General features: G+C 35.8%; 1 protein-coding gene and 2 pseudogenes across 1 annotated transcript; 2 read left to right on the top strand and 1 right to left on the bottom strand.

The window, feature by feature from the left end:
- The first annotated feature begins 35697 nt into the window (after positions 1–35697).
- LOC143540460 (GDSL esterase/lipase CPRD49-like) lies at positions 35698–37489 on the top strand. The gene is made up of 4 exons (XM_077033513.1): positions 35698–35834; positions 36877–36953; positions 37037–37174; positions 37353–37489. Exons 1-4 carry the CDS (start codon positions 35808–35810, stop codon positions 37462–37464), a joined length of 354 nt encoding a protein of 117 aa, XP_076889628.1. The 5' UTR covers positions 35698–35807; the 3' UTR covers positions 37465–37489.
- Positions 37490–37737: 248 nt separating this feature from the next.
- Positions 37738–38844, top strand: LOC143540472 (protein root UVB sensitive 5-like; annotated as a pseudogene).
- Positions 38845–69341: 30497 nt separating this feature from the next.
- The window catches only part of LOC143540471 (pentatricopeptide repeat-containing protein At3g57430, chloroplastic pseudogene), a 3173-nt pseudogene continuing 425 nt past the window's right edge, over positions 69342–72089 (bottom strand).

The following is a 72089-nucleotide window of genomic DNA, read 5'->3' as shown; positions in this document are numbered from 1 at the left end:
TTTCCCACGCCCGTAAGGGATCACCACTTCAGCAGCTTGATGATCAAATTTCCACCCATGGAACGTTTCAAGTAGATTTTCTTGAAAAGCTTCACCATGATAGACAATGTGACCTTCAGATCGCATTTTATATTTTCAGACAGTGACAGGTTTCCCGGTTGTCTCGTCTATCATTTTTGGGTGAGAGAACTTTTTACCTTTGTTGACTTTGTGATCGGCAAATCCCACCTTGGCAATTTTCTTCAAATGTGAGCTGTACCAGTGAGAAAAACTAGATAAATCAGCATCATCATTTATTTATCGGCAGAAAAAGTTCATGTCCAATTGAGATAGAGAACACAGCTCGTGGAGTCCCATTATCTCTTCTGATTGCCCACTTGGCATTGCGTTTGCCCCATTTGCAAAAACTAATCAGACTATCATCATGTTATGGATCAACTCTATCTCGAAGACTCCAACAATCATGAATAACAATAAGTTTTTTTTGTTGCGTTGGAGGTGCGGGGGGCGGCTTCTTCAGTTCTTGAAACCTCAGCCTCAGAGACAGCCTGAGTAACAACAGCCATAGGAGCAGCAGTAGATACAGCTTCACCTATAACAACAGAAGAGATAAGTGTCAGATACTCAATGTCTTCAAGGTTATTAAACTCTTCACGGATCCTAGCTTCCTTTTCATGATTTTCTTTGAACCGTTTTTCATTTTCAGGATCAGCAAAAGGCATTTCCATGTTCTTAGTGGTCGAATCACCACCAATATGACCACCACCCGTATTCCCATCATCATCATCATCATCATCGCCACTTGAACCATCATCAGACTCATCACTATCAGACTCGTCTTCCTCTTCTTCCTCAACCTCCGGCTGTGCAGCAGTACCAGATTTACCTGCACAAGCATCATCACCAGATGAACTATCCCAACCCCCAAATAAATAACTTAGACAACTTCTTTAATTCCTTCATGTCATCGTCACCAATATCGATCAAACCACAAGAAGCCTTATATTTTCGTCAAATTCTTGGTTGATTTTATGCTGCTTGGCAATTTCAGCTTGAAAGGGGTGTTTGGGTGAGAGTTTATTGCTTATTTGCTTATTGAAAAGAAAAAGCCACTTTTGAAAAGCTCCAATTGAAGCTTTTGAAGGAACTTTGCCAAACACCTTTTGCTTTTCAACAAGCTAAGAAGCAAATAAGCAAGTTTTAGAAGCTCACCCAAACACCCCTGAAGACTTTCATTGACCTTCTTTTGTTCTTCATTTGAAGATGCCTGCTGATCAATGGATGACTGCATGGGATTAATCAGAGACTGTAGTCTTTCAATTTCAGTACCATGTTCTCCTTGTCTTCTCTGAAGATCAGCCTTTGACTAATTATGGGATTAATCAGAGACTGTAGTCTTTCAATTTCAGCTGGTTAACGAGCTGCCATATGTTCTTGCAGGAATTCAACTCTGGTTTCAAGTTGACTAATTGTCAACCTTTCTCTGACTTTCCTATCCCTCAAATGTGGCTTTTCTTGCTTTCTCAAATTTGACCATCTTCATGTCGTGATATAATCGTTTGGAATCTGATTTTTCAAGAGCTACCAGTCTCATCAATATTTGATCTATGATAATCAGGGATCTCACAGATCCCCGATTTACCACCAAAACTGGGTCTAGGGGATGGGAACACTGTTGGGTTTCTATGGAAATTTTAAACTTAGTTAACCATTTAACTAGTCATTAATTAAGGCGGAAGCGTGATAATCACAAACTTAAACATATGTATCCATATATATATATATATATATATATATTACAAGTTTATATGATATGTTAATCTATGAATAACCCTTTATTCTTGTTTCAAGATTACCATTAATCTTAAGATTAGAAACCCGAGACAAAAGATCAAATAATACGGGAAAAAACTAAACTATCAAAGATTGTAAAACTTACATTCTTAAACCTTTAAGAGATGTAGTTGATGGTTGAAGAAGATGATGATGTTGATGCTAGACTTTCAAAGGGAAGATCCTCAAACGGAAGATACCCCGAGCCTCCAACACACACCGAGCTATGTTAGGAAACTTGAACACGAGAAACCGAGACCCGAACCTCTTCTTTCTTGACTTGGCCGAACCAAAAACAACAAGAGAGAAAGAGAGTGGTATATGTTACTTGAAAGTATATGCATATCTTTTTAATGAGATCATATCTCAAACAAGTCCATGGTTAGGTTTTTAGTTAAGTAAAGCACACTCAACCTCCATCCATTCTTTACCAACTTTGACCAAAACTTTTGGGGTGTGGGGCCCACCCAAAACCGGCCCCAAATAAAATTATTTTTTTTTATTTATTTTATACTTTATAAAATATATAAACACCCCATCTTTTATAAACCATTTTACAAAAGAACATATAGTTAAATAATCATTCCAATAATAATTATTTGAATAAATAAATTAACCAATTAATTTATTTAACACTTTCAAGTAAGTATTCAGAAACCCGATTTTCTGAATGTGTCGTGTTCTGTATTTGTCTTATAGATCTTATCTTAACAAATACATAATTGGTGTGTGTCTAACTCGTTATTGGGTATGACCCGACTTGGATCAAACACGGCTAGCCACATTAACCTAATTATGTGTCTCGGGCATACGGTATTCCAACAATCTCCCACTTGCACGAGACTCATAGGAAGTTAATGCTAATGGTGAATAGCGCCTAACAACAGGTCACCACCCCTAGTGTGTTTGACTAACTGCCATTCAATAACATCATCCCCTTCAAGTCCATACTTGATATGATATAGGTAAGTCTTATCATTACATCCCTTTATTACTAGATGTCCTGTCAAATCGAAGAGACACAGAGTGATCATTCTCTCAATGATTTAACTTAACAGGCCTTAGACATCTAAACTCTCAACACATAAGAGGAACAAATCCCATCTTGACTGCATACATCCTCGTTGACATCTCATATGATATCTGAGCTCTTTCTTACACGTCATCGTGTTACCGAAATAACAAAGAAGAGAGTCAAGTTATCAGACTTGATGAAAAACCAGATCCGATATGCATCTCAGGTCAAAGGACATAATGATACTCGCCTTTACTCAAGGATTACTTATGATCAGTTGCACTAACTCCATGCAGTGATCCTTGAGAGCGGATCATGTCCAATATTTGTATCCCACAAATATCTATGAACCTTGGTGGCAAACCTATGCCCTATATTCATCACATGAATATCAACCAATCCGGGTTCATAATAGTCTTACCTTCATACTTGTTCCCACAAGTATGATCGACTACGGACGTTTAGAACAACATAAGTCATTCATGGATTAAACATGCAAATATAGAACATAACTCATTGAATAATTAAAACATAATTAATTTTCATGAGATACCCATTACATTCGTTCTTATACAAACACTAAATACAGATTAAATCCACTCACTAGAATACCGAAGTCCTAATGCACAAACATGACCCTCATGCTTTGGCCTATCGAGGAGCTTCGTGAGTGGGTCCGCAATATTTTGATCGGTATGAACTTTATGAATACATATCTTTCCTTTTTCAACTTCATCCCTTATGTAGTTGAATCTGCGCTCAATGTGCCTCGTTTTCTGATGAGCACGAGGCTCCTTGATCTGTGCAATAGCACCCTCATTGTCACAGAATATCTCTAGGGGCTCCTGAATGGTAGAGATAATCCCTAGATCCATGATGAACTTTTTCATCCATGCAGCCTCTTGGGCTGCCATTGAAGCGGCGATGTACTCAGATTCTGTAGTGGATAACGCGACAACATCCTGCTTCGAACTCTTCCAAGAGACAGCGCCTCCATTCAAAATGAAGACATATCCCGACTGTGACCGAGAATCACCTCGGTCAGTTTGGAAACTCGCATCCACGTAACCCTTTACGACGAGTTCCTCCTCACCAGACCCATATATTAAAAACATATCCTTAGTCCTTCTAAGGTATTTTAATATATTCTTGACAGCCATCCAATGACTGTCACCTGGGTTGTGCTGGTATCTACTCGTTATGCTTAAAGCATACGATACGTCCGGTCTGGTGCACATCATTGCATACATAATAGATCCTATTGCCGAAGCATAAGGAACATGCTTCATCCTATCCTGCTCTTCCTTAGAGCTAGGACTTTGGGATGAGCTTAACACGGTTCCTCTAGGAATAGGTACCAAACCTTTCTTAGAGTTTTCCATCCTGAACCTTTTCAGGATTTTATCAATGTACGCACTTTGATTGAGTCCGATCAATTTCCTTTGTCTATCCCTATAGACCTTTATTCCCAAGATATATGTCGCTTCTCCAAGATCCTTAATTGATAAACGACTACTTAACCACGCTTTAACGCTCTCCATACTTGGTATATCATTTCCAAATAAAAGTATATCATCGACATACAAAATAAGGAACATGATTATACTCCCACTAGCCCATTTATACACACACGCCTCATCACCGTTTTGGACAAAACCAAACGCTTTGATTTCTTCATTAAAACGATGATTCCACATCCGTGATGCTTGTTTCAACCCGTAGATTGATTTCCTTAACTTACATACTTTATCAGGATTAGATGGATCGACAAAACCTTCAGGTTGAACCATATGGACATCTTCCTCAAGATATCCATTAAGAAAAGCGGTCTTGACATCCATTTGCCATATCTCATAATCAAAATGAGCTGCAATGGCAAATAATATCCTGATCGACTTAAGCATCGCGACCGGCGAGAAGGTTTCATCATAATCAATCCCTTGAGTTTGCGTGAAACCTTTTGCTACAAGTCGTGCTTTGTAAGTATCTAAATTTCCATGCATATCGGTCTTCTTCTTGAATGTGACAATCGTCAATTTCAGGTTAACTCCGTTAACTCAACTCCGTCAATTCAAACTTTAAGATCGTTGAATCTATAACGTACACTTCATTACATTTAAACTAGGGTTTAAATGACGCGTAACACTTACTACATGTGTAGTCTTTCGGGATTTGCACCGAAACGCAAACGAGTTGACGCAAACGATTGATAAATAAACGATAAACGTAAAAACAATAATTATGTGATTATTATGTGTTAGGATTATGTGCTATGTGATAAAACTATGGTCATGTTAACTTATTGGGCAAGTATGATGGAATGTTCTAGAAAAACAACACTTGGAAAGAAGAGGGACTAGAGTGTAACTTGTATTATTATAAATACATCACTAATAAACAAACCCTAACTTATTATTAACCTACAACCCTAAATCGGCTCTCTCTCCCTCTCTTGATCCACGGCTGCCGTCCACCTTCATCACACACACACACATCAATCAAGAGATTAATCCAAGAACTAGGTGCTAGGAAGGTATACTTGATCATCTCTTACCTCCTTGTTGTGTAATTTTGATGTTTAATGGGTTGTATGTAAACCCTAACTCAGCCGATTATATGTATGTATGTGATCAATATGATAGTTGTTAGTTGGATAATAGATTGATAACTAGATTGATGTTGTTGCATGATTGATTGTTGTTCTTGATTTGAATTAAAACACAAACCCTAATCTTGTATGTATGGTGTGATTTATATGCATGGATAGTAGTTATGGTGTCTAGAGGGTTATATGGATGCATGATAGTTCATAGATTGTTATGATGTTGAGTTTTGATGTGAACAGATTCTGGACAGAATATATATACGATGTTTAACTGACTGTAACGAAGTGTAAACGTGAAAATTGATTGAGATTGTGAGTACTGCAGTAAACTAGGTTGAGTCTAGTTTCTATAAAGTATAAATTCGTAATTTTTGGATAAGTGGAAGTATACTTTTATGATTTTACAAAAACGTGATGCAAAGCTGAGCTGTTAGACCTGCTGTTAGGTTATATTGTAAATTCTATATCTCATGAACTACGAGGCCAATTGGGTTGGTTCCACTTCTGGAAGTTGACTCACTGAGTTAGGAACCAAACTCAAGTGGTCTTGCATTTATTGGATTTTTCGTTTACCGGGAATTGCAAATAACATTCTGTTGTGCATGAATCTGACTGATATGAGTTTACTGTAGTGTTTTGATCATTATGAGAAATCTATATGGAATAAAAATAATATAAAATATGTTCTGGAAACCTAAGACATGTATGTTTCAGTGGTGATTTTTGGTGAATTAATTGAGATGATATGATCGGTGAAATAGTACAATCTTTCAAGTAGAAATTCTGTCACAATGAAACTAGCTGCTGAGTTGTATAGGAATGCATGAAATATGATAGTTTTTATATAATTGTGGTATTTTGACCAAAATACCCTTGCGGGGAATAATTGCTAGTTGATTGCCATGAATTGACCAAATTGCCCTTATGGGGAATAATAGTTAGTTAGTCTTTGTTTGTTGACCAAAATGCCCTTACGGGAATAATTGCTTGTAAGTATGTTATTAATACATGACACGAAAGTAATTGCTCACTCGTGTATCGTATCACAATTGTACTTGTTTAAATCACACACGGTTCACAAACGAAACACGAAACATGATACGTGCATAGGTATTATGTGCCGAGTCTAGAGACTCGTTAAACGTTCCGATACTTAGAAAATCTCTTTGTTATTTTAGAACGCTAGAGAGTTTTCTACGACGCGCATCACTCGGTGATCTAATTTGGAATATTCTTCGCAAACAGTGAGTTCACTTACCCCGCTCTTTGAACTGTTTTCAAACGTTTTTCACTTGGGGGAGATAACATACTCCGATAAACGCATTTTTGAGATAAACACATATTTAAGATTTTGTTATAAATTATATATATCACTTGTAGAGGCTAAGCGGCACGTAACCCTTGAAGTCCCACGCATCGAACCGGTTAATATTTGGAATAGCGAGTCACTGTTGAGTAGTACTACTGGGTTTGACAAACCCCACCCGACGCTAAGCTCAACTGGAGGTTGAGTGGGTGTAATTTTTGGCTAACACTTACCATGGTCTGGGTTGACCTGGTGACGGGCACTTGATAAACAGTCAGCTTCGGTCTCGAACCACTTAGTAATACTTGTTGTATAGATTAGCTACCTATCGATATATAATTTGACATAACATTATCTGGTAACACTTAAACGCTGTAACGTGGTTACACACTTAAACGCTGTAACGTGGTTACACACTTAAACGCTGTAACGTGATTACACACTTAAACGCCGTAACGTGGTTACGCAAAACTTTTAAACGCCGTAACGTGGTTACGCAAAACACTTAACGAAAACGCTGAACTCAAACGCTAAACGATTTGTCTTATATAACTTGTGAACTCACCAACCTCGTGTTGACCCCTTTTAGTATGTTATTCTCAGGTAGCCGAGGCGGGCGCGCGGTTTAGGAGCATGCATTAATTGTTAAACATCTTACTCTGCAAACTTAATTTTAACATTTACATTTGGTTTTAAGTCGTCCTGCGTGACGCAACTTTTGAATTAAGGTTTTACGCTTCCGCACTTATTTTTCATTTAAACGTTTTCTTTGGTTTGGTTATAACTAATGATTCCGATCCTGCCAGTTCACACCCTCTGACGGTAAAACTCCGTTAGTGGATTTTGAGGGTGTGACATTGAAGACCCACTTACATCCAACCATTTTGGAGTTAAGTGGACGATCAACCAATTCCCAAACTTGGTTATCGTGCATGGATTGCATCTCGGCGCTCATGGCTTCAAGCCACTTGTCACAATCAGGTTGTGACATAGCATCTTTGCAGGAGATCGGTTCATCCGAATCGACCAAGTAGCAATCATCCACAAGAAATCCATATTTCTTGGGAGGTCGACTAATCCTATTAGATCTGCGAGCAACGTGTGTATGATCAACCATTTGATCACCTTCAACATCCTCGTGTTGAAAGCTAGTATCGACCAACTGTGTATCATCCAGTGATTCTTGAACCTCTTCAAGTTCCACTCTCTTTTCACTAGGTCCTTCCATAAGGAACCTAGTTTCTAAGAAGTATCCTTTGCGTGAAATAAACACTTTTTGTTCACTAGGATCATAGAATATATATCCTATATCATCCTTTGGGTATCCTATGAAGATACACCTGATGGATCGAGTCTCAAGCTTATTTGGGGTGTCACGTTTAACATAAACTATGCATCCCCATACCCTTAAATATGAAAAGGATGGAACCTTTCCATGCCACACTTCATAGGGTATTCGATCCACCTTTTTGGTCGGGGCCATATTCAAAATACGAGCCGCTGTAAGTAGCGCATATCCCCAAAATGATGGCGGTAGTGAGCTTCGTGCCATCATTGATCAAACCATGTCCAACAGTGTTCTATTCCTCCTCTCGGATACTCCGTTATGTTCAGGAGTTCCAGGAGGAGTGAGCTGTGAAATAATTCCACAATCTCTAAGATGACTTTGAAAAGCATCACTTAGGTATTCGCCTCCTCTATCGGAGCGGAGTACCTTGATTGTTCGGTCGAGCTGATTTTGTACTTCATTTTGAAATTCCTTGAACATTTCAAAGGCTTCATGTTTGTGTTTCATTAGATACACATACCCATATCGACTAAAATCGTCGGTAAAGGTAATGAAGTACCTTTCACTATTCCTACTAGTGGGCTTGAGAGGTCCGCATACATCCGTATGTATGATACCTAACAAGTCCTTAGCCCTTTCATTTGTACCTTTAAAAGGTTCTTTGGTCATCTTGCCTTGAATACAAGATTCACACTCATCAAACGAACCTAACTCATTTGTTTTCAAAAGACCATTCTTTTGGAGAGTATTTACACGATTCTTGTTTATGTGTCCAAGACGACAATGCCAAATGTAGGAATCACTCAAATCCTTTTTGAGTCTTTTAGTGGAAGTTTGATATAATGAGCTATTTGAGGTATTGTCATGAACCAATTCATAAATACCGTTGTTTGGTACAGCTTTAAAATAAAAGATACCATTAGATGATACATGCATTTCTGATTTTACAAATTTAAAGTCAAAGTTACATTGTCTAAGAAGGTGCACAGAAATAATGTTCCTAGTCAAACTAGGAGCATACAAAACATTTCTCAAAACAACTTCCAAACCACTTGGAAGCGATAAAGTGAAGTCTCCTCTAGCGACCACGTGCACCCTTGCACCGTTGCCCATGAAAAGACTCACTTCGCCCTTCTTTAAGTCTTCATTCCTTTTGAACCCCTGCAACCAATTGCAAATATGAGTTCCACATCCGGTATCCAATACCCATGTGTTAGAAGAAATAAGATTTAGCTCAATATTAATCATAAAGACATTACCCGAGGCATGCCCCGCATTCCTTTTGTCTCTTAGCTCTTTTAGGTAGACCGGGCAATTGCGTTTCCAATGTCCGGTCTCCCCACAACCAAAACAAGGATCATCCTTATGACCCCTCGGTTCCACAACCTTTTGTTTCTTTGCCATAACCGGTGATTTGCCCTTACCCTTAAGATGCACAGGAGGACCCTTTCTTTTTGCTACCTTAGCCTTAGGATTGGGTTGAGATCGATTCTTGGATCTACCTTCATTGATCGCAAACACGGGTAAAACCCTTTTACCCATGCTCGCCTCGGCTGTTTTAAGCATTGAGTGAAGTTCTCCAATGTTTTTGTCCCACCCGTTCATGTTATAATTTAACACGAAAGTGTCGAACCTTTTCGACAGAGAGTTAAGGATCAAATCCGTTGCTAACTCTTTTGAGATGGGACAGTTGAGCTTGGCGAGGCGATCAATGTAACTTTTCATCTTAAGTACATAAGTTGAAACTGGTTGATTATCATCCATTCTACATGCATGCAAGGCTCGAACCGTTTCGAACCTTTCAACTCTTGATTGCTTAAGGAACATTTCCTTAAGTTGAGTAATCATGTCGTACGCATTATGGTTTTCGAAATCCTTTTGGATTTCGGGAACCATAGTCGCCAACATGAGGCATGACACTTGAATGGAATCTTCCGTGTGTTGGACCCAATTCATATATTCGACCTCACTTCCCTCTTCCGGTTCATTGGGGATAGGTGTTTCCAAAACATGATATAATTTTTCTTGTTTTAGAACAATCCTTAAATTTCGGAACCAATCCGAAAAGTTATTGTGGTTAAGACGGTCTTTAGCGAGAATAGATCGGAGAGATACATTTTGGACGTTAGGGATTATGTTGTCGTCGACGTGTGCGGCCATCTGCAGAATTTTAATTAAGTTCATTTTAGTGTTTTACCTTTTTTAATTATTAATACCCTTTTATATATACCAAATATAATTAATAACTAAAATCTAGAATCCAACGATAAACCCGACTCCGGTTAGGTGACCTTTTTCCCATTGTCGGTTTATCAAGGTAGTTATTCATAACAATTGCAAACCCTTTTGCAACTTCTAGAGTTTATGGGACCGGTTCGAAATCATATTTCGTGTCGGCATGTTTATCCCATCAACACCTATTAGACCCCATGCTTGGGTGACCCTCTTCACATGGTTCTAATTTAAGTCGTCCTACTTGTATCAACTTGTAATATTAACATACAAACGGTTAGGTGACCTTTTTCCCATTTATATGCCAATATTACCTCAACATATTAATTTACTCTACGTGGTTAGGTGACCTTTTTCCCACTAAGAGCTTACTAATATGTTAAGCGTTATACAAAAGGATGGTGTTTAACTTGTTATCCTTAATTTTAAAAGGGATTTTTAGTTTTAATAATTCTAGTTGTAAAACTTTAAATCATGTTCTAACATGCATTTAGTAACATGATATTTTGAAACCATTTTCAAAATTCTAATTTATAATAAAACCATTTTATTATGGGCGTGAGACGGCTAGTTAATAAATCCATTTTATTAAACTACGTGTCACGTAATTACCGATAATTATTAGAACCCGTTTTATGCTTTGTTAATTAATTCTATGTGACGAAGTTGATATCCTAATATCTAACAACCACATAATCAAACAATCAATTAACAAGCATACACAATTATACTAGACACGAGCCACTAAGTTAGACCACACTTGTTAGCCGAAACAAGTGTGTGTCTTAGGTCCGATCCTAAGGGACACATGACACATGGATGTTGTAGCTCCCACTCGATCCCGCATCCAAATGCTTCGAGCATCTTCTTCAACCCCGTTGTGATCCATTGGGCTTGAACTTGGGCCTTAGCTTCCATAAGCTTCCATTTGGGCTCAATAGGTGGGCTTAGGTTCTTTTGGGCTTGAATCCCCTTAATGGGTTTGTGAGACCCATTATCACCATACCCGGCCCAATAAGGCCCAAACTTCCAATTTTGCAATCTTCTTTAAATTTACAAAACAAATGTCCTAATACATTTTTTTTTCTATAAAATAAAGATATTACAAATAATCTATTTATTACATACCCATATGAATAAATAATTACAAAATTGCCCCTAATTAATTATTACAAACCGAAACTTTGAATAATTAATAACAATCACAACAAACATCCATTTGGTCTACGGCTCGGTCTAGTTTTAACAAACATAACCCGTTATGTCTTAGGAACCCGTTCCAAAACCCCTTGACCTTATCGGGCCTAGCCCAACCCATTTGGGCTTGACCCAATAACTTGATTATGGGCTTCGGCCCACATGTCCAAAACACATGGGCTTCGGCCCAATGAAAGGTCTTATGGGCTTCGGCCCATTCATCCAAAATGGGCTTCGGCCCATTTCACTCGGTTTTATTTTTTTAATTTTTTTTTTTTTTGAACAAAGCCAAAAAATATAACTAGATTAAATACAAAAAAAAATTATGCATGTTAATTTTTTTGTATAAAATCTTTCAAGGGGAAAATATAAAACCGAAAACCCGAAGCTTAGTTTCCCGTATCCCGGCTCTTGATGCCATTGTTGGGTTTCTATGGAAATTTTAAACTTAGTTAACCATTTAACTAGTAATTAATTAAGGCGGAAGCGTGATAATCACAAACTTAAACATATGTATCCATATATATATATATATATATATATATATATATATATATATATATATATATATTACAAGTTTATATGATATGTTAATCTATGAATAACCCTTTATTCTTGTTTCAAGATTACCATTAATCTTAAGATTAGAAACCCGAGACAAAAGATCAAATAATACGGGAAAAAACTAAACTATCAAAGATTGTAAAACTTACATTCTTAAACCTTTAAGAGATGTAGTTGATGGTTGAAGAAGATGATGATGTTGATGCTAGACTTTCAAAGGGAAGATCCTCAAACGGAAGATACCCCGAGCCTCCAACACACACCGAGCTATGTTAGGAAACTTGAACACGAGAAACCGAGACCCGAACCTCTTCTTTCTTGACTTGGCCGAACCAAAAACAACAAGAGAGAAAGAGAGTGGTATATGTTACTTGAAAGTATATGCATATCTTTTTAATGAGATCATATCTCAAACAAGTCCATGGTTAGGTTTTTAGTTAAGTAAAGCACACTCAACCTCCATCCATTCTTTACCAACTTTGACCAAAACTTTTGGGGTGTGGGGCCCACCCAAAACCGGCCCCAAATAAAATTATTATTTTTTTTTTATTTTATTTATTTTATACTTTATAAAATATATAAACACCCCATCTTTTATAAACCATTTTACAAAAGAACATATAGTTAAATAATCATTCCAATAATAATTATTTGAATAAATAAATTAACCAATTAATTTATTTAACACTTTCAAGTAAGTATTCAGAAACCCGATTTTCTGAATGTGTCGTGTTCTGTATTTGTCTTATAGATCTTATCTTAACAAATACATAATTGGTGTGTGTCTAACTCGTTATTGGGTATGACCCGACTTGGATCAAACACGGCTAGCCACATTAACCTAATTATGTGTCTCGGGCATACGGTATTCCAACAAACACTACACTAGAGGTGATGGTAATGGTTTATGGAGCTACTGAGGTTGAGGTTGGTTTAGATGTGGTAACTATTGGTGAGGTGAAGGTTAGAATTGGTTCTGTTGGTAGGATGGTTTGGAGGCTGGACAGTGATTATAATAAGTTGAATGAAGTTTGGAATTTGACGTTTAATGGGACGGTTTGTGATGTTGAACATTGCAGCTGCTCTAACATTATATGCTTTAATAAAAGAAGTCTCAAGATAGCTTGATGAACTTTGGAAGCCGGATTAAAAGTAGGGCAGTGATTTTATTTATATATAAAGGATAAGATGAAAGTCACAAATACATAACACTACTAGAAAATATACCTTTAATGCGCGTCATTAAAGGGGGTAGATGACACGCAGAAGCGTGTCAAGGAAGGCTATGTCATAAAAGAAATATAACACGAATTTGTGTATCGTCTATTTATGACACACGTTCTTGACATGCATTTTTGACACATGTTTTTGACACACATTGGATGTCATAGTTTTAAGGTATTTTAATTTTATTTTGTAATATTCACATTAAATGACAATTAACGTCTCATAATAAAAAAAATAAAATACATATATAGCAATACAATCCATTTCATACAACATTTCATAGAATACTAATTACAAACATTTCAAAATTAGCATTTCACTAATGTCGAAACAAAATTACACCGGAAAATAAAGTTTGCCGCTAAAGGCAACCGTTCTTTACGAACTCCATCAATATCAACATCCGTGTATTCATCTTTCTTTCCCTCAACCTGAAAATTTTATTTGGATAAATGAAAGCGATTATACAAGACATTTCGGGCCACCATAAATAGTTTATGCCTTCCCTAAGAAAATGAATTTTACCCGTTAAGTGCTTCGAGAAACCGCAGAATATTAATACTATTGAGGAACTGAAGAAAAAGAGTTCAGGTTATGATTATCTGTACTGGGTCAAATGTGTCAAACGGGTCAAAGTGTTCCAGTAGTTACTCCTCTGTATGATTGAACCACATCGGCTTCAGGAACCAGACTATATCCACGGACTTCCTATTATTTAACATAACAATTTTAATTTAGTCTACAAATTTGTCAAGAACAAAGTGTTAGCCCAAAATATGTACCCAACTGAAGTAACGACTGTAATGCATCAACAATAATTCCTTTACTATACCACAAATTCCATAGTAATATAGTACATTCGATACAACCTGAAAACAAGAATCGAGTAAGTTTGAAGATTTATCATAAATGAAAGTATGAAACGGTATTGAGAGAAAAAAAACTAACCTTATTACACAACCATTCTGACCAAGGTGTTTTGCAAAGTGGAGAAACAAGTATGAGACCAATTACACATTGTCTATGTTTGATTTGTTTGCCAAAAAGATATCGTGATTGTAAAATACAATATGAATGATGTAATGTGATGTACATAGTAAGCAGCTTACATCAAATAAGGTAAGGACAAAAGCTCCACCTTTTACACCTAGTCTGATATGTCAAACTACTCCTAAACTAAAAAGAAAATAAAATTTATAAAAATAAAAGGAAAATGAAAGAGTACCTCAAAAAGTCGAGAACATTAGCAACATTGTTAGCTAATTCATCAGTAGATAATGCCATATAATCACTTGACATTGGAGCAGCTTCACACTGCAAGCCAAAATAATTGAAGTGTGTGTGGGAGTCAATGAACATGTCATCAAAGTTATCTTCTTATTATATAAACAAGACTGTTTTTAGGCTCGAGCTCGTTTAAAATCGGCTCGCTTCTAGATTTTAGCGAGCCGATCTCGAGTAGCTCATGAGTCATGAGAGAAGCAACATTCAGTGAAAAAATTTTCAATGGAACCCGAAATTTCTTCATTATGATCATTTCTATCACTATAACAACACCACAAATTTCAGATGCCATTGAGATATGGCATAACTTGAACTGATATTACATGTTATTAATAACCTGAATTGATCCATTTATAAGTAAATGGGCCAAAAGTGCTACATTTAATATTGATTTTTGGACTGGATTAATGATTTACAGAAAAAAAAAATAACTCCAATATCAGGTTTGAATATATATTGTTCTAAATAAGTTGGAAATGAAATGAAGGCATGTAATATACATACTTTCATAATTTGAAGCAATGCGGGTATGCCTGGCAGCACGAATTTTTGCAATCACAACAAGCTTCTTCAATCCAGAAAGCATAGAGGTTGCTTTATCTAGCTGAATAAAGCATCAACAGTTTGTAAGATTTTATCAAGTGATATATAAAAGTCTACAGCTGTTCACGAGTTGAGCCTGAGTCGAGCCAAGGTGGTTTCGAGCCCTAGCTCGACATTAAATGAGGCAACTCAGCTAGACTTGAGCTCGATTTTAAAGTTAAACGAGCCTAAGATCAAGCCAACGAGCCGATCCATGGTCGATTTTGGCTCAGTTACAAAAATGAGCCAACTTAGCTCAGGTTGTTTCAAATAAAGTTTTTTTAGCTAGTTTTATTCGAGCTTTTATCGAGCGAGCCACAAGCCCGAGCTTTTTGAACAAATAAAACACCAATTACAAGCCATCAAAATTGATTTTGTGACTACATTTGGCACTCAAATAAAAATAATATAATGGACTTTGTGACTACAATTGACGCTCAAATAATTAAAAAAAAAAAACAAACAAACAAACAAACGGAGTGCATACTTCGCACATGAATACTAGCCATTCTAATTTCCACATTTGATAAATTACAAGTTATAAAATGAGGCATTTATATGAATCTAATAAGTGCATATTTGCAGTCTTTTATAATAAGGATAAAATAATTGATGACGAAACCTACACTAAAAAGCTTCCATGTGCAACACATAATTAAGCTGACTGTCACATAGCGAACATATCTATAGTTGTAGTTTTATCTACTTCTATGATTTTTGAATGAATATTATATCCTAAGCATTCAATGTGTTCATTCCTTGAAATTTCAATTCACCTCAACTGTGCAATCTAATTTTTAACAAAAAAAAAACACTCAGTCATTGCATATAGATCAATCAAATACAGAACAACAATAGATTTAAATAATACACCGATTAAACAAGGTCATGAAGAATAAAAATGCAGTAATTCCTAACTTCAAGCTTCAACCAACAAAACTAACATCTAGAATTCAAAAATCAGCATAAAAATCGTTGAAATATATAATCACATTGTTACCGTTCTACACACAATATACACCTAGGGTTTCCAATTTCACTCCATACGGCTTATTCAAACACAATACTCCAAATTTTCGCAACAATTTACAACATATATTGAAATATAAACTCACATGATTGCAATAAACACAAAATTATACCTGCGTGTGGTTCGAATTCGTAATCAAGCAAAAAAACTAGGTCTCTGTTTGTGAAGAAATCGCCGTAACGGCTCTGCATGAAGGAATCGCTGTATGTTTGTGAAGAAATCGGCTATGCGTAAGGTCGAATCAAAAGAGGAAATTGGTTCTGCATGAAGGAATCTGCTCTGTGTTTTTGAAGAAATCGTAACCCTAGCTTTGAGGGAATTGGGGTTTATTTCTTATCTTATGGTCAGGGCGCGTGCGAGATTTAGAATTAAAAAGTGACAATCCAGTGATGACACGCAAAATTAAGCGTCATTGTTTCTTAGAAATTTTATAAAACATGACAGTTTTTTTATGACATAGAAGTTTTACATGTCAAGAAATCAGGGTGTGTCATAATTAGCGTGTCAATAAAAGTATATTTTGTAAGAGATAACATACATAACCTCATATTATTATTATTATCCTTCTTCTTATAGTTATTATTAGAAACTACCCTCCCACGCATGCATCACAAAGATCGACTAGAGATGTGACTCCCTCATACTTCAGAAGGTGCATTCCGGGACGTCTAAGTAGCATTGATTGGGCAGATCCAGGACAATCCACTTCACCGGCTCAGACTGCTGCATCACTCTCTTAGCTATCTCTCTAAAGGCCTTGCACTCACACCCTTTCTTCATGCATTGGAGCTCGTCACAGCATTGTTGAAGTTCTGGTGATGGTTCTTGATATGGGTTTCTCTTCATAGGTGTTCCCTGGTACTGGATTTGTTGTGAGACGTACCTGTTGAAATTATCGTAGTTAGCAAACTGAATACACACACACACACACACATATATATATTATATGATCCATCATCATGCATGTGAGAGCTTTTATATGATTTATTGCAAAATTATTAACATCTTATAAGAAAGGGAAAGCATAAGTTTTTTTTTCTTATGCATTACTGAATTATTGCTCACGCAGCTCATCATAAGTTGAAAAGAATATTTTATTTAACAAACATTAGGTAGAATTTCTTTTACTCTTCGGTAAGCCATTAGGCTTATCGACACCAATACCCGTGTTCGAGCTTTGAGAGACGCTTCAAAGTTTCGAAGCCAGGGCATCCCTTAAAAAAACTGATCACCAAACCGCCTAGGGAATTTCATATATGTCCAAAATTGGCAATTTCTCTCTCTAATTTGGGAAACATGTAACTTTACAAGCTTAGTTATTATACAATGATCTTCAATTATTATTTGAGGACGTATGTAGTTTTGTAATTCAGAATTAATTAAAAGAATTCTGTGATATAGCACGTGTATATGGAGGTTGTATAAAATTGCCTGAATGAAAAAAAGCGCATGCATGTATGTGACTATCTGAGCATTTGATTATGAATCTCCAACAGTACTTATATAGTATGTATGTATGTATGTATATATACCTTTGGCATTTGTTTACTGGCCTTGGATATCAGTTTCACTGCATTGCGGTTGGGAGCCGCCAAAGGAAGGTCTTGGTTTGGGAAAGAAAGGGATTTCCAATGGGAGATCGATCGGGTTGCTGATATTGCATTGTGTTGGAAGGATGCATAGGTTAGGAAGGGCCTGAGCCTTCTGCTTCAACTGTTGTGCTTGCTGAGAACCGAGGAAGGGTATAAAACTATGCCACTCTTGTTGCTGCTGCCGGGCTTCTTGGAACACCTGCTTCACTGCCGCACATTGGCATGAGTCGTCGATGTTTCGGAGTACTTGGCAGCATTGATTGATGGATGGCTGCTGGAACCCCTTCATAGGGAAGTATCCTTGGAATGGAAGACGGCCCTGCTGGAGGAACGTGCGGCACGGGCTAAGATTTTGTCCCTGTAACTGTCGGCTACACTGCCTTTGCCCTCCGAATGGGAAATCAAACTCGTCGTTGATGGTGGTGGTGACGATGGTTGCATGGGCGGTAACCAGGGCTGCGAAGGCGAGTGCGAGAACTATTAGTTTCGCCATTGTTGGTTTTGTTGTGTGAATTGAGGTGTGGTGGTGGTGGGTATATATAGTTGATTTAGGGTTTGCATGGGTGGAGAGGTGTATTTAATCGGTGGCGCAATATGCTTATTGTGGAGCGTTTAATCCGAACACGTACGAGTTTTTACATGAAAAATGTAGCAACTGGAATAATGGTTTGGAGTATGTGTGGGGAGTCAATGGTCTTGATGGTGTTTTATTCATGAAAAGTGAAGCAAGTGGAAGTGTGTTTTGGAGTATGTATGTGGTGTCAATGGTCTTGATGGGAATACATGATGAAATGACACCACGTGGACTTGAACCCGGTATGATATAATAAATAGCCAAGTAGCAAGTGTTTTAAAAAGGAAAATAAAAAATGAATGAGCATAGGATTCTGAAAAGTTATAGTACTTAAGCTGTCATATGATAACAAGTTCATCTTAAAATGATAACACATTACCAAATCGTTTTACAAATTTGGATGATGACAAGTTATAATCATGATCGATATAATAATTTGTTATGAATAAGTTGTTTAGTGTTAATTATTTCTTATTATTTTATGATGTAATAATGTGTCATTGGGTTGTTTCAAATTACACACAAAGTCATATTATATCATAACAAGTTAACTAGTTGTTAATGATCTATATGCATTGATAAGTCATTAAGCCCGCTAATTCACAAAGTTATTGAGTTGTAAAGGGCTTGTCATGTGTTAATGTTATTTTGATATGCATATATAACTAGCTTATGCCCCGCGCATTACGTGAAAGTTTTTGAAGACATGTATTTGACATCAAAAGTGTAAATACACTCATCAAAGCTTTGATTACCTGAGTATCAGATTTTATATGATAAGTAGTATTTGACCCCCGCGTTGCGAGGGACTGGGCAGTCTATTCAAGTGTCATTTTAGATTGTTTAACACCCACTGATTATGTTGGGTTTGTGTCTAGAAATTCAGACCACGTAAAAAAAACCATATTGACTTAAAACAAATCTCAAAAGGTTGTAATCACAATAGGCATAAAACATAAAAGATATGAAACTTAATAATGTAGTTGACTATTAGTTCATACAAACATACTTTGAAATTATGTCCAACTAAAATAAACTTGATATATAAGTATTATTTATTGATGCAAGAGTGCCACAAAACAATAAATACTAAAAACATCCAGGTTTGCAAAATTCTTCTCGTTAGCACAAAATTCATGTTTTATTCCACAACTAGCTGAGAAGTCAGCTAAATACTTTTTTTCATATGCACCTCAAATGAAATTTTTGGGTGAACCTTAAAGAGTTTCAGCAATCATGATGTTTCATATACAGCAAAGTTTTAGGAATGAAACGGCGCTGATGGATCAAATGATGAATAGTAAGGTGGTGGGTCAAATGATGGATAGTAAGATCTCTCATAAGTTGTGAATTGTAGACACTAAAATCGTTACCAACACTACCGTTATATTTTAAAAGTGCTTATTACCTTCTCAACCAATCCACAAAGCCTAAATTTAACCATTCCGCAAAATAAACTCGAATTAAGCACAAATGAACACAAAATATTTAATCACACACCCTACCGGCATTAACGAAATAGTTAAATATTAAATGGGATGTAAACCATTTAAATGAACATATAAGGGCACAAATAAGCACATATAGGGTCTTAAGCATTCTACTAGGCAATTTCTAATGTCCTATCTTATGGCTTTCGACTATGATACCAATCTGTCATACCCCAACCTACGACGGAAATACCGGGACGCGAACTGTTGGTTCACAGCTCACAAGACACTTTCATACAAAATTTATATGTCAATATCCAATTTAGTCATTTAATTGCAACCAAATACACAAGTCTCAATCAATTAAAAATATAACCAAAATCAAATAATATAATAAAATATCAACTTGTTTTTTTATTTATAACCAAAAGTCTTTTCTAAATGATCTTCAATCTTCACTTCAAACCAAAGAATAACTTGCAACTTTGAGATAATAAACTAGAATTAAAAGCAAGAACATAGCCGCTGGAATCAGATCAAACGGATGTGTAAAACTCAAGATATGAGGTTTTTAATATTTAAGCGAGCTGGTACTGTTCAGAATCTGATCTTTAAGTCAAGTTCTAACCAGTAGAGTCATAATTTCAAAACAAACATAAAAGTCTTATGGCCCGAAAACTATTTTTTACCAGAAGAGAGAGAAATTAAATAGTCAAATATTTTGACTATTATGCTCTAAAACGGCCCAGGATCAAATTAACCACTGAAACTCCCTCAATCACAGAAATTGATTGAGGGTATTTGTTAAGTTAATAAAAACATAAGACAACTTACCCAAACAATGATTATAACTAGGAGATAATCGAGATCAAAGGACCTTGAAGCTTGAAAGTCAAACCGAAGAACAAAGATTACAGAAGAAGAACACCAATGGAATACTATATGCAAGAAATTGAGATGGAGGCTGATGTTTGCAGATTATTTTAGGGTTTAGGAATGAGTATTGATTAAGTATAATACACAAAAATTGTTTATTTGGTAATAGTTCGTTTAAGGAAACCGAATAGTCAATTAATGACAAAATCGGGAATAATAACCTAGGGATTTTGACTTTAACAACAAGAAAACGAGTTTGGACCTGTTTTTAGTCGAAAATAAGAAAGATTTGGCAAAATTAGTCCCTATACTTCCATAAACGCAATTTTTAGCCCTTTTAAGCAAGTTTTAAAGGTTGTTTGATATGTTAATATAAAATGAACTTACCACCAATGATTACTAACTAAATGTGTGTTTTAGTGATAACAAAAAATCCAAATAAAATCCCGAATTAGGTTAAACATAAACGAATGTAAATACGAAAATCTGAGATGTTACAACCAACACATTCAAAGTATCCTTATTGAAAGGTGCAACCCCTGAAGAGCATAAAACTTTAACCGCGGCAGTGAAATGCATGCCCGCAACTTTCCGCAAACATTTTTTAACATTGGCGCACAACCCGAAGTTGTTAGAGTCGGGGACAAACGCATCACCACCTAGGGAAACCCCTAAGGGTTGGCCAAAAAAACGATAAAATAAGCTCAATGAAACCGTCACTGTCACCCCAATCTGCTAGCAACCGTTGAGTATTATGGCATTGCAGAGACTTCCTATTACCAGACCTGTGTTCCTGACGATTAGAAGGTCAGAAAACTCATATGTGCAACGTGGTAACAACAAAAGTTTAACCCATGCCTGAACAAACTCTGGCATAGCCGCCACCTTACCTAGAGCAACCACTAAGGCATGGGAAAAAGCCATACAACTATGAATGATGCTTTTAACAGCCGTGATAAGAAGAAAGATGGTACGGACAAGGAGAGCTACATCAAGCACCACCCTTCCCACCGAAACAACTTCACTCCCAAAAGATGTGGCTTAACAATCCTCACTTATACCATAGCCCTTATGGTATGTATATATCATAGATTAGGTCCATAGGCATTAGATTTTGCTTATTGTATCCAATAAGTTTGGTATAGGATAACAAAAAAGTTGTCCACGGCGTATGATGTTTACTTTTAACTATTCTCATGCGCCAAGCACATGAGGGAAATTTCGTAACCCCATGTGCATTCTTTCAAACCTACTTCATTCCAGATTTATACGTCGATGTTTATGCAACAACTAATACAGGCAAAGCTTATTGGACCCAATGAGTAACATTTAATATCTATGGACCCAATCCATGTTATATACATACCACATGAACTTTATTGTAGTTTTTGACTTTTTTTTTTCTTATCAACAATAAGCAAAGACAATTTATCTTATTTCCTGAGGGTCAACAATATAATTATAACAAACTTTTTTACTGCAGTTTTTGGCATGCATTAATTCTTTCTTTCTAAAGTGCTGTTTTAGATGTATTATTTGTTTGTGTTCATAATATAAAAGTTGATATATTATTATAAATTTTAATAATCACGCAACCTATAACAAAAATTATATTGCAACGTTCATTCATACGACCTGTGATAAAAAAATGGGATATTGGATTTTAATAATCCAAACTTTGTATCATCGGCCAGCGCTAAACCAAACTTTAAAATGTACTACAACAATACCAAGTTTTTACCTATCGGCCGCCAACGAGCTTTTTACTAACGGGGTTAGATTCTGTTAGTTTTTTATGACGTGAGTGATGACGTGTATGATGATGTGGCAAAAATAGTGACGTCGACTGCTTATGTAATAAAAAAAATATTTTTAACTTAAAATTAAAATTTTCTTACCAAAATAAACGAACCAAACCATTTTTTAAAACAAAAATAAACAAACCGAACTACTTTTTTAACCAAAATAAACGAACCGAACCACTTTTTAAACAAAAATAAACGAACCGAACTATTTTTTTAACAAAAATAAATGAACCAAACTATATTTTTTTTAACAGAAATCAATGAACTGAATTACTTTTCTAATAAAAGTATACACAGGTCGAGAGAGTTCCGGTCAGAATGCATTACTGGTCGGAAGTGGTTCATGTAAGAACGGTGGTGGTGGTTCGGTTGGTTTAATGCTGTTAAAAAAAGTTGTTTGATTCGTATATTTTTGTTAAAAAAAACGATTCGTCTCGTTGATATTTGTAGCATCCCGAAACTTTCGGGTCAATTTTGTCAAGTTATAAAAGATCAAGTACTGAAAATTAAAAAAAATCTAACATTTCAAGTCATCGCGCTACATGATGGACATTAAACCAGCCCATCGAGATACGTGATGGAAGTCTTACAAAATCCCAGATTGGGCGGTGTCGCGCTACGCGACGATCATATCCATCAAGTCATCGTAATACGCAGTGACTAGGTTAAGCAACTGGGACACGTAACGTACCACGTGGCACAACGTAACAGGCCATGATTCGTTTATTGTTGTTAAAAAAATGATTCGGTCCGCTTATTTTTGTTAAAAAAAAGTTGTTCGGTTCTTTTATTTTTCTTAGAAAAGTAAAACGGTGGTGGTGGTTCGGTTGGTTTAATGCTGTTAAAAAAAGTTGTTCGATTCGTATATTTTTGTTAAAAAAAACGATTCGTCTCATTGATATTTGTAGCATTCCGAAACTTTCGGGTTAATTTTGTCAAGTTATAAAAGATCAAGTACTGAAAATAAAAAAAATCTAACATTTCAGGTCATCGCGCTACATGATGGACATTAAACCAGCCCATCGAGATACGCGATGGAGATCTTACAAAATCTCAGATTGGGCGGTGTCACGCTACGCGATGACCATATCCATCAAGTCATCGAAATATGCAGTAACTAGGTTAAGCAACTGGGACACGTAACGTACCACGTGGCACAACGTAGCAGGCCATGATTCGTTTATTGTTGTTAAAAAAATGATTCGGTCCGCTTATTTTTGTTAAACAAAAGTGGTTCGGTTCTTTTATTTTTCTTAGAAAAGTAGTTCGGTTCGTTTATTTTTGTTAAAAAAAAGTGGTTTGGTTCGTTTATTTTGGTTAGAAAAGTAGTTCGGTTCATTTATTTTTATGTAAAAAAATGGTTCGGTTCGTTTATTTTGGTTAGCAAAGTCTAATTTTAATTTAAAAATAATTTTTTACCATAGAAACAGTTCGCGTCACTATTTTTGCTACATCAGCATACACGTCATCATCCACGTCATTAAAAACTAACGGGGTCTAACCTTGTTAGTGAAAGCTCGTTGACGACCAATACGTCGAAACTTGCGACTATTGTGGTACATTCTTTATTTTTGACTTAGCGTTGACCTATGGGATAAAGTTTGAATTATTAAAATTCAATATCACTAAAATAATCATAAATTCCTATTATAATAATCACACAAGACATTCAAATAATCACACTTGTTTATGGAAAATGTTAAAATACAAATAGAGACAAAAATGAAAAGTTTGAGAATTGATTGTGGTCTAAAAGAAGCTTTTAAAAAAATCAAGAAAACAAATATCATAACTCAATAAATAAATATGTAAAAACGAAAAAAAAAGTAAAAAAAAAAACTAAAATGTTTGCCATGTCTTTCTCTTTCAAAAAAAAAGGAGGACAAAAAGGACACAATGTCGAGAAAAAAGACACAATGACGTAAATAAACAAAAAATACAATGATAAATAAAAAAAGATGTGGTATATATAACACAATGCTGATCAAAATATAACACAATGTTGAGTAATATAACACAATATCTAACAAAAAGACACAATGTTATGGAAAAACATATAATCAATGGCGAAAATAAATAAAAAGACACAATGATATATTTTCCTTAACATTGCATCTTTTCTTTTTTTTTTTTAGAACGTCGAAGACCGCGGGGGGGGGGGGGGGGGGGCATTTTTGTTTTTTTTTACCTCTTTCATTTTATTTTATTTTTTTTGAGTTATGATTTTTGTATTAATTTTTTATTATTTTTTACGTTATTATTATTATTGCCAAAAATCTTTTTCATTATTCATTTTTTATCCCTTTATAGAATAACTTGCCCAAATGTTAATTTGATTAAGTTATAAAATGTTTGTAAGACTAAACTAATAACACATATCATCACATATGTTATCCCTGATCGCATCGTATAGCAAATTATGTATGTCGTTTTATTTGATGTTGACGTGTTGAACATAAAAAATGCAAAATGTAACATAAATATACTTAATAGTGATCTAACTAATATATTAAAGCAAAACCATTTTGTCCACATGTCACTTTTCTAGGCTATCCACCTAAACTTTCACATAATACAATTTTTATATATATAATTGTCACATCAATCACTAATTAATTTAAATCAAAAATCAATTCTAAATCCATAACTTCTAAACGAATACACCCACCCGTTTTTTTAACCCGATTATGATCCATTTAATTCAGTAACCCATTCATTAGATTTGTTAAAATCAATTCTAAATCCTAATATCTGAATATCTAAATTATTCATCGTTATATCGGATGTCTCCTTTAATCATTATGTTCAGGTATCACAAGCATCCTCCCTTCAATCATTATGTTTAGGTATCCCAAACATCCTCTGATGAAGAAGCTTCGTACGTTCCCACAGCCGACTGTAACCCTAAAGGATTGGTTTGTATTATGTGTTAAGAAATCGAACGACAATAATCAATTGATTCACATATCCACGCGTTTCGTATTCATAAAATTTGTAATCCAACTTCCAATTCTCCCTATTTTAATGTTATTAGTCTATTAGTCTATTAATTTAGTTTTTTTATTTGATTAAACCATATCTGGAGAGACATGTTAAATGATGAACGATAAAGGATTGATTTGTTTAAGATTTGAGAAATCGATCTTCAATAATCAATTGATTGACGGAGGCTTTTCAACGCGTTCCGTCTTCTTCATCAACTCTGTAACCCATGTTTCAATTTTTCGATTTCTTAATTTTATTAGTCTATTAATTGAGGTTTTCTTAATAAACATAATCTTGATTCATAAAACGCAATATGCATCATTTTGTTATGAAATTTTTAAATTTTCAAACATATGTTTTGACTATAATTAAACAGCATTTGGAATTGGCTATAATTAGTTTGACTATAATTTTTTAAGGTTTTTTAAAGTTTGAAATCTTTTAGTTTGACTATAATTACAGTACTTTAGGAATTCCCGATAATTATGTCGTATGTTTAATATATTTGGACTATATTTGGCAGTGCCAAAATCAAGAGTCGGTTTATTATGTAAAACATCTATTCCATTTCTCATACCATTAATTTGATTGATTCTTCTAATTAATATCAAATTAAAACTGTTTCTAAACTTAAGAGTTTTCACAAAAATAAACGTTTGCGGGTTTACTATATAACATACATTCCAAGATGTATTTTCTACATTCTATCCACCTTTTGCCTTTGAAACTTCTATCAACAATCAATGTAACTTCTTCATCTGGTATTTATAAATTTCACATTCAAATGTTGTTATAAATCTGATGGTTGTTATTATTTTATTATTTACCGCTTTCAATGGAGGTTCAGAGTTTTACAATGTTTAATGAAATTAATGCTTTTAAAACCTCTCCACCCGGTAACGAAATAGTGATTTAAGATTCTAACTATTGTGCATAGATGATTAATTTCCAAGGTGATTCTATAATACTGTTCTACATCATTGATGGTTTTTTTAATTATGATGTTTCATCCAACTTAATTTAAATTGTAATTACTGATGGAACTTGCACTTCTTGTAATGCAGACTCCTTCAGCTACATATAATGAAGTTTTATTATAATATTCATCTTGATGGAAATGGATCTCTATTGAGTGCATTGGTAACTATTAAATTTTCTCTTAGAATCAAAATGATTTATATATGCTTAGTTTTTTATAAATTATTTAGGGTTCTTCGTTAGATCTAATTGTTGTTATATTTTATTTAATTGGTGTATTTTGAATGTTAGAAGAGGTAGTTTGCATCCCCTAAAGTTGCTTTTACCATATGAAAGCATTTGAATAATTAAATAAATATTTACAAATCTACCCCTATACCAGCTATCACAAAGATAATGTGTTAAATTTCAATATATTTTAACTTAAACCTTAATAATTTTTATACCATCTTTATTTGAACTTGTAATATATTTTATTTCACATGTCGGTAACTAACATGCCTCTGTGTAAATACTAAATTGTCATAATATTTATACCACTAGCTTTTTAACAAATTGTGGACATATATTTATACAACTGATCATTGGAAGGAAAAAACTCACCTAGACATTTTATAAAAAGGTGATGGGCAGTTCCTTTTGCCGAATCGACAAATGCATCTTTATTTCTTTTTTAAGTGTTTCAAAAAGTAGTTTACATTTGAGTTTATATAGTCAACTTTGTTAGTTACAGACTTATCATTATTGGTAAATGGCAAGAGGTCTAGGTTAACAATGTTACACTTGATTAAGAGTCTCATGTTTGTGTTAGTTAAAAGATAATAATATTTAACCGCCTTATTATTTTTGTGTTAGTTAAGTTTTTTAAATGACTGGATTACTTACGTTTCATAGCATTACAATTCATATAGCTTGAAAAGACTTGAATAATATCATTTATACCAATTGAAACAATTATTATCACAAATTTAATCTTTTAGGGTGGAAGAAGCCAAGAGACCTCTAAGACCATCAAGCCTTGAGGATTTGCTTGATTTAAGTTCAAGACTATTTCTTTTTTTCACGTATGGGAGACATGACTATTTCTTCACGTATGTGCTTATGTTTATCCTGTTTATCCAGTATATATATCATTAGAAATTGTAAATTTGTATGGATGAAAGAACAGAATATTAAATCTGTTTCTAGGTTAGCAAGATCATGAGTTGTATGATGAGATTGGGTTCTTGCCTAATGATTTTCAAGAGCTTGTACATTATTTGTCATACATGTAACTTTGTATCATCAAAATTTTATAAGATTTATATTAATATTAAATTTAGGAATTAATGTATTTTGTTTCGTCCAATTTTAATGTCCTTTACTTACTTTTTAATTATTACAAGTACTAGAGAAGTATAAATAATACTATGCATTTTTTGCTACCATTTCTCTTTGTATTAGAATCATACTTCACCTCTTTGTGGTTTTTTTGCTACCATTTCTCTTTAATGAGCTGTGATCCCACCAAAGAATTGTAGGTTTTAATAGTTTCTAAAATTTGTCATTGGAATTTGTTGTAGGTTCTTATGAAGTTTTTCATCATTGACATTATTAATCTTCCAAATATATTAAGGAGGATATTTTGCCTATGAATTTCATAAAGTTTTCAACTGTCACAATGTTTAATCATAACAAACTTTCATTTCACATGTTTTACTAATTGAACTTAACCCACAATTAAATCTTTTCAAACTTATTTCATTTTCCCTTTTATATGATGATCAGTATTGTAGCAATTTTTTTCTCATGTCGTTAATTCTGCATTTCAATGGTTTATATATGTATAAAATTTCTCAGTCATAACCATTTGTACATGTCTTTTCTAAACCTTGTGTTTCTGCATAAAACAAGGTAAATAATTATTTTTTATAATGAAGTTCTAGATTTATACTTTACTTTTGTGTTTCCTTCTGAAATTGATGTTTGTGGAGTTATATAATTTCCATTTGAAACATGTATATTTCCTGCATCTTTCAAACATATGTATTTAAAGATAACACAAGTAAATTATCCTCTTTTTATTATTAATAATAAATATGACATATTTTTTTTCACCTGTATGTAACACGGATCACTATCCTAGTTTATACTCCTTAATAAACTAGAATAAAAATAAATCAATACCTTAGGTCATGTACAATGGTTAATGCCACATAAAAGACATTTACTGTCACATCATAATCACTCATTTTGACTAAAAAAACATGTGATGCCGTAATGGTTAATGCCTTTCAATTAGGGATGTACACAAAACTGGAAAAAACTGAAATAACCCAAGTGAATTAGAAACCGACGTTTCGTCTTTGAATTTTAGATTAAACTAAAATATCGGTTTTGGTTCGGGTTTGTGTGTTTGTGAAAAACCGAACGAAACCAAAGAACCAATTTATTGAATTACTTTTCCGTTAAATTGTTTATGTTTTATAAACTTGGTTATTTGTTTTTATGATTTGTCAACTTGGATGAGATTAAACTATATTAAATATAATTATATTTTATAAGCTCTAAATATTCTATGTGAAAATATACAATATATTCTATTAATTATTATTTAAAAAAAACGTATTAGGTTCAGTTTCAAAATGTTCGGTCAAATTTCTTTGGCCCGAAAATTACTAGCCCGATTAGTAATACCGAAAAAAACGAGTTGAATCCAAGACCAAAAATGAACGATTTTGAAAAAAAAACAAAACTTTGGTTTCCGTTTCAGTTTTTGCTAAAAACTGCACCATATACACCCCAATTTTCAATAATTACCATTTAAGCTTTATTGTGGAAACGTTCATGCCCATAATAATACGAAAGGAGATTTATAATATAACAAACTAGTTCTTCTGCCCGGCGCGTTGCGCCAGGGCAGCTGACAAAACTCTAATATTGAAACTCGAGCGTCGGTAAAACCCGAGTGTTCCGATGATGAGTCGACAATAATTCGGTTAGTATCAGTTATGTTCTTAGGGTATAGACATCGTTGGTAAAGTTTGAGCGTTAAAGCCAAAAAATTAATCTGTCAATTTAACTTATAAAAATATTAGCATATAAAAAAACAAAATATTTAAAACGATGTTTATTAGGTTGGCAAACCCGGGAGGTGGAAAATACAAGCGTTGTCAGTCTCGGTCATTGTGGCAGTAATTCGACACGATTTCAGTCGGTTTTGATTACGCTCGTTATGGTACTAGAGCTAAAAAATGAAAAAAATTATATATAAATATGAAGGTGAACTGATGGTCAAAGGGCGTCGGACGGTAAACCTACGTGTTGGTAAAACCCGAGCGTTGTCAGTCACAGGCGTTGAAGAGGCGATTCTACTCGAATTTGGTCGGTTTCCGCTAGCTTCGTTGTGGTACCGGAATTAAAACAAAAAAAAATTGAATTTTAGTCGGTTTCCCTTACGTTCGCTATGATAACTAAACTAAATAAAACAAAATAAAAATTACGAACTAATACGGTGCCGCCAAGTGGCCCAATAGGGCACTTGCGGCACTAAAGTTCTATTTTATATATAACTAGATTTTATCCCCCCGTATTACGGGTTGTTTTACATTATTTATTTTTAATATTTATATATGTATATTTGGATTTTAGTTTTATTTATTGTAAGAAAGTTAATAATTAATATAACTGATGTTTGATGATGAAAATGTTTCACAAATAAATGATATGTTATAATCTGGTTTAAAAGCTATGTGGGTTTAGTGATACCCATTACCCGTTTATTTTATTTATTATAAAATTGTTTCTTAATTATAAATAATATCTTTTTTTAAAATAAAATAGGATATTAATTTTTAGCATATCCCTATTTTTTAGGATTTTCATATCAACTATTTGATAAGATTAATTTTTAATATAATGAGATGTTATAACCTGTTTAAGAGTTATCTAGGTTTGGTGAGACCTTTACTCGTGAATTCGAGTCAAAATGCTTGAGAAGCCTTCATTTATAAATAATGCAATATTATGGTTCGTTTTTTAATATTTAGCTTTTGGATTTTAATTTTCTTTATTGTAAGAAAGTTAATAATATACTTAGGGTTTGATAATGAAAGGGTTTAATAAATAAATGATATATTATAAACCGTTTAAAAGTTATCTGGATTGGTGACCCATGACCCGCTTATGTTTTTTACTATAAAATTGTTTATTAATTAAAAATAGATATTAAACTTTAGTATATCCCTATTTTATAGGATTTTCATATCAAATAGTTGGTAAGAATAATTTTTAATTTAATAAGATGCTATAACCCGTTTAAAAACTATCTAGTTTTGGTAAACCTATACCCATGAATTTGGGTTAAATCAATGAGAGGCCGCCATTTAAAAATCAAGCCATCTAGTGGCTCCATAAAAGGGGGGAGCGACTACATCACAATACGTAGGATTTTAGGGGTTTCGTTTATATATATTATGGATTGTAATAGTAATATATAGTAATAGTAATTCGGGAGACTGTGTGCTTCATCTGTTGTGCATTGTGTTCTATATGCTGTACATCTTTTTTCATCCTTTTGCTTTGCCATCTGTTCATATGTGATGATACGGTCTTTATAAAACCATCTGTTCATTTCAAACACATATTTATTTTTTCAACTCATTCATAATCACAGGCACCATACTCTTTACAAAACTAATATACAAGATATTGCATTCCCAACATATTCCCACATACATCTAGAAAGAGAGTCTGACCGACATGGTGACGACAATGACGTTTGGAGATGGCTTTACTGAATCGATAGTGATGACGTTGATGCCGGTGGTTGCGGTGGAACAGCACGTATGACCGGTAAAAAAAGGATATCCGACTTAGATCGGTAAAAAAAAGGATATGCAAATACTTCAAAAATTAGTTCTATATAAATAGTTTTTATAATTAGTTCTTTTAGTGCCATCTAATTACTTCAAAAATTATCATTCATCCTACTTTTAATTTAATTTTGTTGTTATTCTGAATAAATGTAATTCGATAGTTACGGTGGGTAGGCTAGAGATAAAAGAACCGCAAGCCCGAGGACCAACTCAACACCTAAATAGGCTAATTAGTTGATCGAATGGTTTCGCGTCCGAGTACCAACACAACATAGGCTAATTAGTTGTTCGAATGGTTTAACCCACCGCTAAGCTCTTCAATTTGACAGCAGTGATAACTTGATTTACTATAATCTTTATTAAGTTACTTTTGTTCAATGAGGAGCTCACTTTGGATAACATCAGTAGGTTGGTTACCAATATTTGCAAATCCTTCATTTGATGCATTATTGTGTTATATCTAATGTGAGCTATGTTAGACTGTTTGCTTCGGTAAGTGGACGATATTTTTATGTTTACCACTTTTACATATGCAACTATGTTGTGTTGGTTTATTTAGATGTTTGTTTATCGTTTAACAGTCAAAGCCCAAGGCGGAAAGATTGAGTATTGGTACAGTCGCTTTGTTGATTGCGCCCACATCAAGTATATTACATGAGAGGGTTATACTATTATGTTTAATCGGCTGGATCCACTTCGATATTGGTGCAATGATGCATAGCTAAGCGTTGAGGGAAATGATGGTCGAGTCTTCAATTGTGAAACAAGCAATATATTCATATCTGTTTTTCACCCTAATTTTTATGACTTATGACTTTTAAATGCTGAAAGTCAAATTTGATGAGTAGAAAAATATTGTGTTGATTGTTTTGGTGCTGCAATTTATTTGCAGCTACAACGACTCAATGAGTTACCATTTCTATTTCTGAGCTTTCTAAAACTTTCTTGATGTTGATGTGATGATGCGTAGCTGAATATTGAGGGCTAGGACGTTCGCCTCGCCTGACCCTTTTGTTGTGAAAGTTGCAACTGATTTGCATCCTAATTTGATAACTTTTGACTTCTAAAATGGTTGAAAGTCCATAAAATATTGATATGTTCATTGTTTTGGCGTGGCAGCTTATTTGCAACTACGATGAGCTAGGAATTTCCAGCCTTCTAAAACTTTTTTTGTTTGTGACTGATTTTGTGGTATTGCTTGGACGCCTTCGGTTGCGGTTTTATACTCCCCCCCCTTGCAACGCGGAGGGTCACAATACTAGTTGTATTTTAAATAACTAATTTTCAACAACCTTTCATATTTTTTTTGCTTGCTTGTAGAAATATAAGATTGATATAAAAATCATTTCTTTATATGAAACTGTAAAGCATAAATAAACAAGTTAATTAAATTTGACTACCCAACTATCCAACTCAGTTGAAGACGTTTGTTTGCGACCTGTGAATAAATAATGGGATTTTGGATTTTAATAATCTACACTTTGTGTCATCGGCCGGCGTTAAAATAAACTTTAAAAATGTACTACAGCAATCCTAAGTTTCGACCTATTGGCAGACAACGAGCTTTTTACAAACGGGGTTAGATTCCGTTAGCTTTTTATGACATGCGTAATGACGTGTATGACAAAAATAGTGATGTAGACTGTTTATGTAGTAAAAAAATATTTTAAACTAAAATTAAAATTTTCTAACCAAAATAAATGAACCGACCATTTTTTAAAACAAAAATAAACAAGCAGAACTACTTTTCTAGCCAAAATAAACGAATCGAACCACTTTTTAAACAAAAAAAAAATGAACTGAACCTCTTTTTTAACAAAAATAAACGAACCGAACTATATTTTTTAACAAAAATCAACGAACCAAATTACTTTTCTAATAAAAGTATACTCAGGTCGAGAGAGTTCGGGTCAAAACGCATTTCTGGTCAGAAGTGGTTCATGTCAGAATGATGGTGGTGGTTTGGTTGGTTTAATGCTGTTAAAAAAAGTTGTTCAATTCGTTTATTTTTGTTAAAAAAAAAGCGGTTCGTCTCGTTGATATTTGTAACATCCCGAAACTTTCGGGTCGATTTTGTTAAGTTATAAAAGATCAAGTATCGAAAATGAAAATTCTAATATTTCAAGTCATTGCGCTACGTGATGGACTATAAACCAGCCCATCATGATATGCGATGGAAGTCTCACAAAACCCCATATTGGGCGGTGTCGCGCTACGCGACGACTATATCCCTCAAGTCATCGCCATAAGTAGTGACTAGGTTAAGTAACTGGGACACGTGGCACAACATGACAGGCCATGATTCGTTTATTGTTAAAAAATGGTTTGGTTCGTTTATTTTTGTTAAAAAAAAGTGGTTCGGTTCTTTTATTTTTCTTAGAAAAGTAGTTCGGTTCGTTTATTTTTGTTAAAAAAGGTGGTTCTGTTCGTTTATTTTGGTTAAAAAAGTAGTTCAGTTCATTTATTTTTGTTTAAAAAAATGGTTTGGTTCGATTTGTTTATTTTGGTTAGCAAAGTTTAATTTTAATTTAAAAATAATTTTTTACCATAGAAACAGTTGACGTCACTATTTTTGCTACATTAGCGTACACGCCATCATCGATATCATTAAAAACTAACGGAGTCTCACCCCGTTAGTGAAAAGCTTGTTGGCGACAAATATGTCAAAACTTTGGACTATTGTGATACATTTTTGTTTTTCACCTTTTTTGTTTTTTTTTATTTTTTTTTTGAGTTATGATTTTTGTATTAATTTTTTATTATTTTTAAGTTTTATTATTATTATTTTTTTTTGCCAAAAATCTTTCTAATTATTTATTTTTTTAATCCTTTTATAGAATAACTTACCAAACGTTATTTGATTAAGTTATAAAATGTTTGTAAGACTAAACTAATAGCACATACACATATATTATCCCTGATCGCATCATGTAGCAAATAATATATGTCGTTTTACTTGATTTTGACGTATTTCTAGACATAACGTGTTAAACATAAAAAACTGCACAACGCAATACAAATATACTTGGCTGTGATTCACTCTTCAATAAACTAGAAGAAAAACAAATCAATACCTTAGGTCACATGCAATGGTTAATGCCACATAAAGGATATTTCAATTAGAGATGTGCATGAAACCGAAAAACTGATCCAAAACCCGAAAAAAAAAAACGAAATAACTCGACCGAATTAGAAACCAACGTTTCGCTTTTGAATTTTGATTAAACTAAAATATCGGTTTTGGTTCAGGTTTGTGTGTTTGTGAAAGACCAAACGAAATCGAAGAACCAATTTATTGAATTACTTTTCCATTGAATTGTTTATGTTTTATAAACTTGGATATTTGTTTTTATGCTTTGTCAATTTAGATGAGATTAAACTATATTAAATATAGGTATATTTTATAAGCTCTTTTAATATTCTAGGTAAAAATATACAATATTCTATTAATTATTATTAAAAAAATATATTAGGTTCAATTTCAAAATATTGGGTCAAATTTCTTTGGCCCGAAAATTACTAGCCCGATTAGTAATACAAAAAAAAAAACGAGTTGAACCAAAAACCGAAAAGCGAACAATTTTGAAAAAAAAAACAAAAACAAAACTTTGGTTTTCGTTTCAATTTTAGCTTAAAACTGCATCATGTACACCCCTACTTTCAATCATTATTATTTCAAACCACGTAAAGCTTATTGTGAAAACGTTCATGCCCCAGTAACACCTAATAATACGGTAAAAGAGATTGTATTTTAAATAACTAATTTTAAACACCCTTTCATATTTTTTTTCTTGCTTGTAGAAATATAAGATTGATATAAAACTCATTTCTTTATATGAAGCAAGCATAAATAAACAAATTCCACATAAAGTTAAATTTAAATATGACTAGCCAACCCAGTTGAAGACGTTTGTTTTCGATACATCCAAATCCATCAACACTTGGGGTGCCACTCTCGCTGACATTTACGCTCGTGAGGTTCGTCTTCTTATTCGATCGTCTTTCATTTCATTAATCTCTCAGTTAATGTTAATATCCCTGATAAATAATCTTGAGTTTTATGCATACTCTTCTGTTATTTTATTTATGTAATGTAACACAAATAATTTCAATGTATTTATTATTTCATATATAAATATGTGTTCTGTTTAACTTGAAAGGGTGTAGTCAGACATATTTGTGAGAGGATATCGTAGTTGGAACTCAAGGCAAGCCGTACAAGTTCTTGATCAAGTCTTTCCCAAGGTGATGTCTTCATTTTGTTATTAAATGCATTTCATTTGAAAAGTTAAGATTATTAATTACTCAAAAGTACAAATTTAGTAATCATATTTGGCACTCGTGATTTCAAAAAATTTTTGTAAAAGATTTTTCAGATGAACCCAACCTGGCCCGTTTTCGCTTTTGAAAATTTACGCTTGTTTGCTTTTTCAGGATGATGCAATACAATCATCTCTGGTGATAGTTTATTTTGGGGGTAATGATTCAGAGCAACCGTGTCCGGATGGCCTGAGTCCTCATGTACCTCTTTCTGAGTATGTAGAAAACATGAGGAAGATATATATCCATCTCAAGGTTAGCTTACGCTAATTAAAGGTTTAATTCTAATCGGGTTTCAAGTGGGTTAGAGATAAATTAAGGGCGTGCTCGTTTCACAGAATGGAATGGGATTAGAATTGGAATTTGCATAGGATTTGGAATTGTAAGGAATTGGATTTGGAATATGAACATTCCAATAGGAATTAGAATTGCAAGGAATTGAAATCCAATTCTATTCTTGATGTGTTCGTTTGACAAATGAAATAAAATCGGTTATTTTCTTTTTTTTTAACGAGGATAACGGCGGAAACATTTTAGTTTTTTTGTTTTTTATTTATAGTTTGTGTTATGATTTTTTTTATTATTTTTTTTGAATTTTTTTATGGGTTTTCTATAAAGATCAAAAACCCCTCAAAAAAATATTCAAATATAATAATAATAAATTCATAACTCAAAATATAAATCGAAAACAAAAGTAAAAAAACTAAAATGTTTTATTCGTTGTCCTCGTTAAAAAAAAAAGAAATAAAAAAGAAACTCAAGAAAAGATTCCAACCCACTTGAAATCCTTCGCATTTTGGAAGGATTTGAAATCCCTTTATTTCAAGAAATTTGAAGGAATTGAATTCCAATTCCAAATCCTTGACAACCGAACACACCAAAATGGAATTAAGATTCCAATTCCAACGAAACACGTCCTAAGAGGTTGAAGCTAAATTTTATGAAGTGAACGTGTCCTAAGAGGTTGAAGCTAAATTTTGTTTTGGTTTAATTATGGAGTTGTTAGGTCTAGATTATTAGTAGTTTATTTGGATTATGTTTATCTAGTTTTGGTTTAATACTTATTTAAATAGGTGTTTGAGTTCTAATAGCTTTAGGATTGGGTCTTTATAAATAGGGTTTTATGTACTTGTTTTGGCGTGCTTTATTTTACAATAATAAAAAGAGTCGAACGGATTGTTTATTTCGTGTTTGTGTGATTGATCAAGGGTCTGATTTCCAACACTAATTGATAGCGTTGGATAGTTATTGTTTGTGTTTTATTTTAATACAAACATATGTGTATCGTTGTTGGCAGAACCTTTCAACGGAGACACGTATAATATTTCTAACCACGCCACCTGTAAATGAGGATCAGATTCTTCAAGTTTCGGGGTGATATGAGTATAACTAACCTAAATTTGTTGTTTTCTGTTTGTTTCTGTGTCCTTTATTTGACAAATGCTTATATATTTCAGTAATGATAAACGCAAAAACGAACTGTGCCAAAAGTACGCAGATGCTTGTGTAGAATTATGCCAAGCGGTGGGGATTAAATCTATTAATCTTTGTAACGCGTTTAAACAGCATAAGAACTGGATGGAAACCTGCTTTACGTAAGTATTTACGGGTTATATTGTATTCATAACGAGTAAAATCACAATGTAGCTTAAAAGGAAACGAGCTGAAACTTGAAAGTCACTCAGACTTTATTTTCAATGCATAAAGCCTCAAAAATCATATTATTCAGTAAACCAATAACTGATGGTTGAGTAATTATGTTGACAACAACAGAGATGGGGTGCACTTAACACCAATCGGGAGCAAAATAGTGGCAAAAGAGATACTAAAAGTCCTTAAGGAAGCTGACTGGAACCCGAGTTATATTGGGAAGCTTTGCCTCTAGAGTTTGCTAAACATTGAATTTGAATATTAATTAGCTGGACAAGCATACATTATAAACCCTTTTTTTATTGTAGCTATTGCTTTGAATTGTTGTGGACACGAATTTGGGATATGTTTAATTTGGGTCTTCGTTAATGATTTTGATCAGATTGGTGGGTTGGTCATTGGTGGTAAGTGTGTTATTAAGTTGTAAACAGGTTAGCAGGTTGACCTGTTTTGCTGAGCGAATTAAACCTATCAACCCGAACATGACTGGTTTATTTAACAATTAAATATGAATATAAAAAAGCTGATTATTTCCGTATCCGGGTATGACTGTACGAGTCTAATTTTTTTAAGTCACATTGCTGGCGCCGCCTCTTGCCTCTTCACATTTTTGTTTTTGTTACTGTGTAAGTCAGGTATATACTGGATGATGAATTACAAATGCAGGGTCGGTATCAGATGACTACTTGGAATATATGTTGTTGCAGGTCCCAACGAATGTCACTGCGTGGATCTGTCACATGTTGGTCACTTCAAGTCTTCTAAAGGCAGGTCCGTCTAACTCTTACCTTGCTCTTATTCCCTTTATTTGTTTTCCAGTTTTAATATTCTAGTTCTTATTTCTCAGTATTATGATCTGTTTTTGCTACATTTTTAGTACATGCAGGCTTGATGTTTTCCATTTAAACCTTTTATAAATCTATGCATCAATAATGTACAGGCTGTTGGTTTGGACTATACTTCTGCAACTACAGCTGCAGCTTCTCCATACTGACATAAATGCAACAATTTACTTATAAAATTGTATCAAAATATATGACGTTTTATTTCTTTGTTGCGCATTGATCCAAATTTTTCATGTTTACCTCTCAGTAATCATTATAGTTACAGTTGATTTTTGTTCACAAGAATACTCCTTTTGTGTTTTGATGGACTTTAGATATTTTACTAGTTTTCAAATGTAAAGTCAGCCTTTGCATTTTCTGTGACAAAAAGAGGATAAATGTTTATGAATTTGACATATTTACCAAAACCTGCAGATGGGTGTCGAAAGATGGAATTGGTGCAGTTGGGCGTTTTTTCATTGGTACATTTTCATCAAATTCTCACAAGCGTGACGTTAGCACCAAAAGTTTGCATTAATTAATCATTATCACCTTCATTAGGTGGCCGATTTGGAAATCTTTTTGATGATGATCCAAAACAATGGCGCATGTATGCTGACGGCAGTGCTGGAAGGTAACTCATACATAATACACACATGGTTCATACTTAGTTGCAATATAATATTATGTACCTTTTTTTTTTTTTTTAATGTGATGCAGCATCTTTCATCTTTGTACACCCATATATCCTGCTAGCATCTCTAGGGAATCTTGCTAAGGTATTTGATTGATATTAATATATCTTGATGGGGAAATTCCATATATACCCCTACAAACTTGGAAAATATCATGCATGGATTGCATGCTCATGTAAAACTAAAGATTCATATATGCTTTTACAAACATACCCAATTCATTAATAACAATTTAATAAATGACCATTTTACCTTATTTTTCTAAAACTTAAATTTCCATATATGCCCCCATCTTTAACTTAAATTTTTTTTTTTATTTACCCATGTTTTCCTCAACTTTTTTTTGCCCATTTTTTACTTAATTTTTTTTATTTTATTTTTATTCATAAACAATAGTTTTCTCAAAATATTAGACTGCTTATAGTTCAATTATCATGTGGTTATACCTGGTTTGATTACATGATTAAAGTTCAATTACCTGATTTGAGTTTGGTTATCTAATTCGAACATCCATATTCAATTGTTTGATTATCTGCCATCGAGACAAAAAAGAAGAGATGGTGGTTTGGTTCAGCTTGCTTATCGTTGTCGATCAAAATCCAAATAAAAAATAGGGTTTAAACAATTATAATATAAAGGGTAGAATGGCCATTAGGTAAAAATTCATCAAAGGTGGGTATATACGACATTTTTAGGTTAGGTTGGGTATATATGAAAATTTTCGAGTTTGTAACATAACTGAACCGAAAACACAAATGGAACATGTTCGTGTTTAACATTAACCAAATAAATAACCGACCATAGACAATTAAACGAATGCGGTTTTCTTTTTCGTGTTCGTTCGTCTAACTTTAACCGAACAAATGATCGAGCATGGACATTTAAACGAACACAGATTCTTGTTTGTGTTTGTTCGTTAAGAAAATGAACGTGTTTAAGGTTCACGGATGTAAAAACAAGAACATAATTGAAACATAGATTAACAAGCTGCACCAAAACTAGTTAAAAAGTTAATGTGGAAAACTTTTGTTGGGTCTAAAAAGTTATTAAAACTAGATTCAATTGAAGTGGGCCAAAGTAATTTAAATGATTATATTAACGAACGTATAGTAGCGAGCATAAACAACAAACATACATGAAATTAAATGAATGAACATGAACAAATTTAAATGAACAAACATAACAAACATGCTCAAAGAAATGTAAACTAATGAACATAAATTAGCTTAAACGAATGAGCATAAACAAGTTAGAAGAACAAACATAAATGAACAAACCTAAACTAGCGTAAACTAACACCCATTAATGAACCAATATGAATGAACATAAATGAATTTTTATTGAAATGAACATAAACGGAAGAACTTAAACAAACGTAAACTAACAAACATAAATGAATGTGTTGGAGAATATAATATAAAAAGAATTGACTAATTTGGATATAGAGTGTAGCAGCAAGTTATCTCTGCAGGTTTTGATAATAGAGTATAGCAGTAAGTTATCTCTGCAAGTGCCCCCAATAATGTTGCAACTTGTATAGTATTATATTAGTTTTCATCTAGTATAAATATGTAATCTATGCTATGGTTCAGGGTGTGAAATATAAGTCTATTTCTCCCAATTCTCTGTTCTAATATCTGTTTATAATATGCTATTATAATATGCTAACTGATATCCATTAACATGGATATCAGAGCTACAGCCATCTGAATCAATCTGTTCTTAACCAGCCAGCTCGTATTCAAGATAAAACATAAAATCCTGTTTTCACAAGTCACCGGTTCATCTCACCTCCACTATCACCTTCACCTACCTCTGAATTGCTGCTCTTGAAAATGTCACCGCCAGAAAACAATCCACACGCCACCACCACCACCGTCGCCATACTCGTCGGCGCGTGAGGACGCGTCAGACCTCTCAGCTAACAGATTCTTGTTTATTTCCAGATTCTCATTTATTCCTATTTTCTGATTAACATTTGAATTCAGATTTCTGGTCAAAAATATGTCTGACTCTGGTAAAACTAAAGATGACTCTGAAAAGATCACTAGTTCTGTTGTTGTTCCCAATCTTGCAGATGTGTCATCTCTACCAACTCGGCTAACTGACAACAAACTCGATGGCACCAATTTCTTCGAATGGAGCAAGACCATTCGTCTCTATCTGCGTAGCATCAGGAAAGCCTCTCATCTCACCTCTGATCCTCCAACAGATGAAACTCAAGACCAATGGTTGCAAAATGACGCTCGGTTGTTCCTGCAAATCAGGAACTCTATTGATGTGTCTGTTCTGTCACTCATCAATCATTGTGAATATGTCAAAGAACTGATGGACTACTTGGAATTTCTATATTCTGGACAGAGCAATATGTCTAGAATATACAATGTTTGCAAGTCCTTCCATAGGGGGGAGCAACTTGATCAATCCCTAACGGCGTATGTGATCGGGTTCAAGAAAACATATGAGGAACTAAACACACTTTTACCCCTCAGCACTGATGTACGTGTAATGCAAGCCCAACGAGAACAAATAGTGGTGATGAGTTTTCTAACCGGTTTACGACCGGAATTTGATGCTATTCGATCTCAGCTTCTAAATGAATCAACAATTCCATCTCTCCAAGAGACATTTGCTCGAATGCTACGTCATGAAAGCATTCCACCTCCAAATCCATCAGCTCATAATAGTGCACTGGTCAGCCGAGGAGGATTCAGAGGAGGATTTTGTGGGAGCTCAAGAGGTGGTTATCACAGTAGTCCACGAGGCAGCTATCAAAGTAACTCACGTGGTGGTTACAACAATTATAACCCTGGTCAAAGAGATTATACTCCCGCAAACAGCAATGGAAATGTTGAATGCAATTACTGTCATGAGTTTGGGCATACCAAGTACAATTGTAAGAAAAGACTAGCTCGAAACGCGAGAGACTCTTCCGCTCATCTAGCAGCAAACAATAATGAAGGCAACTCAGAAGATTAGCAAGTTGTCTATTAGCCCAACATGACTCCGCCCAACACAAATCCAACTGCCACATTTGCTGAGGTAGGTAAATCTACTACTACTTTCAAATGGGCAATTGATTCTGGAGCTTCTGAACACATGACTGGTAATCACAAACTCCTTTCACATTTTCATAATCATTCACAATCATCTCACGTTACCATTGCTGATGGAACAACTCCAAAAGTTCTTGGTTCAGGAAGTGCAAATATTACTCCCTCAATTCATCTGTCATCAGTTTTAAATTTACCCAATTTCCCATTCAATTTACTATCGGTCAGTAAAATCACTCGTGACCTGAATTGTAGTGCTTTATTTTATCCTGGTTTTTGTATTTTTCAGGATCTGTCGACAAAACGGATAATTCGTAAAGGAAGGGAATCAGATGGCCTGTATATACTTGAAACACAGACACCCGACTCTCTAGCTTGTCCAAGCTCATCACCATTACAAGCACACTGTCGGTTAGGTCATCCATCTATCCAAAGTCTGAAGACATTATGTCCCCAGTTTTCTAGTTTGTCATCTTTGCAATGTGAGTCATGTCAGTTTGCTAAACACCAACGTGTACCTCTAAGTCCTCGAGTCAATAAGCGGGCTACGTCCCCTTTTGAGTTGGCCATTATAATGTTTGGGGTCCTTGTCCTATTACTTCTAAACTAGGTTTCAAGTATTTTGTAACGTTTGTTGATGACTATTCTCGTGTAACCTGGATATATGTTATGAAATACCGCTCTGAAGTATTTTCCCATTTTTGTAACTTACATGCTGAAGTTAAAACACAGTTTAATGCATCAATTCGTACATTACGAAGTGACAATGCTAAAGAATATCTATCGGAACCATTTCAATCTTATTTCTTGCGAAATGGGATACTTCATGAAACCTCATGTGTCGATACACCTGCCCAAAACGGAGTGGCTGAACGTAAAAACAGACACCTCCTTGAAGTAACTAGAGCTCTGTTATTTCAAATGAATGTTCCAAAATCATTTTGGGCAGATGCGGTCTCCACAGCATGCTTTCTTATAAATTGCATGCCATCAGTCGTTCTCAATGAGGATATTCCATACTTTGTCCTGTTTCCTACAAAACCTTTGTGTCCCGTTCCTCCTAAGATATTTGGAAGCACTTGTTATGTTCGGGATACCCGTCCACATCTCACCAAATTAGATCCAAAATCCCATAGATGTGTCTTTGTTGGCTATAGTCGTTTACAAAAAGGTTACAAATGCTTTTCTCCTGCTCTTCAGCGATACCTAGTATCTCGGGATGTAACGTTTCATGAAAATGTTCCTTTCTTTACCATACCACATAGTCATCCATCCAAGGAAGATGCTATTCTCATTGATAACAATTTTCTATCCTATCCTCAAACTGTGTTGCCACCATCTCAACCAATTAAAAGTCCTGCCCAACCAGAGTCTACTCACTCCCAAACATCCGAGTCTGCCCAATCAGAATCTACTCAGTCTCAAACACCTGAGTTTGTCCAACCAAAATCTGTTCAGCCCCAAACATTCGAGTCTGTTCATTCCCAAAGTGTCGAGCAGCCAGCTGTCTTACAACAACCTTCCAAACCCAACCAACCTGTTATTCAAGTACATCAAAGGCGAAGCAAATCAATATCTGATTCTTTTCCCAAACCAACTGATTCGCCGACAGATTCACCAAATGAATCTTCTGAAAGCGAACCTGATACCGATCTTCCAATTGCCCTTCGAAAAGGTAAGCGTGCATGTACGTACCCCATTGCTTCATTTGTCTCATATGACAAATTATCTCAAGCCTCCCAGGCATTCGTGGCAACAGTCGATTCCATTTCGACTCCCAAAACTGTAAGTGAAGCACTTGATCACCCTGGTTGGCGTAAAGCTATGATTGAAGAAATGGAAGCCCTCAAAGGGAATGATACCTGGTCCCTTGTAAATTTACCAGTCAACAAAAGGGCAATTGGCTGGAAATGGGTATATACTGTTAAAGTTAATCCCGATGGTTCTCTCGCACGATTAAAAGCTCGATTAGTAGCAAAAGGCTATGCTCAAACATATGGTTTGGATTATTCAGAAACTTTTTCTCCTGTAGCCAAGCTATCATCTGTCCGTTTGTTCATCTCTTTAGCTGCAACATATGACTGGAGATTATATCAGCTTGACGTTAAAAATGCATTCTTACACGGAGATTTAAAGGAAGAAGTCTATATTGAGCAACCACCTGGGTTTGTTGCTCAGGGGGAGTCAGGCAAAGTGTGTAGATTAAAGAAATCTCTGTATGGACTAAAACAATCTCCGCGTGCATGGTTTGGAAAGTTCAGTACCGTGGTTACTGAATTTGGGTTAAAGAGAAGTTCATATGACCACTCAGTGTTCTTTAAATCTTCAAAATCAGGGTGTATTCTTCTAGTGGTATACGTAGATGATATAGTAATCACTGGGAATGATGAAATCGGTATAAAGAAATTGAAAGGGTTCCTTGGAACACGGTTTCAAACAAAAGATCTAGGAACACTAAAATACTTTCTAGGGATCGAAGTCTCTCGTTACAGTAAGGGAATATGTTTAAATCAGCGAAAATATTGCTTAGATGTATTAAAAAAATCTGGAATGATTGAAGCAAAGACTTGTGATGCGCCAATGATACCAAATGCAAAGTTGAAAGCAGATGAAGGCGATCTTCTGGCAAATCCCGAAAAGTATAGAAGAATCATTGGCAAGTTGAACTATCTTACTATTACTAGGCCAGATATTGCTTTTCCTGTAAGTGTGGTTAGCCAGTTCATGTTGCTTTTCCTGTAAGTGTGGTTAGCCAGTTCATGTCGTTCCCTAGAACCTCACATTGGGAAGCTGTGTGTCACATTCTTAGATATCTGAAGGGCGCTCCAGGTCGTGGAATATTATATCAAAACAATGGTCATCATACAATAGAAGGATTTACTGATGCTGATTATAATGGTGACGCAACAAGCAGGCGCTCTACCACCGGCTATTGTGTTCTTGTGGGAGGCAATCTAGTGTCGTGGAAAAGCAAGAAACAAAGTGTTGTATCTCGTTCAAGTGCAGAATCAGAATATAGAGCTATGGCGCAGACTACTTGTGAACTAGTCTGGGTTTGGAATCTTCTCAGCGAAATTGGGTTTAAGCAAGCACAACCAATGAACCTATGGTGCGATAATCAAGCAGCAATTCATATTGCAAACAATCCAGTGTTCCATGGAAGAACCAAGCATATAGAAAGTGATTCACTTTACTCGAGAAAAACTTGAAGATGGAACAAATAAAACCCCCCACGTACGGAGTGGAGATCAGCTAGCAGACGTATTCACCAAAGCCTTACCCGGAAGCAAAATCAACTATATTTGTAACAAGCTGGGCATGATTAACATATATGCCTCAGCTTGAGGGGGAGTGTTGGAGAATATAATATAAAAAGAATTGACTAATTTGGATATAGAGAGTAGTAGCAAGTTATCTCTACAGGTTTTGATAATAGAGTATAGCAGCAAATTATCTCTGCAAGTGCTCCCAATAATGTTGCAACTTGTATAGTATTATATTAGTTTTCATCTAGTATAAATATGTAATCTATGCTATAGTTCAGGGTGTGAAAATTAAATCTATTTCTCCCAATTCTCTGTTCTAATATCTGTTTATAATATGCTAACTGATATCCATTAACAGAATGTAAACAAATGAACACAAAAGTTCTTAAATGAACGAACGCATGCTTCCATGTTCGATTGTTTAACAAAATCATCATCATCATCATCATCATCATCAGTAAATTCCACCGATAGCAAAGCTATGGTAGGGTCTGAGGAGGGTAAGATGTAGACAGCCTTACCTCTACCCCGAAGGAATAGAGAGGCTGCTTCCGGTGAGACCCCCGGCTCGATAGTAAATCCCACCGGCTCGTTTGTTTAACAAAATGAACAATGTATTTTGTTCATGTTCGTTCATCTAAAAAAACATAAACAAACTTCCTGCCGAACAGTTCACTGAACATTCGGTTCATTTACAGACCTAGGAATGCCTATAGTCACTTCATTTACAAGTCGTTAACTACACACGTCAAAAAACTGATAATTCACTATTTGATTAAATATATTTTCAGGAAGAAGTTTGGGAAGTATCCGCACAGCTCATGGGCCTTGGTCTTGGCATATTGATCTTGGTAATCATAATGAGAACATTGCATATTAATCAAACAAATTTAAAGATGTACCAGACATTTTTTTTGGTCAACACAACCTGACCCTGCCCATTTGACCAAACTAAAACTTATTGCAGTCGGTACCTGGCCTTGTGCATTCATATCCGGTCCTAGCATCACCATGGATGACAATGCGCTCTTACACCTTTGGCTTCGCTATCAGTCTCTTTCAGTTCTTCAGTTTAATACAGTGAGATATTATAAGGTTATTCAAGATTATAAGTTTAATTTGAACTTAAGTTTAACTTTTTAAACCCTTTGTTTATTAAGGTAATCTAAAGCGGGCCTGAATATTGGTGAACTTGCATGCCTCAACTTCAACAGTATTGGGTAAGATTTGTGTCTTTTGATGCATATATAATATGATATTTTTGCATGTAGTATATAAGTTTCTGATTTTTTTTTTAAATTAAGGATGTGAGGAATGCAATAAAATGGAAAATATCTTATCATGGGAGAAATTTTCGGTACCATGAATAGTTTTTTGGTGTGTCTTTGTCTGACATGCCCGCTGGTGAAACATCAGGCCTCAAGGTATTGCCTTTACAAAATTTTTACTGAAGTCATTTTCTGTTTCTATTGAAGGGTACTTTAGTAATTTGAGTGATAACAGATAGTAATGTCACTGGTTTTTGTTAAGATTTTGGAATCCTTTGTTTCATTTGGTGTTTGTTTTTTCTGAAAAGCTCTTCCTGGCCTCTTTTGTCTGCGCCGTGCAGACCACGCGCAGACGTTTAGGTTAGCAGACTGTTTGTTTTTTGGAAGACATTTCATTAAAAAACGTCTGCGCGTCCTCTTTTTCGCGCAGACTTGGACCAAACACTTCTCACATCTTCTAGCCTCCTCCCATCTTTTATTTCATTCGGCCCCTTCTCAAACACACAGCTCCCTCTTCCGCCATAACCTCCCGTCACCACACAGACCTGTCCCTCCATCTCCGATTCCGGCGGCCACCACACAGCTCAACGCCGCCGTGCTGCCGCCGCTCAGGCTGATGAGGAAGAAGAGGAGGCTGATGAGGCGGGTGTGGAGCCACGTGACATTGATCTTGTGATGACTCAAGCCAGTGTTACTCGGCCAAGGCGGTTAAGGCTCTCAAGGCTCCAACAGTGACATAATCAGCGCTATCATGGAGCACACCAATTAGGTAGAGAATCTTTTGATTTGTGGTTTTTGAATGAGTTTGATTATTATTGTTACGCAGTATTTTAATTTGAATATTATATTATTAAAACTTATAGCTGTTTAATCTGAATTGTTACTGTATGTGTTTTACTTTTTTAATGTAAGCAAGTTTTGTTTTGCATCTAAGGATTATATGATAAAGTCTATTTTAGACGTTTTCGTTAAATATTCAGAGACCTTTCAAGTTTCTTGCAGTTTTTGTTAGGGTGGTGAAGGAACCATATGTCGAGTGAACTGTTTGGCAAGAGGTTTTTGTTAGTTCGTTTGATAAATCAACGAAAGTGACCAAGGATATCTATTTGATTAGTTTAATGAGTTTGTTTATGTTCGTTCAAATTAGGGCTGAGGACGGTTTAGTTATTAGGCGAAACTGAAATCGAAGTCATCGATTTTTTGAATATACAAACCATTCTGTTTTTCGGTTACTTTTGGTTTCGGTTTGGCTATAGTCGTTTTTTTTTTCAATTATGTATAGACATTGCAACAAAATTTAAAAATGAAAATGATGATTTTATATTTCGTTGTTTGATTGTTATTTAAATTTCGATGTTGAAGAACTTTTTTTATTTAAATTTCAGCTTATTAAAAAATTTCAGTTTATTTTAGCATTTTGTAGACATTAAAAAACAAACAGTCTTCTTCTTGAAGACTGCAGAGGTTTGGTCCACATTTTCTGCTACAGATGCCTGCAGATATGGTCTGCAGACTGCAGACTTTTACCTCTAAAAAAACAAACAGCACCTTAAGGTATGCAATTTTCTAGTTGTTCCAAAGTCTTATAAGTTGAATCAATCAAATTCAATTTTTCTCACTCTATTTCAGAGTATCCATTCACGCGAAACTCATCTGCTTCTATTTCTACTTTCCGCAAGCGAGCCCGGGCTTTTTCCAGCTGTTCTATGGCCCCTTCGCGCAATTCTTCTGAATTTCTAATAGTATTCAAGATTCTCTTTTTTCGATTATCTAATAAATCACTTAATGAAAGCAGATTATCTTTCCATTCATTTCAAAAATTCCATGATCCCTTCCCGAACCAAACATGAATCTTTCAATTCATCTAACATTTTACTTTTCCTTTTTGTTTAGCAATATAATCTTTGGAAAAATATATCTTCACCCATTTTGTCATCTACTAAACATGACCACATTGTTCTTGTATCCTAAAAGCCATAGGATGGAGCTACAAGCCTCTCAGTGTTTGGCAGACATATTGGCTCTACAAGAAACACAGTAGACAAGAAAACATGTTTGATCAGGTTCAATAAAGCCTTAAAGAACTAGATCATCAGTTTGACCAGTTTTTGCAGCAACTGAGAGACGTTGGATGGGACATGAATAGTAAAACTTTGAAAGTTTGTAACGATGTTTTAATCAAATATTTTCCGGTGTGTTGAGGATAACATTTGAGTTACATTTTACAATTAATAATAGTCAACATGAGGTTTTGATGATGTTAAATCAGATAAGATTTTTTGTTTTGTTTGTGTTAAGGAAGCATTAATTTTGTATAATAGTTCACACGTGGATATAACCAAATTTACCTTGTAAGGTATTTTGCCCCTAATTGTCCAATTAACTTTTCTTTGGCCGAGACTTATTTTATTGACTCTTTTTTTTTTGGTTTTGTTCTTAATGTTTTATGTAAGATACAAAAGTTTTTACTCATTATCCACTTATGTTTTAGAAAACCAAACAATAATTTATAATGATACTAGGTTAGCTACCCGTGTAGCACATGGATTAGAACAAATATATTTATTTAGATAATAACGCAACGTGAAATACAAAATAAAATATGTTCAACAGATGTAAAGATATATTATATGGTATAATAAATTACACATTACATAATATAGAAATAAAAAGTTGTTAGAAAATTCATAAATCTCTATTTATTTCTTTGTATACAATATTTGTAGTTTTATTTGTAACTTTACTTTCTATATAAAAACTTCATAGTTTCATATTGTTTCTGCTTTTAACTCTAGATAATACAACAAATAACTGACTATGAGTTAAAACAAATTGTCTAAAAAACAAACCAACAATCTATAATAATTGACCTTAGCTTTTATTAATCTTCATTGCAAAACAAAAATAAAGTGAAATTCATTCTTTGAAATTAATCATTTTATCTAAAGATGTAGCATTTTTTTAAGAATAAAAGTGTGAGTTCCAATATTTACTTCTGGATATGATTTCGGCTTCTATAGCACGACTGTCATATTGTATTTTCATTCAACATCGACTTTTAGGGCTAGCCTATGACTTGACAACCTTAGATTTTGAGGCTATTTAAAACATCAGAAAACTAATACTTCGTTAAAAAAAAGCGGTTCGTCTCGTTGATATTTGTAACATCCAAAAACTTTCGGGTCAATTTTGTCAAGTTATAAAAGACCAAGTACTAAAAATAAAAAACCTAATATTTCAACTCATCGCGCTACGTAATGGAATATAAATCAACCCATCGAGATACGCGATGGAAGTCTCACCAAACCCCATATTGGGCGGTGTCGCGCAACGCGACGATCATATCCCTCAAGTCATCGCGATACGCAGTGACTAGGTTAAGCAACTGGGACACATGTCAAACCACGTGGCACAACGTGACAGGCCACAATTCGTTTATTGTTGTTAAAAAAAGTGGTTCAGTTCTTTTATTTTTCTTAGAAAAGTAGTTCGGTTCGTTTATTTTTGTTAAAAAAAGTGGTTTGGTTCATTTATTTTGGTTAGCAAAGTAGTTCTGTTCGCTTATTTTTGTTTAAAAAAATGGTTCGGCCCGTTTATTTTGGTTAGCGAAGTTTAATTTTAATTTAAAAATAATTTGGTTAGCAAAGTAGTTCGGTTCGCTTATTTTTGTTTAAAAAAATGGTTCGGCCCGTTTATTTTGGTTAGAAAAGTTTAATTTTAATTTAAAAATTATTTTTTACCATAGAAACAGTTCACGTCACTATTTTTGCTACATTAGCGTACACGTCATCATCCACGTCATTAAAAACTAACGGAGTCTAACCCCGTTAGTGAAAAGCTTGTTGGCGGCCAATACGTCGAAACTTGGGACTATTGTGGTGCATTTTTAATTTTTAACTTAGCGCCGGCCAATAGGATAAAGTTTGAATTATAAAATCCGATATCAATAAAATAATCATAAATTCCTATTATAATAGTGACACAAGACATTCAAATAATCACACTTGTTTATAGAAAATGTTAAAATAAAAATAGAGACAAAAATGAAAAGTTTGATAATTGTTTGTAGAAACTTTTAAAATAATCAAGAAAACAAACATCATAATTCAAAATATAAATCAATAAAACGAAAAAAAAAATAAAAAAAAACTAAAATGTTTGTCACGTCTTTCTCATTCAAAAAAAAAAGGACGAAAAAGACACAATGTCGAGAAAAAAGACACAATGAGGTAAATAAACAAAAAACACAATGATTACCGCGAGCTGAACAAGCTCACCATTAAGAACCGGTATCCCTTACCGCGTATTGACGACCTCTTTGATCAACTCCAAGGTGCCTCTTGTTTCTCCAAAATCGATCTCCGTTCTGGCTATCACCAGTTGCGTATCCGCGAAGAGCATATTCCCAAGACTGCCTTTCGAACCCGCTACGGTCATTTTGAATTCTTGGTCATGCCCTTCGGTTTAACCAACGCACCCGCTGTCTTCATGGATCTAATGAACCGGGTGTGTATGCCTTTCTTGGACCAATTCGTGATCGTGTTTATCGATGACGTTCTGGTATATTCCAAAACCAAGGCCGAGCATGAACAACATCTTCAGTTGGTGTTGCAAAAGCTTCGAACCGAACAACTCTATGCCAAACTCTCCAAGTGTGAGTTTTGGTCGGATGAAGTACAGTTTCTTGGTCATGTTGTAAACAAGATGGGTATTCATGTCGACCCATCCAAGATTGAAGCAATCAAGAACTGGATTACACCGTTCACTCCTACCGAAATCCGTTCCTTTTTGGGCTTAGCTGGTTACTACCGGCGATTCATTTCGAACTTCTCAAAAATCGCTTTGCCTTTAACAGCATTAACGCACAAAGGCAAACCGTATGTTTGGGGCTCTAAGCAAGAAGAAGCCTTTCAAACGCTCAAGCAATTGTTGTGCGAAGCTCCTGTTCTAGCGTTACCTGAGGGTACTTATGACTTTGTCGTTTATTGTGATGCCTCCAACCAAGGTCTCGGTTGTGTACTTATGCAACGAGGCAAGGTTATCGCTTACGCGTCTAGGCAACTCAAAATTCATGAAAAGAATTATACGACTCACGACCTCGAACTTGGTGCAGTTGTATTTGCCTTAAAAATCTGGAGACACTACCTCTATGGGACTAAGTGTATCATTTACACAGACCATAAAAGCCTTCAGCACATTTTTGATCAAAAGGAACTTAACATGAGACAACGCCGATGGAACGAACTCATCAGCGACTACGATTGTGAGATCCGATATCACCCTGGAAAGGCTAATGTGGTAGCCGATGCGCTCAGCCGTAGACCCAGCCAACTCAACTGTATCTTGCCGTGCACGCAGCTTCGCTTCGCGCCGATCCAAAGTGATCTTGAATCTCGCATTCGCGACGCGCAGCGCGCATCGATCAGCAAAGGCAACCTACGCGCCGAGTTAGCGTGTGGTGCAGAAGTACATCTAGTCCCTAACCTGAACGGAATACTCTGTTATCTCAATCGCATCTGGATCCCCAATGATGAGAATCTTCGCTCTGTCATACTGAGTGAAGCGCACAAAACTCGGTATTCCGTTCATCCTGGTGCTGACAAAATGTACAAAGATTTGCGCCTTTCTTATTGGTGGCCTGGTATGAAAAAGGATATTGCTGTGTTCGTAGCTAAATGCCTAACTTGTTCTAAGGTAAAAGCTGAACATCAACGCCCATCTGGTTTGCTCGAACAACCTGAAATTCCTACGTGGAAATGGGAAAGTATAGCAATGGACTTTATCACCAAGTTACCCTTGACCGCAAGCAAACATGATAGCATTTGGGTAATAGTGGATCGATTGACCAAGTCTGCCCACTTTCTGCCCATTCGTGAAACCTACCGTGTTGAACAACTTGCGCATCTATATGTTAAAGAAATTGTCTGCCGTCATGGTACTCCCTTGAGCATCATATCCGATCGCGATGGCCGTTTTATATCTCGCTTTTGGAAATCTCTCCAATCTGCGTTAGGAACTCGTTTGGACATGAGTACTGCATATCATCCTCAGACTGACGGACAGTCTGAGCGAACCATCCAAACCCTTGAGGATATGCTCCGATCTTGTGTTCTTGATTTTGGAGGTAATTGGGATTCACACCTACCTTTAATCGAGTTCTCTTATAATAACAGCTATCATTCCAGCATCGGTATGGCCCCATTTGAAGCACTTTACGGTCGAAAGTGCCGCTCACCGATTTGTTGGAGCGAAGTGGGTGAAGTTCAAATCACAGGACCCGAACTAGTTCAAGAGACAACCGATAAAATCGCCAAGATCCGTGATCATTTGCTGACTGCCAGAAGCCGACAGAAGAGTTACGCAGATCGCAGGCGGAAGCCTCTCGAATTTCTAGTTGGTGATCTTGTTCTCCTCAAAGTGTCGCCCTGGAAGGGTGTTGTCCGCTTTGGGAAGAAAGGTAAGCTTGCACCTCGTTATGTTGGTCCATTCAAGATTCTTGCGAGGGTGGGAAAAGTTGCCTACAAACTGGACCTGCCGCCCGCGCTCAGCAATGTGCATCCAACTTTCCATGTATCCAATCTCAAGAAATGTTTAGCTGACGAGAACCTCCACATACCACTTGATGAAGTTCAAGTTGATGAATCTATGCATTTCGTTGAGAAGCCTGTTGAGATTATGGATCGCGAGGTAAAGCAAACCAAGCGCAGTCGCATCCCTATTGTCAAAGTTCGTTGGCAGTCCAAGCGCGGAGCCGAGTTCACTTGGGAAAGGGAAGATCAAATGAAGATCAAGTACCCGCACCTTTTCTCTGCGCATCCTACTTCGAGATAAATTTCGGGACGAAATTTCTTAAAGTAGGCGAGACTGTGACATCTGCCCAATCCGACCCGACCCAGGTACCCGTTTTCGAATCCGATTCTTTTTATAATTTAAAATTTGATTATTAATCTTTGTAAATTTAACATTAAATAAATCATATATATATATATATATATATATATATTTTTATATTACTTACTAATAATAATAATAATTTCTTGTCGCCGTCCCGCCTCTCTTTTCTCTCTTGTCGCCGTCCCGCCTCTTTTCTCTCTTGTCGCCGTCCCGCCCCTCTGCTTAACCCTTAAGCCTTGAAACCCTTTTAACTCTTTGCTTGTCCTTTGGTTCTTCCCGCCTAAGGATGTCTGCGCAGCTCCACGCGCCAGACTCCTTACAAGGAAGCCTGCGCGAAGACCAGCTGTTCCTGCGAAACGCGAGGCGAACTGTTCCCGCAGCGCGCTAAGAAAGGTAGCTCTTCCCGCGGCGCGCTAAGGATTGTAGTTCTTCCCGCGGCGCGCTAAGAATGGTAGTTCTTCCCGCGGCGCGCTAAGGATTTGTAGTTCTTCCCGTGACGCGCTAAGAATTGTAGTTCTTCCCGCGGCGCGCTAAGGATTGTAGTTCTTCCCGCGGCGCGCTAAGAATGGTAGTTCTTCCCGCGACGCGCTAAGGATTGTTCTCTGTCTGCCTTCGCCCTCGCGCGCGCTCGAATCTTCTCGCGCTAGACCTTAAGCCTTTTCTTCTCTTTAGGTCAGCCTGTATGCTTTTGAAATATCTTATCTTTTGTATGAGCACTGTAGGTCAGTTCCGACATCTGTCCGAAAAGCCACTTTCGGCGCAGCATGCGCACCAATCCTATTGGTTGACAGAAAAAGTGACTGACATAATCTTTTGAAATCTTCTTTTGCATGTCTTGAACAGTGTTTTATCTGACACCTCCCATGCTTTACCTGTAACCTGTCAGCTTTTCCTCATCCCCTGCAGCTGCCGGCATATCTTTTGATATCTTTTGCTTTTGTTTTCTTGTGCTTTTTAATATCTTTTGCTTGATTTGATAAGATCTTTTCCTCCTTTAAGGGATTGTGTTCCCTTGGGTTTTTCCTATAAATTAAGCTAATTTTAGTTAACACTTCACACACTACACTTAAAACACTCCTCAAATCCCTCTCCCTTTGCCCTCTGCCGAAGATCTTCAGCGCCTCCAACTCCTCTCTTTGCCTCCTTCTTCTCTTCTGTTCTGCCCAGATTCTCGGTAAATAATTAATATATAATTTTTCCTTTTAAATAATTTGTTTAAGTGACTTACTGCATATATTCAAGACATTAAAAACCAATCGTTAAACCAATAACCTCTTATTTATAGGTTAACTTGTGCTTGTTTAAAAGTTGGTTCTTGCATTATCTTTCAACGCACCGTTTACAAGTGAGTAATCTCGTACTTAATCCCCTTTTATTTTTAATGTTTTGGGATGTTCATGTGTTCGTACAACTTGAGTCTTAAACTTGTTTATGAAATTTATGTGCCCAAAACCCCATGTGTTATGGACGTTTACTTGGCTGTTTATTTGTATGTGTGACTCATTAACCGCTTTGACGGCCTATTCCGAAGTTTTCATGGATCCATTAGATGAACACGGGAGACCTATCGTTTACGGTTTTCTTGTTTTGTTACACATGCACGTATGATTTCTTGTTTTTGTGCTCAATTGGGAGCACGGATTAAACTATGAGCTATGATCTAAGGCTTGATCACAATCTGATTACACCCTATGTTAAACCCCAGTTAAGCACATGTTGCGCGCAATGTTTGTTATTGTCTATTTATATCTATTAAACTTGATTTCTCACCGACACGCAAGTGTTGACGTTTTATTTTAACACATGTTCAGGTTTGCTGTAGCTGCTTTTGGGAATCTCAAGGACACGTAGGATGTTTTCTTTTTCTTTGGACCTAGATTAAAATGTAACAAGACGAATTATGTTATTTGAATATTTTGAGTTATGATATGATTTATGTTACTTTACGATTTGTGTCCTGCGCGTGCGCAATGAAAACGTATTTATTAAATATTGACACCCAAATAGTGTCACGAGTAATGAAACAATACGTGGCGCCCCGATGTATAATCCGCCATCGGTCGGGGTGTGACAATACCACCCTCACCACCTCAAGACCAACCCATAACTCCAGTCACAAAACCAACCCAAACCGAACCCGAACCTTCCCAAATCACAACACCACCCACTCAACCAATCACCGAACCTACAACTTCCTCCATATTCACTTCATCCGTCTTCAGCTCATCAATCCAAAAAACAAGCTTATGGAGCCAAACCGTTATAACTTCCCCAACCCAAACCAGAACACCACCTGTCTCACAATCAACACCACCCACCACTACAACCTCACAAGTCCTTACTCAACCAATCACCTTACCTTTGCAAACAACCTCACCACCCGTAATGTCCACCACCCCACCATCCACCATTATCTCACCCAAACCCATTGCCCGAGGAAAGTCTTCGACACCTCCAGTGTACGCCGATCCTATCCTCGATAGGATCGTCGCACTGGAGGAATCAAATGCTAAAAGGGAGGAGCGAGAAATTGTGCTCCTCAAGTTTATCAAAGAAATGAAGCAGAAGGCGATAGAGGATGAGAAAGAGAAGGTGGCTCTAAGGGAGCGGATAAGGGTATTGGAAGAACAGAAGGAAGCAAGCTATGCTCTTGCTGAAAACCAAAGATTATTGACCAACACCTTCCATATCCGAATCCAGAAAGTTCAAGCGCTGATAAACCTAGAAGCCTCGGAAAACGCGAACCTGAGAGCAGACCATTCCAGACTTGCTGACAGATTGGCCACTCTTGAAAGAAACCTGCCATCTGCAAGTGCTCTCAGGACTAGTCTCAATAAGAAAATCGAGGATGCCACTCGGAAGTGGGATGTTGAGAGTGAGGCCACAAATTCAAGAGTCACAAACTTAGAGAATCAGCTAGCTTCATCCGCTTCCCTCGATAAACTCAGAGCCGAGATGGAGGCGATTCAAGAAAAGGTAATGGAACATGATCGTCTCAATCAGCTCCAACTGAAGACAAACGAAGAGTTGGTGAGCAAATATCAAGCGGCCTCAAACCTTATGGGTATCCATGAAGATGATTTTTATGGTCTGGAGGATCGACTTGATAAAGTTTTCAAGAGCTGGAGAAGGTCGGGAGAGACCTCTCAGGCTGGTGGTTCACATCCTACCGCAGGTTCGAGTGTAGCCTTGCGAGGAGTTAGGGTTGGAGTGTCTGAAGGTGAGGCGACTGTTGGTCATTTGGTACAACAGGGCGGCTAGTCTAGTGGTGTTGGTGGTGGTAATGATGATGATGACGAAGATGAAAATGAGGATGATGATGATGAAGAAGATGATGACGATGATGACGTTCATGATAGCTATGATGAGGATGACGATGGTGATGATGATGGTGGGAATGGAGGAAATGGAGGGGTCGGAGCAGTAGGAGGCGGAGGTGGAGTTAACACTCAATCACCTCCATACACTCAGCAAGATATTCAAGACCCTGCTCACGATTCAGCCGGCAAAGTCAGGCAACACGACACACAAATTGCTGATATGTATAAAGATTTATTTCCTGATGACTTTGCAGGTGTCATGGATGACTTTATTGAAGCAGGAAAGAACTTGGAGCAACTTATTGAACAGAATACAGAGGAAGGGGTTGAAGATAACTACATCAATTACTCACCTAATCCAGACACTCCTCTTGCTCAAGTTCAAACTTCAGAGACTCCTGCTGCTGATCCCGTCTTCAATCAAACTGCCGACTTGACACAGGAGCTACCAAAGAATAAGAGGAAGAATCATATTGCGTCAAGTCGTTCAAGCGCCCGCGATCTCATCTACCCTTACCACAATGATTCGCTAATTGTATACACAAAATATAATAAGGAGAATGCGTGTTGGGCGATCAGACGATATAATGGTGATCTGATTTATCTCAACCACCATGAGCTGAAGTCATTACCAGAGCTTGACGCAAACTATCTTTGAAAAGCTCTAGGCCATGGTGCGGTTGGAAGTACGTTGGAAAGTTGGATTCCAGATTTTCTTCATCGTCAGTCAAAGGTCGACTACAAAGATTTTGAGCCGAATAAGGGTCGGAAGTACAAGAACCCTAGGGAGATAGACCCAGCCACCGGAGAGCCACCAAAGAATTGTCATATCATCTACCATGGTGAGCCCTTTATTCCCAACATCCTCCGAGACTTCATTGGCTGGGAATTCAACAACACGATAGGGAAGCCGTCATACGCTGCAAAGATCTGCCTGAGATTCGCGTATTTGACGAGCACGAGCTAATGGGGCTGCATATAGAAGATATCAAGAAGCTCTATAACTCTCCCCTAGGAACTGTCGAGGATATCGGTCGTCAGAACACAGACTGGATAGTTGAAGCCTTCAACAAGTTTGTTGAAAGAGTTGTTGAACTTCCACTACCCGAGGACGGCTGGCTGTATTATGACACCGACGGGTTCCAATACTAAAGACTAGAGGGAGATTGTTAGTCCCATTTTGTTTTAGTCTTTTGTATTGTAAGTATATGTTTTGGGCTTTAGTTGTTAGTTATGAATGTAAAGGCCCAAGGGAAATAATATTGTAAAGCCCATTGGACACTTGATGTGACTTACTTCTCATGCATGCTTTCCTATAAATAGGAAGCATGCCATGAGAGTAAGAGGTTGTTGATTAATAGAAAACCTTTTACAAACTCTCTTTCTTACACTTTCCATTTCTCTCTACCCGAAAATAACATCTCAAGATCCGAGACTGCTTAGGTGGCTTAGTGTGATTTCCGCTAGCATTAAGCTCGGTTGATCCAAGATTATTGTTAGATCCACCTGCCTTGTGACCTACAATATATATATAGGGTATGGATCATGCGAGAAGTGAAATTATAACGAGAAATGCGAGAAATCAATCTAAACCACTCATTTTTTTCTAATCTTTAATGTTTAAACATTAATAAGAAGGGCATAAATGTAACATTAGATATATTCTCTCTCCAATCAAAATAATTAATTAAAGCATAATAATGAAAACAAAATTTTCATACATTACAATTTCTCTCTAGTACGCTAGATACAAATTTCTTTCAACTCAATTAATCTACATCTTCAATTTATCTATACATCGTCATACCATCAAAGCATAATTTTCTTCATGGCTATTAAAATATAATATTTCTTGTTGACAAACCTACATAATACAACAAATATATATATTACCTTGCACATAAACGTGCATTATAATACTAGCTTAAAACTAATTTCATAAACATTTTTCTATTAAATGTCAACCAAAATACATAACTTACACAAAAAACATATATCATACACCTGTAGTTTTGCATACAAAGGCGTATAACCTACACAAAAACATACAACTTACAATTTTCAATGTCAACAAAAATACACAGCTTACACAAAAACATATAACATACACTTGTATTTTTATATAAAAAGCATATATATAACCTAGACGAAAACATATAACCTACAATTCTCAATGTCAACAAAAATACACAGCCTACATAAAAACACATAACCTACACTTGTATTTTCATAAAAAAAACATATATATATCCTACATGAAAGCATAGAACCTACACTTCCAATGTCAACAAAAATACATTTTTAATGTCAACGAAAATACACAATCTACACAAAACACATGACCTACACTTGTTTTTTTTCATTAAAAAACATATATATACCCTATACGAAAACATATAATCTACACTTATCAATGTCATCAAAAATACACAACCTACAAAAAAACATATAACCTAACTTGTATTTTTGTATTAAGAAACATATATTTAACCTACACAAAAATATACCTGCATTTTTCAATGTTAATAAAAATACACAACCTACACAAAAACATATAACCTACAATTGCATTTTTGCATTAAAAAACATATATATAACCTACATGAAACATATAACCTACACTTCCAATGTCAACTGAAATAGACAACCTACACAAAAAAACATATAACCTACATTTGTATTTTTGCATTAAAAACATATATATAACCTACACGAAAACATAAAACCTTCACTTCCAATGTCAACTAAAATACACAATCTACACAAAAACATATAAACTACATTTGTATTTTTGCATAAGAAGCATACAACGCACAAGAAACATATAACCTTCACATGTATTTCAACATCAACAAGTATATATATAACATGCATGATAATACATATAACCTACACATGTGTTTTTCAATATCAATAGCATTAACAAGTACATATAACCTACATTACACACGAATTAATTACCTTTAAAGCTCCAAATGCCTATGTGCTCATCGTTTTGTTCTATAGTAAGAAACAACAATAATATATTGAGATGCAATTACCTAGATACAAATGGAGCCACAAATATATATAACTTGTAAAGATCAAAAAAAACATTAATCCAGAACATGATTTCTTAAATGCGATGGACAGGCTCAACCGAACCTTTCAAAAAGTTAATATTAAATTATGACACAAATAATATAATATTTAAATTTATAAATGTTAATAACCAACTTTTTATCATCTTATTACCGCTAGTCAAACAATCCAATTGTTTTTTTTTACCCAAAATCCAAAATATAAAAAAGTCGTATGTTGACGACAATTACAGACATCAATATAAACTAAAATAGATTATCTAATCGTTACTTTGAATAACGGATGATGTTAGTCCTGAAAGGAATGAAAGAGACGGCAACCAACGATTAAAACTCAGCTATATTCTTCATTGTCAGCGGCTATTATCTCAACTCCGGCGAGCGGCGGCTACTGTGATGGGGAACACGGCATCGTCGAGCGGGTGGGTTGGCTACGGTATTGTGTTGAACGCAAAAGGTTGTGATGGTGGTGCCTGGAAAATAATGTTAGGGCCACAGTTGTTTTTTTATGGCAATAAGGAGAAAATCAAAAATAGAATAAGATTTAAGAAATTTTTGGAGGGAAATCAGGAATTAGTTTTTGATCGGCAAGGATGATTAATTATAAAATTCCATTAGTAGCCTTATCCCATATTATTAACCTCTTTGGCATCCTAATTAATTACTAGAATGCCATTCATCTTTTGAGCCATTGATCAAATAATTTAGTGGTTCAGATTTCTTTTTTACACTTCTCACACTTCTCACACTAAGAATACTTCTGAAATGATCCTAAGTGTGTGTGTATATATATATATATATATATATATAAAGTTTCGTTAATGTATTTATTATTCGTCAATTTTGTTTGTATTCATATTTGTATTTGAATCCGTTAACCCGACCCGTTGGGTCGTTTCAGTGTATTGTTGTTTATTTGTTTATCATTAATAAAGTATTCCCGACGTTCGAAGTTCATTGTTCATACGTTTTATATTCTCTTCAATCAATTTTTAATAGCTAATCGATCCTCAAGCTATCGGGTATAATACGAAAATAATATGAATATAATTATATATACTTTTAACAAATTTTATAACATCTCAAAAGCTCAAGGTTCAAATCGTAATATACTTTAATTTAGTTTTAAAAGAAATATGAAACTACAGGGACTGAATGTGAAAGTTATTCAAAATATTATATTAAATAATAAAAATATCCCAGTCCACCCCCTAACCCCCGTTTTCACGTCCATGCTTTCCGGCTGCAGGAAAACGGCGCCGGCGAGCCCTGTTATCCCACCAATCTCGTTCCTAAATTAATATTATCCGCGTATTGACTTTGGACTATGACGGAAATCATTATTATAAGATTATACTACGTTATAACATCTTAATCTTAACGGAATTAGCCGCGATACCCGCCGGATTTCCGGCCAAGCGCAATTAACACGAAACAACGCTATACGCTCCAATCTTATTTTACAATACTAATAAAAGAAAATGTTGAAGCCTAGGTGTCAAGCTCACATTTCAACTAATTCCTAATCTTCCATCAACTATTAATGGGTCATGGGTCAAAACCATTTTGTCAAATGGGTTATAACATAGTATGGATTATATTCAATATTGAATCAAGTGTCATTTTCATACCCAAGGTTTGACCAACTACACAACTTTAGTATCTTTTTTTAAATTTCTTGCAAATCAACACCTGGTGTTTCAAAAATCATGCTATTTTAATACTTTTCAGTAACCCTGTTTGTTTTTCCCATTAAGTCTACATTAAATTAATTCACAAGTATTTTGAAAATCACAACTGAAATAACAGATCTTATTTATTTTTATCATTTGACAAAACCCAGTTCGAAGTTAGTTATGATTATAAATAGCATCCTAACATTCAACTAAACTCAGTTTTAATCTCTAAACTCACTAATATACTCTCAAAAATCGTTAATTAGATTGACCAAGAATATATTCCGGCAAGCTCGTGTTCATCATCAAGTCTCCATTATCCCGGGTAATTAATATATGTTTTTATTTAGTTTTTAAGCGTTTAATAAAACCCCTAACATAGAATTAACAAACATGGACTAGTTTGATTGAATTGAATCCTAGGGTTTTGAATGAAGAAGAAGAAGGATAACTTGTGTTTACATATTTTTCATTTCTGTCCATATTGCAAATATAATAAGTGGCCTAGTGGTTAGTTCCATGCTATAACAACCATCAGAGTTTGAACCAGGGTTAGGCCTTGATTTTTGTATTTTTTTTTAACGGCTTGTTTAGTTAAAATAATTAAATGAAAAATCATAATAAATCAATAAAAATAATTTTTAAACTAAACAAAATTTTTATAAATAAGTATAAGTTTTATCTCACCATTTTCCATGTAAAAACCAACTTGCATAAACTCTAACCCGTTAAAATAAATTCGTTCATTAACTTGAAGTAGTTAAAATTTGTTAAACTTTATTTAACGTTTAATTCATTAAAACCGGTAGAAATTAGTTAATTCGGAAACTTTAACCCGTACCTTGCAAAAATCATATTTCTCTTATTAATGTTAAGTTATTAGCCAAATGTTCTCTTAAATCGTTAAATCATTAAAATTAGATTATATTTCGATTCGTTAGCATTAACTCGTCAACTTTAATTTGTTAATTCATAACTCGTTAAACTTTATTTTCGTTAACTTAAAATTCGTTACCTTTTAATTTGCTAACTTAGAATAATATTAAAATAATTCAAATCATTAGATTTCCGTTAAGCTTAAAGTAATATTATAAATTACCTTTCGCTAATTTAATCTTTTTCAAAACAATATTATATCCAGGTGCCTTAAAATCCCAAAAAAATATATTAAAATAAATGCAATACCCGGTTAACCGAATATTTACAACTTTGTTAATCCTGCTAGCTAGTCATTAAATTTTCGCATTTATTTTATTTATAGTTCGAGATGTTCAGTTGCTTTGATTTCGTTAACATGCTTTCGCTTTTTATTTCAAGTTGATCTTCAACTTCGAGGTGAGTTGTTCATAACCCCATTTTTAACGCTTTATAATGTTTTGGGGTGTAGCACGTCACAAATTTTTCTTTCGTTAGTTATGCGCATGTTTACAAACCGATTCACTTATATCGTACATGTTAATATTATTCGTGCATATTGTTTATGATTATACGTGAACCTACTTATAACGTGTTTATTGTTTTATTGGTGGAAGTTACGCAAATGCAACGCATTCACATAGTGGGAGGGTCCGACGGGACGCACTCGCGCCGTCTAACGTTACAACTTCGGTTGTTTACATTAGGTGGTTTTCATTTCCCCTACTTCAACGACTTCAGCTAAATGAACGGGAGGACGACACTATTTGATTTCATTTACATTACGTTTGAATATATATTGCCTGACGATCGTTGAATTGCACATTTTATATATATTTATATACTAATAAACTTATGAAAACTCATCAACATGTGTTGTTGACAAAATATATTATTTTAAACGTGCTGCAGGTTGATACGATGAAGTTCTAAGGATGAAGATCATTAGTATACCTTAGGTTATTTAAAATAAAGAAGTTATTTTTGATTTGATGAAGTGTTTATTGTTCCTTTTACTCTTATGAACAATTTGTGTACTTGCTATGCTATGCTATGCTATGAAATGAAATAATATAATTATTGTCGCTTTAATAGCTTACGAGCTTATGAGTGATTTCTACGTTACACTCGGGCGTATTCGCTTAAAGCTGGGGTGTTACACAAACGACCCTAGATACTTGAACCTTGTTACTTGCGGAACCACTTGCCCTTCAATGGTGATCTGGATGTCCTCATTGTCATTTACTCCACCAAAAACACAGTGGAGGTATTCCGTTTTAGAACGAATAATCCTTAAACCTTTTCTCTTTAAGGTTGTTCACCACTCGTCTAGTCTCATGTTAATATCTTGTTTGTCTCGGCAACTAACACAATATCGTCTACGAACATCATGCACCACGGGAGTGTCTCCTGAATCGTCTTTGATAACTTGTCCAAGACTACTGCAAAATGAAACGGGCTCAAAGCTGGCCCTGGTGAAGGACTACCTCCATGGGGAAGGGGTCAGTATCCTCCACGGGCGCACGAACACTTGTAGCACTCCTGACATACATATCCATAATTATCTCTATATATTTCCTCGGGACCCCTCTACCCTCCAAGCAGTCCCAAAGCAATTGGTGTGGTACATTGTCATACGCCTTTTCTAGGTCAATAAAACACCATATGAAAGTCGCGCTTCTTCTCCCTATACTTTTCCATCAATCTTCTTATGATGTGTATTGCCTCTGTGGTGGAACGCCCGGCATGAAGCCAAATTGGTTCACCATAACCTGGGTTTCCCGTCTAAGTCTAGCCTCAATCAGTCTTTCCTATAGCTTCATAGTATGGCTTAGTAGCTTGATTCCTCGGTAGTTACCACAACATTGGGTGTCTCCTTTGTTCTTATAGATAGGACTACGACGCTACTCCTCCATTGGTCTAGCATCTTACCAGATTTGAGGATAATATTGAACAAAGTAGTTAACCATATGGCTCCTTCTTCTCCCAGACATTTCCACACCTCGTTGGGTATGTTGTCTGGGCCGACCGCCTTAGCCCTTCCCATCCTCCTGAGTGCAGTCTGCACCTCTTCGTGTGCAATCCATCAACAGTTGCAATTATTCGGTTGCTGTCGTTGGACGTTTGTGTAGTCATATTCTTCTTGGTAAGATCTCCCATTGTTAAAAAGGTTTTGGAAGTAGGTTTGCCATCTTAGCTTAATGTCCTGCTCCTTAACCAGTACATGCCCATCCGTATCCTTTATAAACTTCACAGGCCCTAGATCTTGGCCCTGGCTTTGGCAATCTTAAACATAGCACTATCCCCCTCTTTTGTTTCTAAACGCTCATACATCCGTTTATATGCCATGTTCTTTGCTTCTGACACTGCCTTCTTCACCTCTCTCTTGGCCGTTTTGTAAGTCTCCCTCAATCCCACTCGCTCATCCTCATTCGTGCACCTCACAAGCTCTATAAAACTTCCTTGTTTGTCCCTTATCTTATCTTGCACTACCTCACTCCACCACCAAGACTCCTTATTCCCACCCGCCTTTCCTGTTGTGACCCCGAGAGTCTCCTTTGCTACTTGAATGATCTTTGTCGCCATAGCTTCCCATATCTGAGTAGAGTTCCCATCTAATCGAGTCAATGTCTTCAACATGAGTTTGTCCTTGAATAGTGGGAGGTTTTCGTCCTTTAAATTTCCCCATCTAATTCTAGGTGTACATTTTGTCTCTCGCTTAGTCACCTTATTTCTGAAGCCTATATCAGCCACCAACAATCGATGTTGAGCCACAAATGTCTCCCCAAGTATGACTTTGCAGTCCTTCCACCAACGTCGGTCTCCTTGCCTCATCAAAAGGTAGTCACTTTGTGTGTTGCGTCCCCCACTGCTAAAAATGATCAAATGAGATTCTCTTTTCTTGAAGTACGAGTTTATAATACCTAGGTTGTGGGCCACTGCAAACTCTAGAAGATTTGTGCCGGTCTCATTCCTATCACCAAAACCGAACGCCTATGTACTGCTTGAAAACCATCATTAACCTTACCAATGTGTCCATTAAAATCACCTTCTATAAAAATCCTTTCACCCCTAGGTATGCCCCCTACCACTGCGTCAAGAGAGTCCCAAAATTCTCTCTTTTCCTGATCCCCTAAACCTAAATGAGGCGCGTAGGCGCAAACTACTGCCATTACTTCCTCCCCTAGTACTATTCTCTACACTATAATTCTGTCATTATGTCTTACCACCTCCACCACACTAGTGTATAGTTCCTTAGCCACTAGAAACCCCACTCCATTCCTAGCTCCATCGTACCCCGAGTACCACAACTTATACCCATTACACTCGGCCTCTCTATGCCCTTTCCACTTAGTCTTCTGTAAGCATGCTATCTGGACCTTACATCTTTTAGGCACATCTACCAATTCTAGCAACTTACTATTTAGTGTTCCTACATTCCAGGAAGGCAAACGCAATATATGCTCCCTATCTTTACCTCTACCTACACCCCTCGTTTCAAGACATGGTCTCAAGTAATGGTCATGGCTCCTACGGTCTATGGTTGTAACTAATCACACAAACACAAGCAATAGCACACCCAATCTATATATGTAAAAGCCACGTATTGCAAGTCAAAAACACCCGGTCTCACTTAATACGCACGACAACTATGTACCTAAAAATACTCTCCAAAAGAGCGATGTGTGTTAATAAAATATTGTGTAGACTTAATATTAAATTTTAGTATACAAGATAATATTTTAAATTTGAAAAACGAAAGCAAAGTGTATGTTAAAAGGATTATAAAATACCTATTATTTAATTACTAAAAGTCTTTTATGATAGTACAACTCGTGTTTATAGAGATATATTAGGATTGAGTGCACCTGGGTGTTTGTTGTGAAATCGTCGTTGATTACGTAGGTGGAAAACGGAAGAAGCGTTGGCTACCAATGTATTCGCCGGACTTTAACAGTTGTTCTTCACCACTTTCGATCAACTTCGGTGTTGCTGCTATGCTACGCCTCGTCGGAGAATACACGGGTGTGAACAAGATCGGAGTATGGGGTGAGGTCGGCCGGAAAGCGGCCGGAAAACGGCAGTGAACAAAGTAACCGTTGAAACACCGGTATTACCAAGAAGTAACCGTGGAAACACCGGTATTACCAAATAACCTTTGAACACCGGAAAACGGCAATGAACGGAAAGCGAACGGAAACCGTTGAACACACGGGTTTGAAGAAGATCGGAGTATGGGGTGAGGGTGGCCGGAAATCGACCAGAAAACGGCAGTGGACAAAGTAAAACTAACCGGGATTACCAAGAAGTAACCATTGATAGCGGCCGGTAAAACAAATCTCGAAATGTAAACAAAACAACGAATTGATATGATAAAGAGGAGGGAAAACTTTGTAAGGATCACTTTGGTGATGACATGTGGCTCTTACAAAGCTTTATTTATTATATATAGATAGATTCATAATTTTCAAGAGAAATGCAAGTTGCGCACACACGTGTATATATTATATATTAAAAAACAAATGTTAATCACTTTGGTGTTAAATTGAAAAACAAGTATTTGTTTATCTTTCTCCACTCTTTGGTTTTATTTTCCCTCTCTGCTTCTTTTTTTAAAAGACCAACTATGGTATTAAAACTACATACGCATTTAGATAAAAGACCAACTATTGTAATAAAAAAAAGATATAAAATTAACTACATATATTCTAGTCAATTTATATAATAAATAGTACATGACTTTTAAATGATATTCTACTCGTAAATTCATATAACTCTTCTATTGCGGTATTTTAACCCTCAACCTCCAAAGGAATGGAGCACCTATTACACCATTAGATATCACTTAGCCAAATGTCCATTCTTAAATAGTAAAGGATTAAATGTAATTATCACAATTATCAATATATCGAAACTTGTAAATAGATTTGAATAAATAAGAATAGAAATTGACTCAACTTGTTCATTATAAGGCCGAGGGGTGCGGAGCGCTAGGAGGGGCGCGAGAAGGCGTTCGATAGCGCCCCGGGGCGCGAGAGCCACACCACCGGGGCGCGAGTGGGGCGCGAGAGGGGCGCGAGAGCGGAAAACGAGGCAGGCGCAAGGGAGGTAGCGCTCGTTATGGGCTGTGGGAAAAGGAAAGAGCCGTTGGGAGGCTTAAATAATTAATAAAAAAATATTTTTTTTTTTAATAAAATCATCTATATATATCACAATACATATCAAACACCAACCATTCTCACATATCAAACTCCAACCATTCTCACATACTACAACCAAAACCAATATCACATACCACACACAAAACCCAAAATCACCCTATCTTCGAAACCTTTAAAAATAATGTCGTCGTACTCGTCTGATTCCGACTCCTCAGAAGAGGATGATTTGCTTCTTCAAGTAGGGGGAGTTTTGACCGCAGCCGTGGTCAATCTCTTGCAAAATCAAGCCCATCAACCCCGACTCCCGAGGGTTAGAGCACCACCTCGTGATCGTGATCGATCGGGTGCTAACGAAACTTTGATGAGGCATTATTTTAGCCCTCAACCGGTATACGCGGAGTCGGATTTTCGAACTCGTTTTCGAATGAGCAGGCAATTGTTCACGCGTATAGCGAGTGATTTAGAGGCACGGTATCCCTTTTTTCAACAAAGGGAGGATGCTAGGGGTCTTCCCGGTTTTACACCTCTTCAAAAATGCACGGCTGCTATCCGTCAATTAGCGTACGGCATCTCGTCGGACGCTTTGGATGAGTATTTACAGATGTCGAAAAGGGTTGCACGTGAATCCCTTCATTTTTTCTGCCAAGGTAAAAAACATTAATTTTACTTTTTACTAAATATTTATTACATTTTCTAATATATATTGTACGTAGGAGTCATATCGACTTACGCTCGGAGATATCTGCGTAAACCTACAACGTATGACATCCAACGCATATATGAGGTGCACGCAGAAAAACATGGTTTTCCTGGGATGCTAGGTAGCATCGATTGTACGCATGTTGGATGGGCTATGTGTCCAACGGCCTGGCGAGGTCAGTTCCACCGTGGTGATCATGAAGGGCCGACCCTCATACTTGAGGCGGCGGTGTCACAGGATCTTTGGTTCTGGCATGCTTTTTTTGGTGTTGCTGGGTCAAATAACGACCTTAATGTTATCGATCAGTCACATTTGATCAACGACCTTATCGACGGGGTTGAACCACCTCAATCTTTTGTTGCAAATGGAGAACTCTTCAAGTACGGGTACTATCTGGTCGATGGTATTTACAACGAATGGGCTGTGTTAGTTCAAGCTTTTACAGATCCAATCGCCGACAAACGGAAGTATTTTACGAAGAAGCAAGAGTCTGCTAGAAAAGATATCGAAAGAGCTTTTGGAGCTATAAAAAAACAATATTATGTTCTGGCGAACCCGATACGTTATTGGACTCGGGAGAGGATAATGGACGTCGTCTACACGTGTCTTATCCTACACAACATGACGTTAGAAGACGAGGGCAAAGCTATATGCCAAAACTACCAAGGTGACATTCCGCCACAACCGTCCACAATCAGTGATCAACAAAAACTTCATAACATAGCAAATATCAAGAGCCGTGAGATACACGGGGAGCTTCGACATGAGTTGGTTGAACATTTGTGGGCGAGGAGACCAGATGATCTTGTATTAGATTAGTGTTATTATTAAATATTATTGTTTGTTTAATTTTTAGTATGTTTTTTTTATTATGAATTTTCAAAAAAATGTGTGTTTTTTTAAATAATTTATTGTTTTTTTAATAATACGTTTTTTTAATACATTTATAAAAAAATAAAAAAATAAACCGCTCGCGCCCCCTCTCGCGCCCCTCCACACCATGCCCCGGGGCGCTATCACCACTACCAACACCCATCTTATCAAGCTTCTCTCTCTGCCACACGTCACAATATTATTGGATGGCGCCCCCACTCGCGCCCCCTCTCGCGCCCCCCACACCCCTCAGCCTAATAAATAACCGATTTTTTTTAGTGGCAAAAGGTATGCATTTATAATGACTGATTTTGATTAACAAAGTACACTTCAAAATCTTTTATCTTTTATAGTACCTTAGTGTAAAAAGATTTTAGCTAATCTCATCAATAATACCCACAAGAGCATTTCCCATCTTTAAAATAATGAAACCTTCAAAGATCCCTAACAATATCTCCCTCTCAACAACCTTAGAAATAAACTTAGTTGCAGAATGACAATAATTACAAACCCTTAGATCTTTGCCACCAGAACTGGAACACCAGGTGGCAGGTTTATTAACCCAAACGCGATAGCTAGCCGCTCACTGTGCCCACAAACAAACTGTTTGACGTAATTTCGGTTAGTCTATGTAATTATAATAAGTAATGTCTTGAGCTAGCAAATTAGGTTAGTCTATGTAAACCAAGTCATGGTTAGACATTGTAGAATGCACGTGCGAGATCCAACCGAGTTAGGGTTCATCTAGAGACACACGAGCAAGGGTTTGAGAGTTGTAATCAGTTTTTTAAGTTATATTTTCTGATTAATATAAACAAGAGTTATTCGTTAGTACACACGAGCTAGTTCGTGTTTGATTATTGATCCGGTACTTGGCAAACTCTCCTTTTCCTCCTCATTCACATTATGAAGAACACATAATGTAATAGGAACATAACCTTCAATTCTCAACCTTTCCATTAATGTTCCAAGAAACTCGTAAAGCTTCTCGCTTCGCGGTTGGTTAAAATAACCCTACACAAATTTGTGAACCTCAATACCTCATCATCAAACTCAATCCAACTCCAACCGAGCTCTTTTTTAACCCTGTTTCAGATCATAATTTTCCTTGTTTCATTTGCCTTTTCCCATAATCCAACAGATAAGTAGATGTTTGAAAGAAGCACATAATGGCTTGCAACATCCAGCTGGGTCTGAAACAGATAATGGGCTTCAAACTCACAAAGTTTAATGTTTTGGTGAATCCAACACGCGCCAAGTAAGCTACTATAAGCACCCACTTTGTTAAACTGTAAAGGCATGTTTTTTATGAGGTCAAAAGCTTTAGTTAACTGCCCGGCTCGACCAAGCAAGTCAACCACACCTCCATAGTGGTCCACGTTCGGGTCATCACCAAACTCGTCTTTCATTCTGTTGAACAAAGTTTGACCCCTTGTTACCATTCCTGAGCAGCTACACATTGCGAAAAGTGATATAAAAGTGACCTTGCTCGTTTTGACTTGATGTGTGTCTAATAACCCTATAATAATGACCCTCACAACTAAGCTTTAATATTAAAACGAAAATCCTAAAACCACACACAACCGGCAAGTGTACCGATCGCAAGTAGTATAGACTTAGGAAGTCCGAGTATCGAACACGTGGACACGTTAGAACGCTAAAGATCACTAACCCTAGACAAGACCTACCTTAGAATAATAATTATATTGATTTTTGATTTTTTAAATACTTAACTTAACTAACTAGACTAACTAACAAAAGTTACCAAAAATAGAAAACTTAACGTAAAACTAACTGTGTTAACTTAGGATGGAGAAAAACGTCTACCTAGGTCTGAATCAAATTGTAGGTCTAACAAGCTAATGGATTGAATGATATATAGACACCGGTTCCTAAAGATGACACGACTAAGGATCGCTCCGGGTCACTGGATTACCTCTCGGTCTCACACAACAAACCTAAACTACTCAAAATCGGCTAAAACGACCAAACCGGGAAACAATTGCTAACGTGTTCTAATGCTAGATCACCTCTCGGTCTCACCAACACTCGACCCTAATGGTAATGAATACTACACAACCAAGGATAGAGGAACAATTCAACTTAAACTAAAATAGACCAACTAGTCGTTCAAACACCTAAACCTGACAAGAAACGAACTCGCTCTCACGCAATCCTTATTCTAGCATGCAAAGGTAATGAGACAACCCTAACTTCCTATCACCTCTCGGTCTCAAGAAAGGTGTTTAACCGCTGTACTTAATCCAATTAATCATGCAACAAAACCCTACGGTGGTACCTACCGCAAACAAACCCTAAACACAAAGTCTAGAATCAAACAATGCACCGATCAATCAATACAAAACTAATCAACCGACACACGGGGTTTATGCAATGAATCACCAAATTTTCCAGCCCTTAAACACAACCTATTTCATGTCTAAATCAAACTTTACAATAACAATTAAGGTCTATTAATCAAACAATCCATAAAACTCATCAAAACCTAACAATTATCATCATTCCTAGGTAGAACTAACAAGATTAGCCAAGCATATTAATTGGACAGCAACAAACACTCAATAAAATCATCATAAAACTCATACCAACCATCTTAACAATCGTCCAACAATCAATCCTAATCATAAACAATTCAATCTCTCAAGTAATTGCAAAACAATTCAACAATTAAGCAAGAAACTAAAAGTGTATGAACAATGAAAAAGAGGTAAGGATATGAGGTGTTCCGGGGCTGCTCTCGACTGTAAAAAACAGTGGTGAATGATCCCGAGGCTTGATTCTTGCTTGTTCTTCCTTCCCTAGCCGTCACACGATCAAAACCCTAGCACACAAAAGCTTTTTCTTTCTTTTTTCTTGCTGGAAATTCCGATCAGCAGCTGTTGTGCTGCTGTTGGCTGCTGTTGTGCTGCTGTTGATGCTGTTGTTGTGCTGCTGTTGACGCTGTTGTTGTGCTGCTATTGATTCCGATCAGCAGCTCTTTTGGCTGATTAGGGTTTTATTTTTTTTTTATATAATATAATATAATATGGTCTTGGGCATCCATGATGCATACGGGTCGGGCCTTGAGCTTTGTCTTGAACTTGTATGCGTAAAAGGCTCGTAAAAAGCTCGAA

Source organism: Bidens hawaiensis, unplaced genomic scaffold, assembly GCF_021521415.1.
Source record: "Bidens hawaiensis isolate Kalapana, Puna unplaced genomic scaffold, B.hawaiensis_p1.1 tig00012232_1, whole genome shotgun sequence".
Taxonomy (NCBI): domain Eukaryota; kingdom Viridiplantae; phylum Streptophyta; class Magnoliopsida; order Asterales; family Asteraceae; genus Bidens; species Bidens hawaiensis.
This window is presented reverse-complemented; position numbering and strand designations above follow the sequence as displayed.

What these genes read in the sequence shown, in the direction of transcription:
- LOC143540460 (XM_077033513.1), top strand. Translation starts at nt 35,808, where the DNA reads ATGAGGAAGATATATATCCATCTCAAG. An exon ending in CAGATTCTTCAAGTTTCGGG is followed by an intron (nt 36,954 to 37,036) that starts GTGATATGAGTA and finishes TATATATTTCAG; the next exon opens with TAATGATAAACGCAAAAACG. An exon ending in TGGATGGAAACCTGCTTTAC is followed by an intron (nt 37,175 to 37,352) that starts GTAAGTATTTAC and finishes TGACAACAACAG; the next exon opens with AGATGGGGTGCACTTAACAC.